The sequence below is a fragment of the Erigeron canadensis genome, chromosome 7 (genome assembly GCF_010389155.1).
Source record: "Erigeron canadensis isolate Cc75 chromosome 7, C_canadensis_v1, whole genome shotgun sequence".
NCBI classification, from domain to species: domain Eukaryota; kingdom Viridiplantae; phylum Streptophyta; class Magnoliopsida; order Asterales; family Asteraceae; genus Erigeron; species Erigeron canadensis.
This window is the reverse complement of record NC_057767.1, coordinates 26,909,695-26,981,783: the sequence shown is the minus strand read 5'-3', so window position 1 is coordinate 26,981,783 and position 72,089 is coordinate 26,909,695. Positions and strand designations below refer to the sequence as shown.

General features: G+C 32.5%; 4 protein-coding genes and 3 long non-coding RNA genes across 8 annotated transcripts in view; 4 read left to right on the top strand and 3 right to left on the bottom strand.

The window, feature by feature from the left end:
- LOC122609193 (villin-2-like) overlaps nucleotides 1-2,475 on the top strand; it is a 9,347-nt gene extending 6,872 nt beyond the window's left edge. The window contains exons 20-23 of the mRNA XM_043782250.1: nucleotides 226-288; nucleotides 365-791; nucleotides 1,445-1,680; nucleotides 2,053-2,475. Coding sequence (XP_043638185.1) covers nucleotides 226-288; nucleotides 365-791; nucleotides 1,445-1,680; nucleotides 2,053-2,166 — 840 coding nt within the window. The 3' untranslated portion in view covers nucleotides 2,167-2,475. The remainder of the gene's footprint in view (nucleotides 1-225; nucleotides 289-364; nucleotides 792-1,444; nucleotides 1,681-2,052) is intronic.
- Nucleotides 2,476-16,495: 14,020 nt separating this feature from the next.
- Nucleotides 16,496-18,270, bottom strand: LOC122607463. Its single transcript, XM_043780440.1, has one exon. The coding sequence runs from the start codon at nucleotides 18,096-18,098 to the stop codon at nucleotides 16,629-16,631; it is 1,470 nt and encodes a 489-aa protein (XP_043636375.1). The 5' UTR covers nucleotides 18,099-18,270; the 3' UTR covers nucleotides 16,496-16,628.
- Nucleotides 18,271-37,392: 19,122 nt separating this feature from the next.
- Nucleotides 37,393-43,603, top strand: LOC122609191 (disease resistance protein Roq1-like). Its single transcript, XM_043782249.1, has 8 exons — nucleotides 37,393-37,871; nucleotides 38,219-38,284; nucleotides 38,533-38,826; nucleotides 42,094-42,509; nucleotides 42,625-42,869; nucleotides 42,964-43,233; nucleotides 43,323-43,411; nucleotides 43,537-43,603. Exons 1-8 carry the CDS (start codon nucleotides 37,393-37,395, stop codon nucleotides 43,601-43,603), a joined length of 1,926 nt encoding a protein of 641 aa, XP_043638184.1.
- LOC122608156 lies at nucleotides 38,875-41,498 on the bottom strand. The gene is made up of 2 exons (XR_006325178.1): nucleotides 41,253-41,498; nucleotides 38,875-39,132 (listed from the first exon to the last, which is right to left on the bottom strand). It is a non-coding gene; the product is annotated as an uncharacterized LOC122608156 (long non-coding RNA).
- A 6,818-nt stretch (nucleotides 43,604-50,421) lies between the features above and the next one.
- LOC122606906 lies at nucleotides 50,422-51,569 on the top strand. The gene is made up of 2 exons (XR_006324999.1): nucleotides 50,422-50,841; nucleotides 50,951-51,569. It is a non-coding gene; the product is annotated as an uncharacterized LOC122606906 (long non-coding RNA).
- Nucleotides 51,570-58,680: 7,111 nt separating this feature from the next.
- Nucleotides 58,681-61,867, top strand: LOC122608243. 2 transcript variants are annotated; one of them, XR_006325190.1, is made up of 2 exons: nucleotides 58,681-59,034; nucleotides 61,622-61,867. It is a non-coding gene; the product is annotated as an uncharacterized LOC122608243 (long non-coding RNA). The 2 variants fall into 2 exon arrangements; XR_006325189.1 differs by having other exon boundaries at nucleotides 60,609-61,867.
- A 1,517-nt stretch (nucleotides 61,868-63,384) lies between these two features.
- Nucleotides 63,385-64,494, bottom strand: LOC122609190 (protein ALP1-like). The gene has a single exon (XM_043782248.1). The coding sequence runs from the start codon at nucleotides 64,492-64,494 to the stop codon at nucleotides 63,385-63,387; it is 1,110 nt and encodes a 369-aa protein (XP_043638183.1).
- Between the last annotated feature and the right edge of the window lie 7,595 nt (nucleotides 64,495-72,089).

Here is a 72,089-nt window from a genome sequence, read left to right as displayed (position 1 = left end):
GTAAATTTCACCTCCATTAAGTATAAATATTGAATAGTAACAATCCATTTCAGGTATGGGTGATGACTTTTGGCTTAGATAAATTAGTGACATGTCCATATATGACATTATGATTCAAACGATTTTGTTAGGCTACCAGTGTAGACTCATATTTTGTTACAAGTGAGTGATCTGTTATGTATATCTTAATCGCATATACTTTTTCTCTTTTATTTACACATTTAGGCTCAGGCAACCTCATTCAAGAAGAAGGCTGTGCTACTCTTTGGTCCAGGCTGTATAACAGAGGTAAATGGCTGAAACTAGAGTGTTTAATGTTTACAAGTTTTTATTAATGTCTCATGGATATCTTATCTTATTGCAGAGCCAAGATAATAAACCGAGAGTAAGTCTAAGCGGAGCGACCCAGAGAGCATCTGCAATGGCAGCTTTGACTTCTGCTTTCAAATCATCTAATGTTACCAAAACTCCTGTCGCTCCAAGAATGCCTAGTCATGGGTCACAAAGAGCTGCCGCAGTCGCTGCCTTATCCACGGTCCTCACTGCTGAAAAGAAGGGGCCGCCTGATTCCCCCCCTCGTAGGCACCACAGAAGAAATACATCAACTGAATCTATCTCACCTGGTATTGGTGGTGGGCCTGGCTCGCCGCGTTTTAGTACTGGAGCTGCCTCACCTGGCTTTGGAGGCGGAGCTGCCTCACCTGGTGTCAGTGGTGGAGCTGCCTCCCCGGGCATTAGTGGGGGAGCTGTCTCACCCGGTATTACTGGCGGGTCAAGCATTTCTGACGAAGGTACTTACTACCATAGAAATTAGAGATACATGCACAATGAACCTGGTCTGGTCCTTTCATGACCACATATGGCTAAAGAATTTGATGGGTGATGGCTCAATCTCACTCTTAACCGGCCCGGTTGTAAGTAGTCAAACACCAATTTTTGGGCTCATCCATGCACAGACAGTTATGAACAGTTAAAGAATCTTGTCCTCAAGGCTCCAGTCCGAAAATTCATCTTTAAAATCTACAAAGTAAAAATCATCTTTGGAGACTGGGGGTCTTGTTAGCGGTAATGGGCCACATGGACCTATTAACTGTCTGTGCATAATATCAAAATTCAGCCAATTTGTATTTCTTACATTTCAGGCACTACTAAGAAAACGGAATTTTCTGTTCAGGGGTGGACATGCATACTTTGGCTTGCATAGTTGCACGTAACCACATTCCTAGTACTCAAAGTGTGAAAGTTATATTGTTCAATCATCCAATATTAATTATCCAATTTCCCACTCTTGTTTCTACTTATTTTTGCATTTGTAGAAGATAGAAAGTTTAACATATAGATTTGTTTCTGACAAGTTATGTCAAAATCTATAAAATTGGAAAAAATGCGTTACTGTGTCCAAAACATACATTATTATAATGACAACCCATATGGTGATGTGCAGCTCCGGTGCAAACCGAAGAACCCTCCAACGTTTCTGAACAAAATGAAGGTTCTGAAGCTACTAATGAGACTGAGACATCTGAGCCAACTCTAGAGACCAACGAACAGGAATCTTCTACAAAGGAAACAGATGAGACTGAAAAAGATTGTGAGAACAGTCAAAGTTCCTATACTTATGAACAACTAAAAGCCAAATCAACAAACCCGGTTACTGGAATCGACTACAAGAAAAGAGAGGTAATCTCAGATAAATTACCCTTTCTGATGTTCTACTCGGAACCTTTGTAGCTTTATGCTAAATGTGTCAGCAAAGCGGATTGGACAATAAGTCAAAACTGATATGAATCAGAATAAGTCCTTTTTGTTCAGTTTCATAAATTTCTTAAATACTTATCAGATTAAAATTTGATTATGGAACTACATTAAAACTGACCGATAATCTGGTTAGTAAGCAATTTAGGGTTGTAGGCATTTCCTTATACTTTGGATGACTATGACTTGTTTCCTTTACAGCTATTGTGTTTAGAATTTTACCCATTTTGCCCATTGAACTGTACTTAGAAAACAGCAGCTAAATTGACCCGTCTTTGTATAAATGTCCATCTTTAGGCATATCTCTCCGATGAAGAATTTGAGGATGTATTTAATATGACAAAAGAGGCTTTCTATAAGTTACCAAGATGGAAGCAAGACCAACTAAAGAGGAAAGTTGATCTCTTTTAGAGTATCAGAACCTTCGGTACCACTTGTAACATATTACATATCTGTTCTTTCTCTTTGTTGCTGGTTTAGACCTCAAAACACTTTCTTTTGCCGAATATGATCACTTCTCTTTCTGCTATCTGGCAATCACATAGAGTGATCCTTTTGCATTCTTTGTTTACTGCTTTTGAAATATGTAGTTTTTGTAAGATGACCCACAAGTCCATTCTTTTGATTTGTTTCATATGTATCTCAGTTTGAGTCATATTCAAGTACTTGATCACAATGTTGTATTAATACTTTGGAAGCATCAATGTATATATATGCATCCATATTGAAACCTCAATATTAAGGGCTATGAGTTTGTCGTTTGTTGTATCAATGTCTTTACTTGGTAGTAGTATCACCATTATAGATAGATTTCCTAGATCAACTAGTTAAGCAGCAACCTTTAATTTTGCTCTATTAGGTCTTAATCATTTGGCAAAGACATCGTTTGAGCCTTTGTTCTTAGAGCATTACATTACATTACATTTATTAACATTTCTAAACGTTTATAAAACTGAGTCGTATTCGTTGAGTCATACTTTATTGGTTGATTCTGGTTAACAAAGTGAAGAAAGAAATAAATAGCGAAACAATGACGCTTTGGGATAATTCAAGGAAGAATTGTTCTTATTTTTTTTAACATCTTATATTATAATGGACTTTTAAAGCAGAAGACCGAGAGACGCCAAAGGTATACATCGTATATAGGAGAAATTTGCCATAAGGGCCAAACTAAGCTATCCTTTCTACTACGGCAATTAACCCAAAAATATGATCAGAGACAATATCTATCTCAATGTTCTCATAACGCCCACCAGCAAGCAGGCTTGAAATCTATTCTAAACATTCTGTAGGGCTCGTGTTAGGAATATTCAGCTGAATCCAATTCTCCATCAAAGATCACAACTCAGTATTGAGGCTGCACGCCTTGAAGGAGAATTGTTCTTGATCTTGGCACTAAGTAGAAAACCTCATTGCAAGGGGGTATGTTAATTAATTGTATGGAAGGCCCAAAATATATGAGAATTTGACATTTCTCGAAACAGGTTCCGATAAGTCACTAACGATTACAAACACAGTTATAGGATCAACGGGTCACAAATCAACATGTGGGAGTTACTCATTACCATAGGTCACTTATGCCACAAAGGGCCTTTCCCCATAGGATTCGTCAAGAGGTCGCAGCCCCCTTAATCCCCTCTATCATAGGTTTGGGGCCAGTGATTCAAACGAGCATTCATTCAACACCTCTTGATGACTTGATCCGTTTCCATTTCCAACTTTTAAATTTTAATCCCTTAATTATTCTTTTCCTTTCTACTCTTAAGTTAACTAAACAATACAGTGTAAAGAACTATAAGCAGGAAAGTTTCAACCTAACCAACTCAAAGGTGTAGAGCACATACCTTGTGAAACATATATGTACTCCAATTTTAAGCGAAAGTTTTCTCTTAATACGCCATATTGAAAGAAGAATGAGAATATGTAACTGTAGATACCTAAGCTATAAAAAATATGAGACCCAATTATTTATCAATTACACAATTGATATTAAAAAATTAGTATGTGAGGGATCTTACATCTAAAGTTAAGTATCAACAGCCAAATATTCACTTTTCTCTATTTAAAATACGTTTCCTATCTTCCTAAGTTTATAATTTGTGAATACGTTTCTTATCTGATTTGTTAAGGGCCTTACTGGTTGTTTTAAGCATCAAATAATGATAAACTACAAATAACACATATATGTATGAAATCATCATCATGGAATAAAACTTCAAGGTGTCATTTTATTATGTAAAATAATGAAAGTGCAATGGTAGATATACAAAGTGAATACGTCTATTTTGTGTATTTTTTAACACAAGAGAAGATGATCTTTATTGCACTTACACGCACGTAAAGCAATTGGACACTTTGAAATAAAACACTATAAGAGATATGAATAACTTTGTGACCACTTAATGTGGAATCCCTTTGTGTTTTTGGTTCGGTTCTTAGAGACACATTTGCTTTCTTAGATTCCCGAAACTAAAGTCCACCAAAATATATTTGTCCTATGAGAAAAGTATATATATTCATCTATATGTACAAAAATTTTACTAATTATTTAATTATCATGAAATATGTACATATAGTTTTACGCAATTCACATTCTCTCTTAAAGTTAACATTTTTTTGACATGCAAAATTACCATTTTACCCTTAATGAATTAATTTATACAATCATTATATTATCTTTTAAAGGATATCAACTACTCTTTTAAATCAGTATCTTTATATCAAATACACACACCGCTTAACGTATCTGTCGCCACCAACGGTCGCCGTCGCCGTCACCGTCCATCAATGCCACCACATTATCGTCACCATCCATCAATGCATATGTGATAATGTGATCATTGTATTATTTATTCTCCGACTAAATGATTATGAAAAGGCTATCTTTTGGGCCAAATCATCTACCAATATCGAAAATCCAATGGCAGACAACGTTGTAAATATCAAAATCTTTTCTTTTATTTATATAAATAAAAGACAATTGTTTCTAAAAGATTTTTTAAACAAAAATCTTATGTGTCAAGCTCATACTCCATCCTACAAGGGTTTTTAAAATTTATGACATCATAAATCATTTTGCTTCTATTTCCTTTGATTTTTATATAATTTGATCTAATTTGAAAACTAGTTATTTTTTAACCTAATATATACAGCAAACTATTGTCTAACAAACTTTACGCCAAGTGCTTTATAGTTATTTTTATTATTATGTTAATGTTATGATTAGTAATTTTAGTCCATTAGTTCACCAGATGATATTGCTTATTAGCTTTCTAAAGTTTCATTAAGTCCAAAACATAAGCTAATCCAGACAGTTGACTTTGCTGAGGTTTTGCCATGAATTAGATCTATATTTTGATTCATGAGGATCCATCATGTTTGATATAGTTCCATTTAGCAACCAATGGTTTATGTTTAAAGGTTGGTTTCCACTTTCCAGTCGAAATAAGACATCCAAGAGGTATTTCAGCTTACTGTTTGCATATGCAAGTTTAAAGTTTCAAATAGAGTTATAGTTTATCTTAATTTGTAGCTTAATTATTAGTGTTTTTAAGTCCTAGCTTAACTAAAAATAATAATTATTTGTTTTTATGTATTTTATAATATTTTTAGCCTTAATAATGATTTTTATTCTTAAACATTAATCACTAAACATATAGTTGATACTAAGTACTATAGTAATTTTCATAAAAGTTTCATTCGTTTGAACGTTAAAGTGTGGAGCAAATGAAAAGTTAATTGTCTATATCCATTTAAATCTTTAAATACACCATTATGGTTATAACTTTTTTCCCCATTCCCGTATATATATTCAGTTTCGTTCAAATATATTAATATATGATATATAGTTAATACTAAAATACTTTATTCCATCGTGTTCAATTATTATTGCATTATTTGATTCAATATTTTTCATATCAATTTATTATGTGTAAGAATAAAACAAATTTGCAATTATTCCTTTTAGTAAACACTAGATTTTAAACCCGTGTCTAATACTGGACATAAGTTTACGATATTATCAATATTAGATATAAGTACATTTAAGTTATAAAAGTTTATAGTTTTAAAGATATACAGTTCTAAGTGTTATACTTTGCAAGTTGTTGTACAATAGTCATAGGTTTGTCACTGTCATTTTTAGCTGAGACATATGGATGGAATTGATTGTCATAGTCATTCTACAATGCACATGCTATAATAATTTATTTATAATAGAATTTTTTGAAACTAGTTGTACTCATAATGTGATATTATCATGAAAGATAATTAAGAATTAAAATATAAACATATACTTTTGATCCTATATTTGACATTCAAGTATATGTACTTGATCATGATGCGAACCCATAACACGCATAGGTTTATTTTCAATCATCTGTCCTATGATAATTATATAGCAATTCGGATTGTTTTCATATTCTTTGATAACAATTAAGACATTAAGACTCTTGATTTGAGTGACAATATTAACTTCAAACATTAATACACAAAACTAATATATAAAAAAAAGAATATTATATACCTTTTTTATTGAGAGATAGAATGAAACTTGAATGAGTTCATATTAATTTAGATTTAGTATTCAAGTAACATTCTCTTGTAAATCGTGTGTTGTTCTATGATCATCTCATGTTCTGTGAATCTTGTTGTATTTAGGATAAAGATGTTGTATGTATTGTCATCTCTTATTATGTTTGAGATATGTATCTAGAGTAAAAATTGTGTTTCTATTAGATATTAAACTAAATATTAATATTTATAATTTATGAAAATCTAATCTAATATTTGTTAATAAGTCATTAGATTTTGAAATAATTTTTTGTAGACAATATTTCATATATTGAAATTTTTTTAATTAATTAAATAATTATAAATTTAAAAAATCCTCTCAAGTTATGGCTAAAAATAAATATGAATTAAGTATTCGGGACTAAAAGTATAAATTATTGATAGAAAACAAAAAAAGTGTAAATTAATGAGACTTTTTCTACAAGTTAATATAAATATTAATATAATAATATATTTGGATAATGATTATTGGGATTTTTAATTTATAGTTAATCTAAATGATGACATAAGCGATTGTCAATTTGATGAAATTAAGCGATTTGATTGGTTAATTAGTCATTAGTTTAACTGTCTTATAATATATATTAAGATTATTGATTAGCAAAATTTATCTTAAAATGTCTGGGTTGAACCCGGGTTGTTTAGCTAGTATGTAAAAAAGTTATGTAGAATTATTTTAAATGTTTTTAAAGTATTAAAAAAATGAATATTCTAGAATGGTGGCCATGTGTTTGTTAATCAATACCATAAGAATTCATTTTACTTTGTGGATATAAAAATACATAATTTGCTCATCTTATCTTTCTGAATATCGTGGCCATATATATTATTTCGTCCTATGATACGGTATTTGCATTTTTTTTCTAAAGAAATTTGTAAGATAAAGAATATAAAATATACAAAAGAATTGAACATATGATATTATGACAAAGCGTGCTACATTTGGACCACTTTGTATTTTATAGTACCCCAATATTTTAAAGTATATATGCAATGTGGATAAAAAAAAGTCATGTAGAACTTAACATTCGATTTAAAGTGTTTGAGCAATCACCATCAAGGTAAACCGGTGGGCTTCCATCCTTATATCTCACTAGAAGTTGAGGGTTGGAACATATCTATATAAACATCATGAAATGGTTATTAAAAAAAAGTCTGAAATAATTAAAGATAGATCCTCAATGACGAGTTTTTTACTTTTTTTTATTTTGCTCCAAATTTGATTTTACTAGTGTCTACAATTTAATTTAGTTTTCTTTTCAATAATTCTCATCTAATATTTTAGTTTTTGACACTTAGGAATAAATGATTTATCACAGCATATATTACGAAAAGTAATTATAAAAGAATGATTGGCTCAAAGAGTTATAAGTAGTGTATTTTCTTTACTTATTAAGACGGTAACTTTTTAATATTACTTTTATGGGCTCTTCATTAATTATTAATTATATAAACTGAACAAAAGTTATATTTTAGATAAGCAAATGAAGTTAGGATCGATAGTTGGCGGATACATTTTGGGTTTTTTCATATTTGATTTGAACCGTAAAATGACATCTTTGTGAGCATTTTTTTTTTTTTTTTGAGAATGTTATTTTAGTGTAGCACATGCTTGCTTAAACGTACAATGTGGTCTACTTAAAATGACACTTACTATTATATGGTGAGCTAGAATACAAGATACACCTTAAAAAAAACTTATATTGCATCATATATAGATATATGGATATAGTTAATGACTTATAAAACACAAATAGATCCTTATCTTATTTCATTTCAGCATTCAGTACTGCATCACTAAATTAAGGTTTAATCAACGGAGGGTTGTAAAAATTAATATAATTTATGAAATTGCAAGCTAAGCTATCATACATGTGTTAGTAGTTTGAGTATTCAGTTACTTCAAAATCAAAATTTTTGCGGTTCTTCCTCCTCTTCCTTTCCTTTTAATTGACTATTTTGGGTAGTTTAATTTTCACTCATACTCCCTAAACATATCTTCAAATTTTGTGTATTTTGCGTTTTAACTTAATTTTAGTTGATCCAATTCCATTATGCATAACGCGACAACCTTAGGTTCGACTCATCAGTATACAATTAGATGTTATACGTGTACATATTCGGTGGATTGTGATCATGATAATGTTTTATTATGGAGGGTCGAAAACCAAATAGGCAAATAGCCGAAATATTGTAAAATGCTCTTTTAAGTTATAGCTCGACCCATACATAATTGAGCATAGATACTCATTGTTTGGTGTAATATTTCCCAATACATGATCCTTTGCACAAGAAACATGCATTTATAAAAGAGGAAAATAAAATATGTTTTTTTTTTTTTTTTTAAGTTGTGGATCATTTTCTCACAACAGAGAATCTAGCTTACGTTGTCTTAACTGGATCCATGCTAGAGTCCCCTCACCCTCAATACCTAATAGGAGGAAAAATGTCCAACTAAACCGTCTGAAGGCACGACATTTAATTGGAATGAAACCCTGCTCCCTTTGCAAGACTCAAACAGGCTTCACTGGAGGACTTTTTTTGTGAAATACCTTGAAATGTCATTGTCATGTCTCGAACTCGAGACCTCCAACATGGAAAGTTGGTGCTCAACCATTAAGCTATAAAGGGAAATACATTAAATATGCTTTTGACTACACAAAACTGGGTTATAAATAAAACGGGTAATTTTGTAATTATGAAAATATATAAAGAGTAAAATGGTAATTTCATTTGCTTTATTTCTATGACTACATCTGTAGTGCCCTGCCGACTTGACTGTATAATGTAATTAGGCATGGGCCTTAGGCCCCCATAAAGGCAAGGCCCCTAATTTGGAATGCAATAAAATTGTATTTGCATTGGGCTTTTTACATTTACATGAAACTCCCGTAGCTATGTACTTCATAAATTTTAATAGTCGGAAGCTTTTTTTACAATTAAAATAGTAAAGAATTTATATCCTCAATTAAATCGGTAACTAACCACTTTTCAAAATCTACATAGTTCCATATATACAAAAAGAAAGAGTATTTGTCAGACTTTAAAAAGGCCCACAAAATTAATGCCGTTTAAAACCATCAAAAAGTTTGAGCCGGCTCTGCTATACTGCGTATATGATTTCCCCCAAAAAAGTTGTGCCAACATTGCTACTAGGCGTCGTCCCTTTACCGCGACATCAGAAAAATCTCATATTAGGAAATGAAGATTTGAAAGTTGTCCATCGACACACAAATAACAACATAATATTGGATCAAATGTACGATCGAAAATTCCATATGTCTCCACATTGAAATATATATATAAAAACAATTGAAAATATTGTCTATATATATTTCATTATATATATCAAAAGTTCCAAAAGAAAAACGAAATCTTAATTTATAGTATTAGACTCACGTGGAAAGTTTGAAATAGATTAAACTAAATACTCCGTAAAATTTAAAAAGAACTATTAAAAAATTTGAAGTCAAAAGAGGGTGAACCCCTGAAAGTGGAGAATCTAACACTCTGAACTAAATAAATTAGAATAAGAGATCAGGCTTGGAAGTAGCAAAACACAAAATTCTATATCCATTAATCCACCAATAAATGGATTTTTGAATTTATTATTTTTTTATAATATAATTCACCAATCTCCAAGTCTAAATTCATACTCAACTACGAGTATCTTTTTAACTCTTTAGAAGTTAACAACTAATAGATCAGTAACTACTAAGCAAACAGAGATACTTAAGTGTAACTAGCTATGTCAAGATAAATTCAACTTTATTCATGTTAAATTAAAATTTAACTAGCTATATTTTATAAATTTGTTAAAAAGTATAAAATATAAAGAGAAAATGAAACAAACAAGCACAAAAACAAAGATAGTTGGAGAATCAATGTATGAAATAAGGTAAAAAGTCTAGTTTAGGGTAGGGCTGGGGTGTGGGAGCTAGGAGAGTGTCGGTTGAAAACTTGATGTATATATATTCATGATAAGTACATCCAATATATTGCTATCTTGCAATGTCATGTTCTTTGAAAAACTACAATATGTTTTGTAGGACTATTATAGTGACAATTTTAACATTACCTATACAAAAAATGCATCAACTAAAATCATTATATTCGTTTTAGTTCATCATTGAAGTTTAATACAAAATTAGACCAAAGCAAATATTCGGTAAATACAAGTGTTATCTCTTGTTCAAGAATTGAAGTGTTCTATTTAAACAACAACAATATTATATATATTAGCAAAAACTTCGGCAATATACCAAAGTTTAAAAATTTTACATCAAATGTTTAGGACTAATGCGTCATAATGACCACGATAACTTAATCTTATTACAATGAGAGAACAACCATAAAAAAGATAGAGAAATAATTGAGTTAAAAACATTTTCACTAGTCTCCACCTGATTCTCAAATACGACGTTTCGATACTTCCACAAAGTCCACCACCAAATAAAGAAAGAGCACTTCAATTACCGTCTTAAACTTGGAAGTTGCAAGGAATATAAAGATAACCATTTTAGCATCTCAAGAATTGAAGTTTTTGGAACAAATTTACAACCTGGCACTGGTTGCCAAGCGTAACTCATTTTCTTCATGTTTCTTCCCTCAAACAAGTTAGTTACTTAATTGTGATTTAAAAAATATCTACTAAAATAGCTACATATTAATAACACATTGGTGCCTTGCAAAGGGACCTAGCTAAAAAATTATTGGTACAACATATACAATATAAACATGTAGCTGTCCCCTTCTTTATATATATATATTTATATATATATAGAAAGGGAAAGAGAAATATAAGGTTGTCCGATACCTAAGCTTAGATGTGAAACCCCTCACATAATAATATTTTATTATTTCTTGTTTAATGAATAAATGCATGGGCCTCCATAATTTTTATTGATTAAAAAAACAATATGTGAGTGTTCCACAACTAAGCTTAGATACCCGACAGCTTTATATTCTCATCCCCCATATAGAAAAGAGGTGGCCTTGTGTTTCTCTTAATTAGTCCTAGTTTATGCAACAACAACAGTACTCAATCCGGCAAAGCAGCCGGGTTTGAGGGAGGTAAGATGTAGACAGTCTTACCCCTGCACAAAGGTAGAGAGACTGGTTCCGAAGGACCTCCGACCTTGGGTTTTATCCCTTGTAAAGATTCTCGATGGCAAGACGGAGCCAAGCCGAAGAGGGAGTAGTCTCAATCTTAGATCTACTCTCAATCTCAAAAAGAAGCCGAGAGAGCTCCCAACGGCTCTCTAGAGAGAGAGAAGAGAGAAAGATAGGTTAATTAGTTTATGATATACCAAAAACTTCATGTAAAAGATGAATCAATTTGTTACGCTCCACAACCATGTTTTTAGTACTTCACATTTTTACAATATGGAGATTTCAGATATGTGTTAGTTTTATTATGTTGCCAAATAGTTCTCTTATATCTACAACAAGTTGTTTTTATAAAAAATGAAGTCGGAATTATTGCGGATGTGTTAGTGGTTTGGGCCATGTAGGCTGCCACATAAGCAGTCCTGTATATCATCATCTTCCTTTGTAAAACACATGTGGAAATGCTAGTAAGCCCATTAAGTTTATTTTTATTATATTAAACCACCTTGAGTGAAGAAGCTATGTCATACATCAATTGAAAATGAAAATGAAAATAAAAAGGATCAAGGTACATGTACGCAAGATCTCCAAAGATTCGATCAAAATTTGTAAAATGACAGACATATTGATCCAAGATGATAGAATGAAAGTAAAATACTAGAAAAAGCATAACTAACAATTATTTTCGGTTAGTTATACACCTAAAATGACAATTTACATGAGTATAAGAAACAAAATAGGACCAATATTGGAAAGAATCATTATTAATATTGAGACAAAGGTGTAATTTGGAATCATCATCATCATATTTTAAGTGGTTAAAGGTTAAAAAAAGGTGTAGGGGCTCCTCCAATAAGGAAAATGAGAGATTGAAAGCAATATGCGGTTGGTGGAAAACCATTCCACGTGCTTCCAATCAATGTTGCTCCCTTACGCGTACTCTTTCTTCCAATCACATTTCCTCCATGAATCCCTCTCTATCACTCCACACTTTTTAGTTTTTATTTTATTAGTCACCAATTGTCCAATTGATTCATTAAAATATAAAAAATATAAGGAGTGATATTCTTACGACACATTTTAACCACACACAAATCAACAATACATGCTCTATACAGTTACATACTGTCCAGTAAAAATTGTTGTGTATGGCTAAAAATTGTTATAGAGATATCACTTCCCTTAAAATATTTGTGATTTGTAACAATCATACATCACAATCACATAATATATTTGATACATAAAAATATATATATATATAAAATAGCAATAGTTAGTATATAATGTTTTATTGCTTGTATATAATGTATTAGAAAGCGTCAACGATGTGGTAGCGACGCTGGTGACAGTGGTGGCGGTGGCAACAGGTGGCAGTTGTGGTTTTGGAGAAGTGAGGTGGTGGTGACAGTAAGTGTTGTGGTAGTAAATTTAAAAACAATTTAGGTAAAAAGCTAGTGTACCTATTTTAAAAGTGTATGAATATACGTTGTAAACTATTTTATAAAAGGTATTATAGGTATATTAACTTATTAAGTGGAGATATTTTAATCAATGAATAAAAGAGTGTGACGGAATAAAATGATTGCCTGCTGTTTTAGAAATGGAGAGTAAGGCTTTTGCTTTAAAGGTGGACAGAGTATGTAGCTGAACAAGGTGGTGATCGGGTGAAACATCATCCCACGTGCCTAATAGGTACCTATAAGAAGGGGAGGAAAGTGGTAATGGTGGTGCACGGTTTTTTCCCCACGCTCTCACTTATTGATGAAACTGAAAATTTCTCTGAACAACTGGGCTGACCATGATAGACTATTTTATTTATTTTAACTTTTTAAAATAAAGGACTTAATCAACCATACCTCACATTAATTATCCATCGATATTGTGTTCCCTTCAAGGTACATTTTCATACCTATTTATTTATACTTATTCAAAAGTTTGAAATAATAATAAAATACAAATTCAAAATATAGTAGGGATTAGTGTCATCTATTCAAATTAAATTTAAAAAAAACCATCAATGACAATGTTAATGAGTTTGCCAGACTAACGTAGCGATCCCGTTGCAGTCAACGGCATGACTCCAAGTCAACTTTTTTATTAATTTACTATTTTACTCTTAATTTTTACTCCGTAGATATTTATAACTTTTCTAACTAACTAAAAATATATGAACAAATGGATGGAAATTTTCTCAAGTTACTATTGACTTGAGGGGTAAAGTTAGGAAGATCTCAACCTTTGATTTAACATCAAAGGTCAAAATTCAATAATCAATTTTGAATCTTAACCCTTAATTTTATTTCAAGGGTCAAAATCGACTTAACTTTACCCCTCAAGTTGAGGTAACTTGAGGGGAACTCTACTCGAAAAAAATTGTATTCTAACATACACTGTGTTATTTGATTTACGTATCAGAACAAGAATATTATGCAGTAAGGCAAGATTAGTAGTTATAGTAAGGGCGAAAATCAATCAGCCAATTATCAATTGCTTATTTCATTATTATTATAATAAAGTTTTATTTGTTAACAAGATAAAGTTTTGTTTTCCTTCTGTACAAAGTACAAACTTCATAAAGATCATGTAGACTAGATTTTCTTTATTCTCACGTTTTCAAAGGTTATTTGAATTTTTTTATTTTAAGCTTAAATTAGTGATTAAATGACTACCAATAAATCAAAATCCGGATGCATAAACTATTGTAGGTTGGCTTGATCAGTTTTGTCAATTATCTTTTCTTTTTTTCATCACAAATTAATTTTAGCAACGGTTGATAAATCAAAAATTGGATGTTAATGACATCAGTTATGGGCGTATGGGCGTATGGCCTACCAAATTAACATAGTTTGCATATGTGCTTTAACATATTCTCATAAATGTTTTGTTTTTGGATTATACTATACAAACATATTGGTTTATATGGTGGCAGTTGTGACAAAATTTTGATGACATGTATTCAAGAAATGTTATCAATTTAATTAAAATTTAATTTATCAACCTCATTTTAGATATTCTATATTACAACAGAAAATGGTAGTATAAATTATTCCATCAAACATATATTATTCATGGTGTTTGAAAATATCACTTTTGTATCATAATAATTTAATTTAACTTTTAACACGTCGTTTTTGACCAATATTGGTCATCCTGGTTAGATGTTTAAAATATCAATATTTTTTAATAAAAATTATTCAAGAGTTATTGAATTATTTGAAGTAGATATATAAAACATTCACTTATCTCTTAATCAAAACATATTTTATTTAGTTAAGCTTTAATTTATATAATTAACTCATTAAGTATACTACAGCTTATCTGAAATTTCCAAATATATCTGACAACAAACATTTTTTTTCCGTAAAATAAAATTTTCATTGAATATTTTTTTCTCACTATAAAGTAATGTAACAAGTTACATTATTTTTTCAACCATGAACCACATACGACAATCACCGTAAAATGTCATTGGATGCTACAAACAAAAAATATTTATAATTTCCGTCACGAAAACATTGAGCTGGTTTATGAAAATTAACACAAGCTTTTCAAAATTTAATCGACTATCCACTGATAAAAACTAAACACCAAAGTCAAAATATGTATCCAATGTGAATAAATTTTAATAGTTATAATTTAATACCATTTGCCAGGTTAAAAAAGACACAGGGTAACATCACCAGGCAAAATCAACCCGACCAAGGCATTTGCGGCGATGTCGCCGCTAATAATCTGACACTGACAGAGGACCCGCTATTTTCTCTGCTAGATTTACCATTACGGATATGGGATCCGCAGTATTAGCGGCGACGTCGCCGCTAATACTTCCTGGTCGGGGTTTGACTTTTTTTAGCCTGGTGGACTTACGCTCCTCGTTAAAAAATACATGGTCCCAAATAATCGATTGATTGTCTTTAACATTCCATCAAGAAGAGATATAGTAAACCCCACCTAATTTATATACTCCGAATCATGTTACATCATCCCAATTAGTGTATTGATTTTGGAATTTACTAATCTGAAAATGTTTCTTCATATAATATAACCATTTGCAGATATACTAATATTTATATATGCAATGCAATGCTAGTCTTTTTATAACGTTTGTTAACAATCAACAAATTAATGAACAAAATAGATACTCATTAGTGAAAATCAAAATTAGCATTACTAAAATAAAATCATGATAGGAAAATATTGACTAGCGATGAAAGATATCGAGGGGAGTGATATATCTACATTACTTTTTAGCCATCTACAACAATTGTACATATTTTACAGCACAATATACAACTGTTCAATTCATATATTGTTGTAGATGACAAAAAGTAGCTTTAGATATATCAATTCTCAAAGATATTTGGTCCCAATGTTTGTGTAATGATTAATTTTTTGTTTTTAACAAACTAAACTTGGTCATTATCACATTTTGAAACGAAATTTTAAGTGATTATTTTTTCCGCATAAATCGGTCATAAATTGTATCAATCCATATATGATTGATATTATGATATGACTAAATTAAATTATCACTTTTTTCATAGTGACAAAATAAGGTTATTAGTAATCAAATAAGTCAGATCATTGTAGTTCGATTTTACCCACAAGTCATAAATTCAAATCTTAAGTTTGATATCTTTGTGGGATTTTCTTATTGAAAATTCACTATGTGGTAAGACAATATATCTCTTTGAGTGATACTCACGATTATTAGTTTAAATTGGTAAATTAGATATGATTCGAAACACATTGTTGAAAAAGAATGTCATTAAAGACCATTTCCGTTTTACAACTCAGTATAAAACTTTTAATACATCAGCAACATATAAACTACTTGAAACTAAAGAACTCCTCGCATTTGTATGTTAGTCTATTTAATATCCGTTTAGTGCAGGACCCTTTCATTGTGCGATTAACACATATCATACGTGTATGAGGTAAAATTCACTTGTGAAAAAAAATTTCATATAAATAAAATTTCATTTTTAATGTTAAAAAACCGGGAGTTTCATTAGTAAGCAACCAAATAATTTAAGGCATTGCAAATTGAACGATATCGTTAGCTGGCCAAATCCAGTAGCACATTTTATTGTATATAAAAACAATTAAAAATAATTACAAAAATGCTTTGACCACAAGTGGTATCCTGTAAAACAAAAATCTAAAATAAAAATGTAAGTAAATACTATACGCTAAAGAGCTTGTACCTTTCCACATTCTGTATAAACCTCGGCCTCTATTGTAAATGAACAAATATGCTTCATAAATTCGATATCTAGATTATTATTTCCACGCCTTATAATGCTATGATTTGCTAACCCGAGTGAACTCGCTTCGTGTATTGACTCACCCGAGTTCATTACATGCACGCCCTTTTGTAAAAACTCGTTGTTCACTAGTCTGTTTAACAAGGCCGATTCTGATACAACAGGCTTCTTTTTAGAATGCATCGTCATTCTGACAATCTCTGTCAGCATTGCGGCGGATAACCGCCGCACACCACGTGCACCGCCCATTATAACCGTAGGATTTATGGGTTTTTTGTCTGATGTTTTACGGTTATGTTTAGTCGACTGTGAATAAAACAACACGGACTCAGGACTTCGAGATTTGACTCGGGTCAACGGGTCACCAAGTAGTAAAACTTCTTTTACATCCACTAACATCACGTGCTTGAAATTTCTACGAAGTCGCCCTAAAATCATGGGGTAACACGCCCACCTTCTTAGATTCATTGAAACGTGGTCTACAAACCCGGATAACGAGTTTTCAGGGTCGAGCTCACCGACACCAAAACCCACAACCGACCCGTAACTCGCCCGAGTCGACTCAGTCTCACCACCATTACCTGATTTCGAAGAATTTAAAGCGTTTTTAACTTTTTTACCCCAAATGGGCTCTTTTTGAGACTCACTGTGGCCCGTTTTCACAAACTGGGTCACGTTGAAACTTGCCCGAATATCCGAAATGTTCACCCCATTGCTCAATTCGGTTTTATACCGATTAATGAGGTTGATGAAAATACGATTCTCTTCTCGAATAACATTATCAAACGACTCGGGAGTTGTAGTCGTATGAAAGACGAACAAAAGGTCTGTTTTGGATAGTAAACCGGAAGAATAAAATGCGCGTAAAAACATTTTAATTTCTAGTAACGTGACATGTTCAGTCACATGACAAAGTATGAGGCCACTCATTGGCCTCGTACCTCGCGTATACAAGGTTCCTAGACCTTGTAACGCAGTAAGTGAATTTTTTGTCGGTACATATGATTGAGAAAGATGTCGTCTAGTAAATTTACCAGACGACGTTTTGATAAATTTATTATTGGGTTCGAAAGTTGAAAGTGTGAATAAAAGAAGTGTGCAAAAGATCAAAAGAGCACAAATAGAAATAGTTGATTGTGCTCTTGACAACAAATGAGATGAATAATTATTACTTGTGCGTTTTATGAAACAAGATTTAAATGGTGATGAAGAAATGAAATGATCCTTTTGGTTATTATTATTATTATTATTATTATTATTATTATTATGATGGTTTTCTTGTGGGAAAAAGACTAAAAAGAAACCCATGCCCCAACCTTCACTACCGTCCCCGGTGCCGGAAGTAAGGTTGTCGGAAACGGTGGGTCTTTTGCTAAGCTTTGCCGGGAGACCCATTTATATAGTTGTGTATAGGTGGTGATCGAGATTTGTGGGAGTGTAAAGGAAGTTTTATCAGTATTATGTGTTTTGCTAGAATTGGATGACTTGTGTGTGTGAGAGTTCATGTGTGTGTGATATTGTGTTTAAATTTGTGTATATTTTTTTGAAAAGAAAAATCCTTCTCTCTCTTTGATGAAATGTGTGGGCTTATATTTGAATGTGAAGTAGACAAATACAGAGAAATGCCCGTGGGAAATATTTAATGCTTTATTTCTTTATTTGTTGAATTGAAATAGATATTTTAAGTTTATTTCATAGAATAAGTACACCATGTTGTCTAAGTTTATACTCCGTAATTTCTTTTCGGTAGTTTTGAAGAATTTAAAATATGGTTTCTTTTGTTAAAGAAATAGTAGTGTACCTAAGATGTATCAAACTTTACTTACTTTGTTATTGTATGTATATACCGTAAAATCTATATTCTGTCTTTAAGATGTGCCAAACTTGCAATATCTTTTATTTATTGTTTCGGTCATATTATTATTGGATTATCCAACGTTTTCTATTCTAGTTATTATGTTTATCCAATTCTCGTTTATTTTTATTTTTTGCTATTTTATGTATCATTCTTTGACCTAGATGACTTGGTACATCAATTATGAAAAAATAAGAGTCAAAATAATTCTATAAAGATTTCTAAAATTCGTTATACATAATAACAAAAAAGGTAATATTATTACATTTTCATGCACTAATCTCTATACTAAATTGTAATAAGCTGTCTTTAAGTGTTATTTTATGAACAAAATATTGATATTGCTTTATAGTGTAACATGTTTTTATTTTGGTTAAAACTTAAAACGTGAAGGGTCATTATACTTTTTATATATCTCTAGTGGGGTTATCATAAACAAAGTGGCCAGTGGGAGGTTAACTTTGGAAATGTTACATAAATCTCGATCCTATGATTAAAATCAAGGGTCAAGATTTAAAGACAAACTTTAAATCTTGACCTTCGATTTTAATCTAAAGGTTAAGATATCTCCAACTTGATCCATCAAGTTAAAACCAACTTGAGGGAATCTCTTCCCTCATCGAACATGGCTAGCAAGTGTATGTTTTCATCAGGCCTAGCTTGTTTAGCTAATTGTGTTGAAATATTTGTCATCTAAAGTATCTAACTATAGAAACGAACACTGTACTATACACAGGGCAGTGCTGGCTAATTAAGAAGCTTATTACGTTATTAGTGTATGAAGCTCGGCCGTAGGTGCTTAACGCACGATATGCACTCAAGGTCGATATACTTAACGCACGATTGGATACAATTTTCATGGTAGAGCAATAGAGCATCATACAAACAAATCGGATTAATTATGAGTGAAGATTTTGATTTTTATGTTAATATGCTATCATTTACGATTTTAATAAATGAAAGCATATGATGTATATATAAAATCCCAACCATGAAGATAACTGTAAGCAGAGGCGGTATCAAGAAAAAATCTTACAGGGGGCAAAATTTAAAAATTCATGAAATATAAATTTAAAAGGGAGCAAAATGTTAAAAATCTATAGAAAATATTTTTAAATCCATGAAAAATTTAAAGATACATAACAAAATTTAAATTTTGAAGGAGACATTAACCCCCTTTAGGCACGCCCTTGATTATACGTGCCTTTGATTATATTGTAAGATCTTGATTATATCTGACATTTGCCAACTTTGTGAAATGAAACAAAAAACATACGGACTAATAAGTAACTAGTTAAAAGATCCATATTACGTAGTACTCCATTAGTAAACGTAATCAAGTCATTTTACATCAACAGTTCAATGCCTTGAAGTATACTATTTTAAAAACCATATTTGTAAGAGAAGTGATATTTGTACCACTGTTTTTGATAAATTTAATAAAGCTATGCATTACCAGTTTGTATAGTAAGCTATAAAAGTTATACATTGTGGTACACCAATCAAAAATAGTGGTACAAATAGTTGTTATATGAATTTTGATAGAAAAATTGTGACGTATTTTTAACTCCAAAAGTGTGTATCACGCCTTTGGATTTTCAACTCTTTTTAAGTGTCAAAGGTTTGTGATTTCTCGCACTCGATTACAACCACAAATGCGAAATGCTACGGGTGGAATTTCTCAAACCATAATGTGGTGAAAGTTGAAGTCTTTTTTCATAAACGTAATGATTACCCATGTTTGACCGAGTAAAGTCAAGTGGTGGAGGAGGCTGATAAAGTTATTAAAAACTCATGCGATCAATGTTTTAAGAATCCACGTATAAACTTTCTTTACGTTGAGAAACAATTTTTTTTTTATGAACCATATCAACTCTCAAATTATGTATTAAATCACATGTTTACGTGAAGAAACCATAAAAAAATATATTGTAGAAAAAAACTTTTTTTAAAAACCTTCAAAATAGCCTTTTGTGAAATTGTGAATTAATATGTTCACGTTTTCGTTCACATGTTAACAAATGAGTATATATAAGGTTTTGAAAAAAACTTTCTTCTACAACATGTACTTTTATAACGTTTCACATGTGAATGAACAAAAAAAAACATGTGATCCAATACATAATTTAAGAGTTCTCAAGAATCTAACAAAAAAATGAGTTCTCAAAATAAGGCTCCCCTCCACACACACACACACACACACACATATATATATAGGTAACACTCCGGTGAGAACACTCTTAAAATAAGAACGGTGAGAACACCTAAAAACATCATTTTGATGCATTGAAACTCCTTAAAACTAACATAGTGCAAAACTAATTATCATTATTTAAGTGTTTAACAACACATCGATCCGTCAAAATCGAAAAAATCACGTTTTTTGTTGGATGCATCCATCTTGAAGATGGATTCACAAAACAAAAAACATGATTTTCTCAATTTTGACGGATCAATGTGTTGTTAAACACTTAAATAATGATAATTAGTTATGCACTATGTCAGTTTTATGAACTTTTAATGCATCAAAATGTAGTTTTTAAGTGTTCTCACCGTGTTCTTATTTTAAGACTGTTCTTATTTGATTGTCCCTATATATATATATATTTGCTGAATCAATGGATGAGAAAAATCTGTTTAATCTATTGAACCGGTGGGTTAAATCTGATTAATTGGTTAATCTATATAAGATACTTACAATCCACTCACAATTAACATCAAATCAAATACTTATATAAAAAAAATACACGTTATAAACTTCAAAAACATCCCGATATAACGTTAAAGTTTATAAATCATCGTATATAAACTAATGAACAATACAAATATTTAACTTTAACAATACAAACAATAAAAAATGACAGGATTTTGTCTTTAATAATTTTTTTTTAATAAAACTAGTGTTATACCCGGCCGTTGGGCGGGAATAATAACCGAACATAGACTTGAATGCGGGTAAATTAATTCTTACATACTAACCGTTATCATTAGATAAAAAAAAACATCGTTAAACAAAACATCGCTAATCTTATAACATAAGATTTTAATGGTGACATAAACACTTGCAATGTTCTTGGAAGATAAAAATAAAAAGCTAAAAACTTGTAAAATAAAAATACTAAAGTTGTATCACCATGATTCATCAACCATAAAATTTTAATGGTAAAATAAAAAGTTTTAAAAGATTTGATGGCTCAAGTGTGAAAGACTAAATGAAATATAAAAAACCCAAGAAGTCAAGCTAACATAAACATTCCACGCAGTGTCGTCTCCGAGAATGAAAAAAAAAAAATTCAGGATCGGGCTCGAGAATAAAAAGCGGGCCTCTAAAGTAATGGGTCAATAATAACGTATGATAGCAACGATAAATATTATTGATATATAAGTAGGACGATATTAATCAACTAAATATTAAACAATAAAATCCTAAAGATTTAAGCTATTGATGAGCGTCCATTTTATGATAAAAACCACTATCGAAAGGCTTCATTTCAATACTTAAATGAGTTAATATTCCGGAACTATCGGTACTTAATGGAATAGTATGTTTATGCAGTTTCGCGGAAGATGCGAGAGAGGGTAAATGACATCAAGTGACTCAAGAAGGAAGCCTGTGAAGTTACAAGACACATGGAAGTGATTCGGGAGCCGAACGAAGAAGTACGAGTACAAACAGCAGCCACTAGCGCCGCTGGCGAAGACCCAACGCCGCTCATCAAGAGCCAGCGCCGCTAGCCCATCAAAGCCCAAGACCAGCGCCGCTGGTAGGCCCATCAGCGCCATTGGTCGGCCCTGATCAGCAACCGACTTAAATCACTATTTAAGCTGAACTAACCCTCAAAACCCTAAGAGAGAGCCGATTCAGCAGCCCTAGCCGTCCAACAACAACCCTATATCGACTTTGCAGATTTCCAGAAGGTTTTGGAGCTTCTAAAACCTTCCGATCTTCATCTTTGGTCTAGATCTTATCTTTATATTTACTTTCTGTTATCATATAATGTCTTTCATCTTTTCAGACTTTGTTATTCCTTTAATAATGCTAGGCTAGTAGGTTGAATACTTGTTTGAATCGCTGTAATCATGTAGACGTTTATTGTTTTACTTTGTTTGTTGGAATCTATTGGAGTGTGTTTTACTGTTTATCATATATCCATGTTTATTAGTAATTCATGATGTTATAGGTTCTATATCCGAATATATTAGTTTAATTCTGATGGTTATCTATGATCATACGATAGGACGGAAAACACTAGTCGGTCAATAAGTAGGAGTCTAAAATGATTCACTTGTAACTGAGGGATCCGAAACCATGGTAACTAGGATGAATTGAACATGATGCTTAACAATGTCAGATGCGATCCAGTGACTTGTAACCGAGCACTGTGGTTGCCGGAGAGATTTATTATCTGGTCATGGCTTAAGAGCCAGGTAACTAAAAGATGAACTAATAACACAAACTTTAAGTCATTAATGCTTAAACAATGAATCTAGCGAGAATTTGTTTATAGGTTAGTGTGAGTCTAGCGACAACACTAGTAATTAGGCAAAGTGAATCTAACGAGAATCTGAGCCGTGATTAAGTTTCCAATAGTCTAAAAACGGGTAGAATAGTATTTGGTCGTACCATGAGATCGGAGATGCCAAACAAGTATTGTAACACCCGTCATTTAAAAACATGGATTTCAAAAACTTTCCCTAACGGCGTCAAAAGAAAGCGAAAGTAAAGTTTAACAGTCCAAACCAGCAAAATCTGTTTGGTTTATTCATTAAATGGTGTTACTAGCCATATCATCAAAATAAGTTCAAATGGAAACCCATCGGTTGCCCAACATTAAACAACTGACCACATTATCAATACAAGTCATTATTATCTAAACATAATAGAAAATATCTAAAGCGAGCAACTACTATGGGTAAACTATAGCCAACTTTAAGATCATCTACCCATGCATCACATCTTCTCACATATACCTGCTCACTATTGTTGGACCTGAGGGGACAACACATTTTAAAAGAGCAAGTGTTAGCTAACGAATTAGCTAAGTAAGATAACACATGGTTTATAAAATATTTGTCCATTTAAAACATTATATAAAAGTCATATTAAGTCGTTAAGGCACATATCATCAAACATATGATCGCACATACATATCGTAGCATCAACATCTTTCATATTAGGATGGGTCATCCTAAATGTGCCTAGTCATCTTTTGCATCTCCACATATCACATCTAAACATCTTTATAGTTGTGACGTAAGTCAAGTATCTCATATAACATATGCATCTTTATAAGTGTGGCATAAGTCACACCCGACTGGATGGACAAACCTTACGGCTGTACATCATTGTCGTTAAGGAATGGCAAGCCAATCCCGGAGTAATCCGTATGTTCAAGACAAGTGGGCGGGTCAGACCTCCCGTATTACTCTTCACATCTTTGACCATGTTGTAAGGAGCCACCCAAGCAACCACAGCTACACACTAAGACCTTGAGACTCATCAGAATCACTAGAAGATCTGGGTGTACCGTCAGATCTCTCACTAAGACCTTGAGACTCATCATCTCTTTCACCTACAACACGTTCTCTATTCAACCTTAAACCACCATCTTCTAATAGATTAATAACTCTACCAAGTGTTTCTTGTGGATCTTCAATATGTCTATCTCTTCTAGCATTATGAGCTTCTTCCAATATCATATTTCTTCTAAAAGCCATTTATATTCAACAAAATAACACCAACAGATCTAATCTGACCTAACAAACAAGATAACAAAAACCCATGGATAAAAAGATTAAGAAACCTTTTTCAAACCTGGCTCTGATACCAAATTTGATGCGTAAAACACGCAATAACTCAAGCACAACGGAAATTAAACAAAATGGAATTAGATATTTTTGGTATTTTTTGGATTTTATGAAATAAACAACAATACAAGACGATAAATAAAAGGATAGATAAAAGAATTCACCACCAAGATTCGTAAAGGCCAAGCCACCGGAATCAATGATAGAGGAAAGGTCTAGCCACCACAAACACAGATAAAGGAATCGAAAATTTAAGATCTCACCACTATATTTGATAAAGGACGAACCACCACAAATATAGATAAAGGGATCACTCCAAACAACCAAGATCAAAGATCTATAAAGGTAAATGAAGATTTTGGATAAGAAATAGAGGTTGCTCTATTAATTTCATTCAACAACATAATCTGCTTTTACAAAGAGAAATGCAACCCCTATTTATAGCCACATAAACTATTTCCTAAGAGTTATTGAAATAATAATAAAATAATCTAAAAACTGTAATGTTCAAAGGACAACCACTAATTTATTAGCCAATGGAAAATGGACAGAATAAGCTTCTAGAAAGATTCCTTTGCAAGAGGGCCCATAATACCTTTAGAAATAATGTGGCCACTAATTACTTTCTTGTATTCTTTTTTGACAGCTGTCATTCTTCCTTTATTGGGTCCCATAAGCATGCGTTAGAAGCAAACTTTATTAAGGCAACTGGAAAAAACTGAAATTTGGACCTTCACTGGAGACGTACATCTAGAGCATCCATCTGGAGACTAGAACTGGTCACTGGAGAGCTTCAGTGGACTGGTGGGCTTCAGTGGAGAACTTCACTAATTGATTTCTACTGGTAATAATTGGAGCAACATGCCACTGGAGAAGTGTTACTACAGTCGACTGGATTTATTCAGTAAAAGCTAGCCTGAAATGGGCCACAACTGGTAGAATCAACATTGTTTCTTCTGGCGGCATAATCTAGCCAGTTTCCTTCAGTGCAGTTAACTTCTTCAGATCAGTTGGTTTTTCTAGTTTACTGTGCTTCTCCAATTCAGTGAACCTCGTCATTTCCGCATCATTGGTTCATCCTCGTTTGGAAAAATATTTAAATCAATACTCCGTATTACGCATGACTATTAATACTGTGATATATAGCCATCTAACATTAGAATAAAACTAGTATAACATACAGTCCATAAACAAAATAAATATTAATCAATGAAAAATAGTATGACAACATATATCACTTACAAAGGCACAGGGTAACACCTCCAGATAAAAGTCAACCCGACCAAGGCATTTGCGGCGACGTCGCCGCTAATACTCTGACACTGACAGGGGGCCCGCTATTTTCTCTGCCAGATTTACCATTACGGACATGGGCCCGCAGTATTAGTGGCGACGTCGCCGCTAATACTTCCTGGTCGGGGTTTGACTTTTTTTAGCCTGGTGGGCTTACGCTCCTCGCTTACAAACATGCACCTACAAAATTTTGAGTGAAAAGAGACAAAATGGTACCTTGTAGGAGTGACGATGGTAATGGATGAAAATTCTGTCTTTTTCTCCTCAATGATGGTTAATCAACGAAAGAGATCCAGAAACATGTTTGACTATTATGTTTTCTATTGACAATAAATATCTTATAAAACATTTTGCTTTTTTTTTTTAAATCTCAATTAAGGATTTGATATACCTAATATACCTCTCTTTTTTATTCACTTATTTAAACATCTCTACCTAATATACCAATAAATCTCAACCACTCATTTTATTTCCCCTTCTTAAATCTCAACCACTTATTTTTTTCTCTCTCCTCCATAAATCATTTTATTCCTCTAATATATTCAAAATCTTTTATTTCAAAAACCGTATATCGATAAATTATAAAATATGTATGGGTGTTCTTAAAATTTCATGCTCTTTCATTAGAGATGTCATTCGACATACTTTCGACAAATTTTTAAATCCGATGGTGGAACCCGTACGGTTGACATTTGGCTATCATACTCTATGACTTGACCTATCACCCCCACCATCTCACTGCCGCAATGCGCGGACGCTATTGCTCGTTTAAACTAAAAAGATTAATATTGAGTTATTAATAGGCTACTATAATTAGATAAAGTAAAGAATATTTATAAAATAATTTTGATATCATTAAATGGAAATATTACAAAAATAGAATGTTTAACCAATGGGAGCTATGGTTAGCAAAATCCTGAATGTACATATAGATAAGTATTTGGGGTTTATTTTTGGAATATTAAAAAACTTGCTTAAATTTCTAAAAAATATAGATTTGTATCGAAAATGTGATTTTTTTCTCTTGGGATTTGTTAGTGACAGCCTTTAGGATTGTCAGTAAAAACTAATTAGGTGCATTAAAATTTGTACCTTGCTGTTAGAAAAATCAGGGGGCGGTTTTTAATATATAATGTATAAGTTTTTAAGCATGTAATAAGTTGTTCCCTAAGGGCTGTCATTATCATTTTACTTTTTTCTTTTATCTAACTAAAATATATTTTTCTATTTAATTATTGTTGATGACGTGACTGTTTAGATTGAATTTCGGTGTGAACAATTGGAGGTAAAATGTTCAGTGTGAAAGATCAAGGTTAACACTGACGTCACAACTTTAATATTGAGTTCGATGTGAACGATTTAAGATGATCTAAGAATTATGAATGGTATATTTCACAATTCATGGAAATCCCCTAATCGGCCCATTTAATTTGAAATTACTGGATGCTAAACGTAATCAAAACATGAAAGATATGTGGAACAATTGAGACGGATGGAATCAATGAGTTACATTAAAACTTTTCATTAAGGTTTGAGTCTATCATATTGTGGGGTGGAATTAAAATGAGATATATGAGATATAGTACGATAGATTAATGTGTTATTTGTTTAGAAAGTCACTCAACTTGTCACAAATATCTGTTCTGGGGTTCAAACAAAAAAGTTCTCTATTATGGAGATTAAAACCGGCTAAAACGCCTTTTGTGGCCTAAACAGTAAGTTGCCAGTCATTTTTTGTCACCTTCTTCCCCAAAATATTCAAAATCACCGGCCACCTTCTTCCCTAAATTATCCAACATCACCAGCCACCATCATCACCATAGCCACTACACGATCTCATTCTCAAGTAAATAACAAATAGTTTGAAGGAACAATATCATATGCAAGAAATTCAAACAGAATCATAATTAGCAGAAAGTGAGATAGAAATCTGTTCATGTTCGAAACCTTTACCAATTTGTTCATCGAGTCAATAACATGTCCACGAAAGCTTTCATCTAAAGGAACACTCAACGACATAAAAGGTCCTTTAAAATAACCTACGTAAAAAGAATAAAAATGAACATAAACTAATATATAATAATACATTAAAGCATATAAATTTTTTCTCAAGTCGAAAAGAATTTGAAGATGAAATCAAAAACCAACTTTAAAAAAAATAATATGATAATGGTGTGATGCGTCGACACAATTATGTAATCTATATATAAAACTAATGTTGGTTTTAAGGAAACAAAATCAATTTTATTAATTTCATAATTTTATTTTTTACATACCAATGTATATTTAATTCTTATTGCATAAATAAATAAATATTGTAGAAAATTATAGAGATGAAACATAGGATAAAATCCTATGTAGCAAATTTTAAAAATAGTTTTAAATTAAAGAGGGGTTTTAAAAAGTTAGGATTCATACTGTTTTAATATTTATATAGATATATATATATAGGTATATATATATATATATATATTATATATAATAAATAATAAGATAAGGGGTAAGCGGGTCCAAAAAGTTACACATGGCTGACATGTGGCAATAACCGAATACACATCACCTTCTATCTAGTATAGACCCAATAAAGGCGTTTTAGCCGGTTTTGTTTCTCACAATAGATAACATTTTTGTTTGAACCCCAGAACAGGTATTCGTGACAAGTTGAGGAACTTTCTAAGTAAATAGCCCTAGATCAATATTTCAATATAATTGTCAAATATCAAAATTATCACTTATATAAGTTAGTTTATATGCAGTTTATATGTTGGAAGACTGTTTTTATATGCAGTCTATCATATTGTGGGGTCTGAACTATATATTCGTATTAAAAGTATGAGTAAGCCATGAGCGCTAGAAAAATAAGAGATTAATCACGGGAAGACTAACGTACTTTCTCATTTGTACACAGTTGCTCATTATACTTTTTTATTAATGAGGTTTATCCAAAACCTTTTTTTTTGTACACGGTTGACCCATATTACCGGTAATCACCCTTTTTAATGACGTGGCAACCACGTGGACGTTTAATGAAGCTGACATGGATTCACAACGACACGTTTAATCACTGGATGACTAATGTGCTTTTTCTTTTGTACATGGTTGCCCATTGAACTTTTTTTTATAGATGTATATTACCAACAAACTCTTAATATTTGTACATGGTTGACCCAAAAATTCAAAGCTAATTCTTTCTCATACTCTGTAAGAACCCAAACCTTTTAATCAAAATTGAATAGAAATTTTTTTTTTTACCAGACCCCACTGCGGCGCAGTGGAATCCCACGGATCAAAATGACCAAAAGCTCATAGTGGTGCAGTGAGCCTGGGTGACTCCCCACTGCGACGCAGTGGGACTTACTGCACAGGAACACTTTTTCAAAACTCCATTTTTCCTGCACTTTGACTCAAAAATAGGTTCAACCAAAATACCATTTCACTTCAAAACCTTTCAAAGACTAAACCAAAAGTATTCAAGACAAATGAAAACATCATTACATTAAGATTTGCCATTTATACAAGGTTTACAATCCACATTGATCAACAAGTGGGTCAATTACCCAACTTGGATAATTTGTCAAGTCATTCACAAATTTTATCAAAAGCTTACATATCCATCACAACCACCAAATTTTCAGAATTTTACCAAAATTAAATTAACCAAAAGGAATTGTATCAAGAGCCAACATGTACAAAAGGGATCATCTACCCAAGTTACCCAAAATGTCAACCTCGAGATGGCAAGAACTTCCAACTTGAACTTCACTCAATCACTTCTTTGCCCTTGCTACTACCAACGCCTATAAAAGAGTTAAACAAATAAAAGGTAAGCTACGCTTAGTGAATGCATACACATACAATCATAATCATGCTACCTTAACATTGTGCATCAAGCACCACATAAAGCCTAGCAAGCGAGCCATTTCATTCATAACAAACAACACACATACATTTTCAACATGGCAATGGATAATTTGGCTAGTAGGGATTTACCCACCTACTAGCTCTTACATACAATATGAATAGTAGGAATTTACCCACCTACTAGTTCTTACAAACAATCAAACTATGGGTCATAGGAATTTACCCACCTATGACCTCTAATAACAAGAATATAATTATATGCATATACACTCACCTCAATTTGGATACTTGACACTATAAGGCTAACAAACTCAACAAATTAATCTTCAACACTTATACATAAATCAACACATAAACATCTATGAGTTCTATGACTCAACTTCCTTACAAACATCTACATGCATTCATCAATTCTAACATTATGGTGTTTGGCTACTCAAAACTTTTCCAACAAATTCCAAATTCTCATATTAGAACTTTATTTCATAATCACTAGCCAAATACCACAAATTATGAGATTCTTTCTATGGGGAATTTTCATTATCAACATTCTCTTTCAATCAAGTTATCCAATTATCGATCAAATTTATTAGGGTTTTACTTGAAAATTTCCAATTACAAAAACCCTAATTTCTAAGATTAAGAACCCTAATTTTCAATAACAAATAAAACTAGGGTTATGGAATCAATACCTCAAGAATAAGAGACAAAGAATTAGGGTTTTCAAATTGAAATTCTTCCCCCTTTTCTTCCTTAAAATTTCGGCCACCACCACCTCAATGAAAGCCCCAAATTTCAATTTCTAATACAATTGGAGATGATTATTGTTATTGTTTTAAGATTACAATTCTTTAATTTGAGTTTCTATTGCATGGATTTGAAGATGGATTGAAGTATCAAGAAAAATGAAGAAGTATGTTGAATGGAGTGAGTGGGAATTATGAGTCACAAAACTAAGTGGCTGACTTTCATCCCTGATGTCCACATCCCATCTTTAATTTTGTGGGTAAAATACCCGCTAGCCACTAGAGTTCCAACAAAATTAGCCCTTTAACTCAAAATAAAATACAAGGAAATTAATTTAATGTCAAAACTATGAAAAGGGTTAATTTTCTATTACCTTAAAATATTGGGGCGTTACATACTCAAATCTTAAAAATTACTTCTTTCTCTAAAAAGAAAACCCATAAATATTAATAAAAAAAACAAAAGATTTTTCCAAAAATATTTTTCAACCGCTAATTGCCCAGTCACCGAAAAATTGTAATTCGTATTTCTGTTGGTTAGGGTTTGTGCGGATTTTAATTTCGAGTGTTTTGGAACAAATTTCGAGTTTCAATTCGAAGAAACGAGAGAGAAAATGTCAATTTTGAGTTTTCCGACGAGATGTTTTAATTCTTGTAGGCTAACAAAGGTGATTGTATAAGATATTTTTTTATCTGACTTAGAAATGTGATTTTGAAATTGATAATGTAAATGTCGAATTAGTCAGCTATTCGCAAGGTTGTAAATAACGCTCGGCGGTTACTCGGCGGTTGACCACCTTTAAGGTTAAATCTCATTTCGCGGAGTTATAACGGCGTTATAACGGAGACTGTAAAATATAAGGAATTTATATAAAAAATATATATATTAGCAATATCCTAACAAAATTAGTCAAAAAAATGTCTTTTGACCATTATTTGACCATTAAGCTTCGTTAAATCCGTTATTTGACCGTTAAATTCCGTTATTTGACTGTTAAATTCCTTTATAAAGGCCGTTAAGACCGTTAAATCTGTTATAACGGCCGTTAAATCCTCAAACCTTTAAATTTACCCTCCAACCCCCTTAACGTAACGCTGGACCTCCGTTACCGTTATAACGGCTGTTATTTACAACACTGGCTATTCGTTTGACAAATCTCCGATTATCTACCAGATTGTCAACCAAATGGGACAAATTTCTGAATCAAACGTTTTCTACTACAGCATGTATATAATTGTTGGAATTTTTTTAGAAAAATCTTTTGTTTTTTTTTTTAATAAAAATTTCTGGGTTTTCTTTTTATAATGAGAAGCAGTTTTGAAAATTTGAGAATGAGAAAGAACCAGTTTTCAAGATCTGGGTCAACCATGTACAAATTTTTTAAGAGTTTGTTGATAATACATATCAATTAAAAAAGTTCAATGATCAACCATGTCAAAAAGAAAAGTACATTAATCATCCAGAGATTAAATCTGTCGTTTAAAAACTTCATTAACCGACTATACCCGGTCAACTATGGGTCAACTGTGTACAAAAAAAAAAGTTTTTTGGTGAACCTCATCAATAAAAAAGTATAAAGGACAACTGTGTACAAATGGGAAAATACGTTGATCTTCTCGTGATTAATCCCAGAAAATAATGGTAGGAAAACATTATAAACATAGCCACATCCACATATAGGTATACGACTAGTTTTTGTTTCCGGGCGTTGCCCCGGGAGACATTTTGTAACATCTACACATGTGGAAAAAATTATATAACATGAAACTTTCGTGACAAAAGTTAAAAAGTGAAAAGTTATATGGTAAAAAGTAAAGAAAATGAAACTTTCGTGGTTGAAGTTGAAAAATTTAAAGTTATGTGGTAAATGGTTAAGAATATGAAAATTTGTTGACAAAAGTAAACAATCCAAAAGTTATGTGGTGAAAAGTAAGGAAAATGAAACTTTCGTGAAAAAAAGTTATAAAATTGAAAGTTATGTGGCGAAAGCTCAAAGTTATATAGTAAAAAAAAGGGATAAGTGCAGAAAATAGAAAACACCTTTCGACCAATTCACGAAAATAGCAGTGACCTTTAAAAGTTTTGTTATTTAGAAATAAAGTTTCATTTATTACCGGAAATAGCAACATTTGACACGTGGACATGGTGACGTGGACATTTTTGATTACGTGGCATTTTTTAATGACGTGACATTATATTTTATTTATTTACTATTTCATTTTTATCAGTCATGTCATTTCCCCCCAAAAATGGCTTCGTTTCGGTTTCGGTTCCGCCAAGGTATTTTTTTCTCATCATTATATTCTGAAGCTAATTTCACCTTCTTTTCATTTATTTTTGTTGTGTCTCTTCCATTTTCAAGCACTAAGAAGTTGTGTAAGAAGATCATAAATGAGACATAGATCTATATCTTCTTCGTCTATCTCGAGTTTTAAAATCTCTAAAAGTAGATGTCAAAACGTCTTTGTTTTCGTCGGAGAGAGATTCTGCGGATGTTCAGGTGAGACGAGAGTTTCATAGGCCATATTTGGTTCGTTTATGAAGAGTTTGTCCGCACATGAGATAGATCCAGATGGCGAAGGTCCAGAGGTTTTCTGGAACTCGAACAAACTGTCGACGGTTTCTAAGTTAGTTGAAGAAATCGAAGAATAAACCATCTCCGCATCCAACACCGACGAGGTGTTCTAGTAATCCGACTATAAATTAAAGTTCATTGCTAAAAATTAACTTTTAAAGGTCATTGCTATTTTCGTATTATTTGAAAGGTCCATTCTATTTTCTGTGTTATAAAGAATGACACGTCATTAAAAATGTCACATAATCAAAAAATGTCCACGTCACCTTTTCCACGTGTCAAATGTTGCTATTTTCGGTAATAAATGAAAGTTCATTTCCAAAAAACAAAACTTTTAAAGGTCACTGCTATTTTCGTGAATTGGTTGGAAGGTGCTTTCTATTTTCTGCAGTTATCCCTAAAAAAAAGTAAAGAAAATAAAACTTTGGTAAAAAGTTAGAGAATGAAACTTTCGTGGTAAAAGTTGGAAAAATAAAAGTATAAAAAGTAAATAAAACAAAACTTTTGTGCGGAAAGTAGAAGAAACGAAAAGTGGTGGCAAAAAGTAAAAGAGCGAAAACTTTAGTAAATTTATGTGATAAAAGTAAAGATAATGGAACTTTCGTGATAAAATTTAGAAAAATGAAAGTTTAAAAATTAAATATAACAAAAATCTCGTGCCAAAAGTAAAAGAAATAAAACTTATGTGACAAAAACTAAAAGTTTAAAAGTTGTTGTGATAAAAAGTAAAAAGAATGAAAGTTTTATGGCAAAAGTTAGGAAAACGAAAGTTTAAAAACAAAATAAAACAAAACTTTCATGCTAAAAGTAAAAGAAATTAAAGTTATATGACGAAAAGTAAAAGATTAAAATTGTATGTGATAAAAAGTAAAGTGATTGAAACTTTCGTGGCAAAACTTACAAAAACATAAGTTTAAAAATTAAATAAAACAAAACATTCGTGCCAAAAGTAAAAGAAAATAAAGTTATGTGACAAAAAGTTAGAAGGTTAAAGTTATGTGGCAAAAGTTAAAATACCTAATATTCTAAATAAACTAAGTTTGTATTAGAAATAGAAAATATGAAAGTTTGATGTAAAAGAGTGAAATAGTAGAAGTTAAAAAAAAAAAACGAGCATGCAAAACGATTTATGGTTTTTAGGATATCTCTATATATAATAAAACAAGATTGTTCCTTGTAAGTATTTTTAAAAAAATTTTGATGAGAAAAATCCATATTTCACCTTAAAATTTATTTTGTTTAATTATGATGTCATATCTAAATAAAATAGAAACAGTCTTTTACATGTTTAACAAAAGTATTAACTATTTATTTAAAGAAAAAAAATTCTCTCTTATATAATACTTTATAACGTTTTAATAACAAACATTATATATTTCTTTAATATATTTCTATTTTTTAAATTTTAATTAACATGTCCGGGTTAAACCCGTGTTGATTAAATAGTACGAGCATGGTACCCGCGCAATGCGGCGGTGGTGGGGAAGACAATCTGGTGGTGGCGTTGATAGGGTTTTACTTTGCTAGAGACAAAAATGGTTGAAGGGCATAGTTGGTATATCACGTGAGAGGGTGCTTAGCAAAGAAGATTATTTAAGGGCATTTTTGTCTTATTAGGTTCTTAATTAAGTTAAGGAAGGAATTCAGTTTGTTTTATAAAGTACGAGACGGGGTGCCCGCGCGATGCAGCGGTGATGATGGTAACGACAAAGGTGTGACTGCGACAATTGTGGCGATGATGTGCGGCGGTAAGGGTTAATACGGTTATTTAAAGATTGGAGAATCTATGTTGTAGTTTATTTTATTAAGGGTATTATAGGTATATAGGTAAAGATGTTTAAATTAGTGAATAAATAAGAAGGGTAATATGGTCATTTCAGGTTCTTAATTACTTAAAAGGGAAGGGCAGTTTATTTTATATAGTAGTATAGATTATAGATAATAATAAGTCAATAACCGTCAACCGATAGCTAGACACGTAGTAATGAGTTGGGCCCAATGGGCTTCGAAGCAATCAGAAATGCACATTAACTTATAATCTCTACTACGGTAAAAGGTACTGGGCTAGGACTGAAGTTTGGTTGTAGCTTGAAGTTTGGAGTTATTATTTAGGATTTAGTACCTTGGTTATAAGTAACTTTCATGTAGTTTCACACGCAATCAAATGGCTCAATGCTAAAAGATTAAATCAAAGACCGAAATCATTGAGAAAACGTCAATTTCATATAAACTCAAATAATCAACTCCCATTTACAATAACCAAAACCCTTATTTATACTAATCCTATAACACCCTAAAATAAGAAACAAATCAACTCATAATTATCTTAATAAATAAGAAGATAACTTAAAATAAAAGATTATTTAATAAACCATAAAAATAAAAGATCCCGCTACTGCATCATTCTCCTCCTCTTAGAAAAAAACTCGTCCTCGTGTTTTGCCTTTGAACCAAAGCCACCTGGATCAAGCGGAACATTTGGTTTTCTCTTGTTCTTCTTCGAAAACAATAATTGGGTTTTATTAGTTTTAGGGATGCTGTGTGATGATTCATTAAAGTCATTTAGTTCTATCTTAACCAACCTCACGATATTCCAGCTCTCGAAACCTATGTGCACTGGATAACTTTTGAACATTAAGCTCAATATTAATTTTGAGTTTAATTTGTAGTGCATGTTTATCCCAATATCTAATAGCCTTCACAAACAATCCAATAATATATAGGACTTCTTGAAACTTATTGAATTGATCGCATGCTTGCTGTTAAAATAAGTATTGTCGAGAATGTTTTTTGATTGGATCACCATGCTAGGAAACCTCCAACCAAATTCCAGTTAAGTTCCTACATCTTTATCATCATTGGTAGAGAAATCGATCAGTGGCCCTTTGAAGTCTCTCCCCATGTACCGGTACCAAGATCTAGTTTCCTCGTCCTTTAACACAAGATTTAAAACCGCAATCGACTTAGCCGCCCGATCACAGCTCTTTACATTCATCACGAAATCATTCAAAATACCAGCGGATACCTCCACACATTCAAGACTACCTCCTGTAATCTTTTCTTGAACAATACTGTCCTCTTGAAAGACAACTGTGTTGAAGGCTCGTGTAACCCACCAATAATCTTCATTACGCACCTCTTCATCTCCATAACTATCGAAACAAGGAGGTGATAGATAGATATCTCTACAACCTCCAGGATACTCCTCCTTCCCATCGTTCTCATCCCGGATGAAAGCCGTTAAGTCGGTTTCCTCCTTCCCATCGTAACGATATAATATATATATATAATATATATCGTTGGCAGTTAAAATAAAAGATGATTAAAACAAGACCAAATTGTTCAATAAAAAAACGCGACCAATATAAATAATTAGGGATTATGGCACGGGAGTGTAACCAACTATGACTCAATGGTTATGTAATGTAGTGACCTTTCAAATTGGTTATCTGATGTAAGTACCTTTCATTTTTGTTCTTATAATGTATCGGTGGACCTGTTGTACCGGTAGCCGGTAACAATATTAGCTTTACTTTGGGATTATGGCACTAGAGTGTAACCAACTATGACTGAATGGTTATGTTATGTAGTGATCTTTAAAGTTGGATATCTGATGTAAGAACCTCTCATTTTTGGACTTTTCATGTACCGGTTGACATGTTGTACGGTCATGGTTACGGTTGTAGGTTATGAACTCCGACGAAATGGATGGTGGATTGTCTTAGACTCTGATGAGGTTGTAGTGGGTGGTTTTGTTCTCATTTTTTCTTTCATTCAGGAGTTGCGGTTCCTAAACAACCACCGTTGTCATTCTCTATCAAACCCACCCCAACCCTCCCTTACCCCATTGTGAACCAAAGTTGCTGGATCTTGATTGCGGTGGGGATAGGATGGTCGAATCTTTATGGTTAACGATGACGGGGTGATCATAACACAATCCGATTTGGGGATTAGGGTTTAAGTATGATTATTATTGAATCATGTTCTGAAATCAATAAATGTATATATGCACCTATTTATATCTAGTGTTGATTTGTGTTCGGGATTGAAGTTAGACATTCAGTTACAGTTTCATATTTGCTCTCCGGAAAAAAATTGTTGTTACCGAAGATAGTGCCAAAAATTAGCCGGAGAAGATGACCAAAGTATAAAGTCGTCGGATTAACCTGGTAGGATACATCGAGTGAACAAAACATAGAGGTTCTTACATCAAATTTAACACTATTATAGGTTACTACATTAGATAACCATTCACACATAGTTGGCTACACTCCGGTGCCCTAATCCCTAATCTTTTTACCGTCCAACGTGGCATTACCGGTTACAAATAGGATGTTACTCGGTAGAATACATTAAAAGAACAAAAATGGAACGTACTTACATCAGATAGCCGACTTGAAAGGTCACTACATTACATAACCATTCAGTCATAGTTGGTTACATTTCGGTGCCATAATCCCAAATAATTATTAAGGCATGACACATCAACTTGTTTATAAAATGAAGTCATGCTGCAAATAGAGAATTTAATCAAGGCCATTCGATCAGTTATGGCTTCAACCTCTAAACAAACAAGAAGTTGGACATATGATGCTTTCTTGAGCTTCAGGGGTGACGACACTCGCAACAATTACGTAGGTCATCTTTATGCAGCTCTTGTTCAGAAAGGAATACAGACGTTCAAAGAATTTGGTGGAGGGAAACCGATATCTCAAGAACTTGTGAAAGCCATCCAAGAATCAAGGTTTTGGTTGGTTGTAATTTCTAAAAATTACGCAAACTCTTCATGGTGTTTGGAAGAGCTTGCAAAAATCATGGAGTGCTATTGGGATGATAAGACGGGACAGAAGAAAGTATTACCGGTGTTTTACCATGTCGATCCATGTGATGTGTGCAAACAGAAAAACAGCTTCGCAACAGTGTTTGAGAAGCACGAGGAGAAGGAAGAGATGGAAAAAGTGAACACGTGGAAGGAAGCTTTAACTGCTGTTGCTTGTTTATCAGGCTATCATATCTCAACAGTCAGTGGGTTAGTTTTTTCGATCTTACATCTGCTACTTTTCGTGACCACTTTAATTTGAAACATAAATGAATACAAATTAAAGGGCTTCTAGCCTAGTGATATTCATCCATCTGGGTTCAATTAAGTCAACAATTTGATAATAATTATAAGTGATCATTATATTTGCCTTTACTGAGATAAGAAAACAAATCAAGTAATACTGTAAATGCCGGCAAAGGCAGACCTAAGGAATTTTGGGCCTAGGACGAGCCGGCAAATAAGAAGGGCTTCTAGCCTAGTGGTATTCATCCATTAACTAAGGGTTGTAGGTTCAAATCCAACAATTTGATAATAACTATGTGTGATAAATGCAGATATTTGCCTATACTGAGAAAAAAAGAAAAAGAAAGAAGTAATACTGTAAATGGATACACGAAATGGTTAACATACAGTTCTGAGAATAATTAAGCACATCGATTTCCCTTTCCTAACCCTCACAAATAATTAAGCGGCCAACTTTTGTTTGATGTTACCTTTGATTGCTAAGTTGTAATACAAGTATACAACCTACTTTGGATGCATCGAAAGTTGACCAGAAAGCACAAAGTCATAGTCATCCAAAATTTTCAAGTACTTAAGCAATTTCTTTTGGGTTAACTCTGTAATGATGCTCTTCTTTAATCTGCAGTGGTGAACACGCAATTATTGACAAGATTGTTCAAGAGATCTTACGCAATATACAACCTCTTGGTCATGAGAGTTGTATAATAGGTATAGAGTCTCATATGGAAAACTTAAATTCAAAACTGATCATAGAAGCAACCAAAAAGGTTCGGGTTATAGGGATACTTGGAATGGGAGGGATTGGCAAGACTACTATTGCCCGAGCATTGTTTAGAAGAATTTCTTATAAGTTTCAAGGTAGCTGCTTTGTTAAGGATGTTAGACAAAATAGTTCTAGCGATAACTGTCACACCCCGTTGTAGTGGAAATACAGGGTTAACAAACTAATTGCGTACTAACCATAGGCTAATAGAAATTACATCCATTTAATACCAAATACAAGTCTAATACAAATACAATCGTTCAAATGTGGACCCCAGAATACGGATACAAGTCATCCATATATGGAATTGGGCCCACTTAATACAAGATAAATATTTGGACCGTCTAGTACAATTAGATATAAGAACATAATAGTCCTCCAATGTCTGACGCTAATTATATGTCCAAAGTGAAAAGAATGGCCCTATAATGCCAAGATGATCCAAGACTTACTGTTGGTTACCTGAAAAGCATGAAATTTGGGAGGATCAACTATCGAAATAGTTGGTGAGTTTACAGTGTTTGACCAAAGTTTAGTCGTCATTGAGAATACACAATGACATGTAGTTATTTAAGACAAGATAGCGGGAGCAAAATCCGACAATATATAATGACAGTCCAGACCTAAGTCCGACAATATGACTAATATGCCTCACACAGGATTTCCCGTCTAAAGTGGGGTGCGGACCAGAACCATGACAGTCAGGAACAAAATCTGACAAGAGAACCATTAGGATCTCATAATGGTAATAACTACATAAGGGGAACATTTTAGTCAGTCAAACACATAAACATTTAGTCAGCCGACAACATGGCAAGTCTAAGTCACATAGAACAAAATTTCATAAGACATGTATACACATTTCCAGACAGCCATCAACATGGCAAACATAAGGCAAATGATTTAAGTAGCCAAATCACATGACATAGACAAAGACAAATCATTTATAAAGTAGCCGTGTATACAACAGACCCAAAGTAAAGGAAAAAGGGCGCCATAAACTAACCTTAGACTAAAAGGAGTGGAAGATTATGGGAATGCCCCTCCTCCACTCCTTACATGACACATGTCTAAACCTAATCATGAGGGGCATTCCCTTCATTCCCTTGGGGTGGAGGAATGCCTCTTAGGGCATTCCCTATTTCTTTTTTTTTTTTTTAAATTATGATTTTAAATTAACTAAATAGGGAATGCCCTAAGATTAGTTAAAAAAGTAGCTTATCTAATAATATGATTTTTATTTAATAATACTTGAAAAAAATAAAACAAAAGTAGCTTATCTAATAATATTAGAATTTTTTTAGAAATGAATTTAATAATATTAGTTAAAAAAGAAATATGGGATACAAAGATGTTTTGTCCTTTGGTGAGGTGAAAACATTTTATAGGCAGTCTACTAATAATATCCTTCCACATAATATCCTTATACTTTTTATGTAGCCTTCTTCTTCACCAAATCACCATACATCTTCTTCTTCACAAGTTTATATATATACATATAATGGGAAAAGGGAATATAAGGTTGTCCGGCACCTAAGCTTAGGTGTGAAATCTCTCACATACTAATATTTTATTATTTCTTGTTTAATGAATAAATGCATAGGCCCCCATGATTTTTATGGATTAAAAAAACAATATGTGAGTGTTCCACACCTAAGCTTAGATACCTGACAGCCTTATATTCCCATCCCCCATATATATATAATATATATATATATATACATTTACAGGTCAAAATAAAGGAAAAAAAAATCAAACTCACCACCCCCAAGATGCAACGTACGAAATTTCACAAGCAAACAAAAGCGGAGCCACGTTAGAAATGCAAAGGGGAACAAAAAATAAGGAGGTGGAACGCCCCTCGGGACCGAGATTTGGCGTTCCGGGGGAGTTCCCAAGCGTTCTGGGTGAAAAAAAAACGAGAAGAAACGGGCTACTCCTCTTAGTCTTAGCGATCAAAGAGCTAAAATGGATGAGCAAACTTGACAATGATCAATCTAGTCTCCACGTCTATCCAAATCTAAGATAATAGTACAAATGACGAGGATCAAATCTCACGACTTCAAATATCCTACGTACAACTACTTAGCTATCAACCCTAGAATGCCACGACTAAGAGTGTGATTTAAAGTTTAAACGTCCATTTTACTTGACTTTAGTTGTTAACGTTGTTGACATTGTCATTATAAGGTAGCCTAAAGTACTAATCCATGTAAACAAAGTTCAAGTGTACAAGTTAACGTCTTTTGAAAATATCAAACAGCCCCTGATCTCGCAGCGCGAGACACGACCTGAAAAAGTGAAAAAAAACTAGTTTTCGACCATTTTCCGCGAACCAAATCGTTTTATAACCAAACTTTTTATTACAGCAACTTGAGAAATATCTAAAGAACCTGAAAACTATCCATTTCATTAACCAAATATGATTTCCAACTCTTTTGATTTCAATTACTTCTAATAAAATTTCCATTTCACCAACCAAATTTATCTTCTAGAGTAATATATTCAATTAAAAATTATATGGAACTACATCAGCATTAAGTTTAAAAGAATCAAAAGTTTTAAAGAAACAGTTTACTTACAATCTTGATGTTCTTGGAAAAATGATGTCTAGAAGAAATGAGGATAAAGATGACGATGATTTTCTTGAAATCCTCGCCAAATGGTTTTTATTATTTCAAAAATTAAAGATGTTTTGCTTTAGATCCCTCCTGCCAAATCCAAATAAGAAAAAGAAACTAGAGTGTTTTTGTGTGTATGTGTTTGTGTGTGGTCGATCAAAAGAGGAAAAAGGGCAGGAGGTGTTTGGTGTTCTTTTTCTCACTACAAACAAAGGGGGCTGGCCTAGTGGCCTTATTTTTGAAATTTTGGTACCCTTAATTTGGTAAAATGCTTCGTATGACTAAAAGGTTATAATTTAAAGTAAAGGTATTTTTCTTCATGTTATTTAAATAAGACGGGTCAATAATATTCCGTCAAAGAAAACTTTAAAATATTAAGTCTAGACAGTCTATTTATTTTGTACGAGACATAACCTTTAAATATTTATTTAAAGTTATTTTAAGACTAGGCATTCGACTAGATAGCTAACCCACCTGGTGGACTGCCGAGCTACAAGTCCTACGAGACAGGAGCGGAATTCTCTAAAAAGCCAAGGTCGTGGGTGGCCAAGGTTGGCAGCTTGGTTATAGTCGTTATGAAGAATGAAGGAGCACTGTTGCACTTCCACGACATGATAGTCTACGTCATCAGGATACTTCTAATTGAACTAAGTCAAAAGTCCAAATGTCTAATAATTTCCACGTCTAATGACTGTCTAATTTAGACGAGATTATGATAATGACTGAGCTTAAACGAGATTAAGACTAACCCGACGTTAATTAATTACGAGTTGTCACAATAACGATATATGCGCATTACAAGAAAAAGTTTTAAAAGAGATTCTGGGGATGGCCCAGGGGTTTGGTATTCTGGACCCGAGTATGGAGCAACCCTGATACAAGAAAGATTTTACAATAAGAAAGTTGTTCTTGTTCTTGATGATGTGCATGATATGAAGCAATTAGAGTTCTTAGCTGCAACACATGAGTGGTTTGGTCCAGGAAGCAGAATTATTATAACCACTAGAGACGAGCATTTATTAGCAGATTCAAATGACATTTACAAACCTCCTCTTTTACTTAAAGACCAAGCTGTTGAGCTCTTTAGCAGGCATGCCTTTCGGAAAAATAGCCCTCCAGATGGGTACATAGAGCTTTCAGATAGTGCAATACACTATAGTGGTCGTCTTCCTCTGGCCTTGAAAGTTTTAGGCTCCTTTTTCCGTGGAAGAGACGCGCGTGTGTGGGGGGAGTGCTTTAGATAGACAAGCCAAAATACCGTCCATTGAGATATTTGAGAAACTAAAGTTAAGCTTTGATGATCTAAATCTATATGAGCAAAAAATATTCTTAGACATTGCATGTTTCTTCAAGGGTGAAAAATTAGAAGATGTCACTAGAATACTTGATAACTTTGGTTTTGACCCGGTGATAGGGATTAGTGTTCTAATAGAAAAGTCGCTTTTAACCGTTTCAAAAGAAAAGCTACGTATGCATGATCTTATTCAAGAAACGGGTTGGCAAATTATTCGTGAGAGTGCCCCGAATAGCAGGCTATGGAAACAGGAAGAAATACTTCGGGTCATACATAAAAGCAGAGTAACAAACCTCTATATATTTGCAATTAAAGATTATTTCGTAAAGTTTGAGTAGAAAAATTACCTGATAATGCAACTTTTGTTTCTTGTTGCAGGAATTTGATGCCATTGAAGCCATCGTGGAGCCATTTTCCGGCAAGAAGATGGGTTTCAATGCAGATTTGTTTAGAAATATGATGAATCTTCGGCTACTCCATGTTAACCTTGAATTCACTTTTGGGGAACCTACCTTTTTCCCTGATGAGTTACGATGGCTATATTGGCAGCAATACCCATATTTATCCCTGCGAGTAACTGACATGTGTAGGCTCGTTGGGCTTGACATTAGTATGGGCAAGATTGAACATTTATGGAAGGGACAACAGGTATTTACTAGATGAAACTGTTTTCTTAACACGATTAGAATCATAGTTTTCCGTGCTACAAAATTTAATATAGTGTCATTTATTGTCAGAATATGCTGAACTTGAAGTTCATTAACCTTCAAAGTTGCAGTTATCTAGCAAGGTTTCCAGATGTTTCAGGTACACCAAATATTGAGAGGTTAGTTTTGTCAAAATGTGATAGATTGGTGGCTGTACATGAGTCTCTTGGATGTCTGAGAAGGCTTGTTTACCTGGACATGAGTTATTGTAAATTTGTAATCAACTTATGTGTCTCCCATCTAGGATTGAGATGGACTCCTTGGAGACTCTAATTCTCATTGAGTGTACATCTCTTGAAAGAATCCCATAATTCTCTCCATCGATGGTTAAACTGTATCATATGGATTTTAGCATTTGTCAAAGAATAGAAGAGTTGCCATCATCCACCAAATATCTCTCGAACCTAAGCTTCTTGAATCTTCGAGCATGTTTTCGTCTTAAGCTTTTGAAATTGCCGGATGAGTTTGGGTGCATTGGTGTAACATTTGTGAATTTTGACTCGTTTGACTTTTAATAAACTTGAATTAAACGTGCTTATTTGATTTTGGACCGTTGACCCGAACGTTTTAAACGATTTGTTGTTCTAGTTAATTTAAATAATTCATTTATTTATTGTGAACTAGAAACGTGTATTTATGCTTGTTGAAGTTACATGAACGTATTCATTGGTTTTATGACGTAATGTGACGTTTAATTTGATTAGAAACGTGATCGGGTGATCCATGGGTCAACCCATGACCCATGAACCACCACTCTTTTGACCCAACTTTATCCAAATCCCCCACCCAAAATCCCACTCTTCCACTTCCACTCATTCAATTCATCCTCCAACCCCCTCTCCCTCCTTCACTAAATGCTTACACCTATCTCTCTCTAAATTCTTGTCTTTATTAAATGTGTTCCAAGCTAAGTTAATGCTAGAATAATAATTAATATCATCATTTGATCTTCATATCAAAAGTTAGAGGTTTAAAGTGCAAGAAATCTTGGTTTTTGGCTCAAATTCGGATTTAAGCTTCGTTGGGAGAATTGGTGAGTTAAACATGTATCAAATTCATTATTTCATATTTATAACAATGTTTTATACTACATTTTAACTTATTTAAGTCAAAAATCAAGTTAATTCGGATTTTAAGTCAAATTAGGGTCTTGATGCTTGAAATAGGTCAAAACCAAGTTTTGTGCCAAAATGTTGATATGGGTGTGGGTTATGTTTCTAGACTTGTTCTTTAACTAAAACAATCGACTTTTGTGCAAAATTCGGCCAAAAACCCTTTTAATCAAAAAATTAGGGTTTATGACTTTGTAATTAGGTCAAAGATTCAATTTTCAAAGTAAATGTTAATCTCGATCGATTCTGATGGAAAATTGGATTCATTAACTCTCAACTAAGTTATCCAAACACAAAACATGTTTGATTTAGCACCAAGTCGACCTTATTGCTCGAATTAGGGTTGATTTGCTCATGGTTAGGTTTGACTTCAAAAAGTCAACTGTTGTTCTTCTCTGAATCTGCCCAGAATCCTTTCTCCCTGCACCACCGTAAGATACGCCCATTGGGGCGTAGGTTACGCTGCTCTGGATCTTCAAAATGAGCTTTACGCTCAAATCCTTTTGGTTACGCCCCCCAAAACGCCATTTCTACCTTTTGCAGCCCACCGTAACCTACGGTGGGTACCCATCGTACCTTACGCCAGTTCAAAAGCAGCCACCGTCCCTTACGCCCCACCCTGTCGTACTTTACGCTGCCCCAACCTATCCTCACCGTAACCGGACGCCGCCACCACCGTAGCTTACGGTGGTGTGCATCTTCTGTTTTTTCTCAGATTTGTTCCAACCTTCCTCCTTCCTTCTTGCATCGAGTTTAGTTCTTGTGGGGTCCTCTTACTCTCTGTTTGGGTCATCCTCTGATAGGTGGTGGCGTGGGGGAAACCCTAACCTGAATATGGTGGCAAGTGCAAAACATTGTGCGTGTGTGTATATATATATATAGGTTTTAGGTAAAATAAAACAGCCTTTAAAGTAAAATAAATAAAACAATATGTTTTTCTTCGGTCATAATTATCGTGCATCATGAAAATCATAGTACATCAATTACTTCGTGAATATTCGTGAATCAGTTTAACCATGATCTAAGGGTCAAGATCTTGTCTTATTTATTTTACTTTAATACTTGTTTTACAATACACAACCTCTTTATATATAAGTATATACATACAATTACGGTCCCTTTTTCCTCTTTTGAATTAGTTTTCTAATTTTGGCACAGTTCACTAGATTAAAGTTTAGGTTTCTTTCTTGGGTCAGTTAGGCCATTCTTTTGGGTCATGTCACTGATCCATTGGGGTCTATTCCGGTTGTTTGTTGGGCTCGAATCGAATGTGTAAGCAAAGCATACGTACATACGTAAATATAAGAAAAGTTTATCTACGTATAAAATTACTCACATTAATAGGGATGTCGAGAAACCATAAATTTAATCGTAACAAGTAAACGTTAACCTAATATACATATGTATATAAGTGAATATGCATATAGATAAACACATTTATATTAATATACGAATTATATGAACGTAAATATAGGTCGTGATCGTTGAAGATTTCTGGACACTCATACTCGTCAGATACTTATAATTCAATATTAATTTGACGATACAAGGCAAATGTGAGTTTCGTAAACCCTCCGTACTCAATTGAGATTCAGGCTGAAAAGTGTACAAACTTGTTTGATCGTTGACTGACTGATTGATTGTTCTACGGACGTATTGACTTATCACTCGGTTGATTTTGCTTTCATTATGAATACATGTTGTGGTCGTTAACTAGATACATTATGATATGGTTCGAGACGTTGTGTTGTGGTGCTTGTTAATGGACGTTATATGTGATGTAGGACGTTATGTTGTGATACATGTTAATGGACGTGTATATGTGATGAAAGGCGTTATTGTATACTATTGGACGTTATATTATATACATTTATATGTATGTCTATATATATATATATATATGGACATGGACGTGTACGGTGGATTGACAAATCTACACCCGGTATGATCATTGCCACATTATAACAATATTTTGTTAAAAAGTATATCTTTATACATTATGTAAGACGTGGACAGTGGATTGACGAATCCACACCCGACATGATCATAACCGTGGATTACGGTTTGTTTAACCCGCATATGGACGGTTATTGGACGATATTATATGTATGGACGATTATTGGACAATAATATGTATGTATGGACGATTATTGAACGTTGACGTTGACTTGTATTGATTTGTGATAACGTGAAACCTATTAGGGTTTCCTTGGACGTGATTAGGTATTCTAATCTTCGTATATCGTTAACGGTTGTTATCCCGATACTTGATTTCATTACTTAAACCTACGAACTCACCAACTTTATGTTGACACATTTTAGTACACTTTTCAGGTGATCAGGTTAAATCAAAGACGTATTGGATGAATTCATGCTTGAATATGCTAGGATTCAGACTTGACTTGGACTTCATGGATTTGTGATTCATAGTTCCCGATTATGGGTTATGCTTAGGATCATTTACCATATTTTGAACTATATTTTGTAAACGTTTAATGGACGTGCTCTTTATGCATTTTGTATGGTTCCGGTACTTGTAATTGATTGATTTATGGATTGTCCAATCCTTTAAATGCATTTAGTTGGCTCTACTTAAATTCCATGTCGTGTTGTGTTTTTCTTGTGATATCCCATTATTCCGCCTTGTTGGGGTGTTACAATTGGAAAATTAGAAGAGCTTGATTTAAGTGATGCAGAATCTTTTATATTTCGAGATTTGACAACATTGTGTTTCTTGAGAAAATTAAATCTAAGTCTCAATCAAATTAGAGAAGAAGACTTCCCCATAAATCTTCAAGGATTTTCGGACTTGGAAGAGTTACGTCTAAGTAACAATAATGAATTAATGGAGTTACCTGCAAGTATTTCCAACCTTTCTAGCCTTAAATACCTAGACCTGACGAATTGTCGCCGACTTCAAAAGTTTCATGGGCTCCCTGCAGGAATCCAGATATTAAAGGCAGAAAATTGCTTTTCGTTGGAAAAGATAAATGATTTATATGAAGATCATAAAAACTTATGTCAGATATTGTTGGTTGGTTGCCAGAAACTCCTGAAGGATGAAATGAATGTAAGATATCTTGATAACATGTTAAGGAAATCTCTCCTTCAGGTGGCTAATATTTTTAACCCATTGAAAAACATTAACTGTCATTCTGTGTTTGAGTAATGTTCTTTTATGTTCCTTTTTAAATGCAGAGATGTGCTTCCAAGTTGTTTAAGTATCCGTATACCTGGAAGCAAGATAGATTCCAAGTTGGTTCAATCAGCAAGAAGATGGGGGTAGCATAGCATTGAAGTTACTTCCAAGATGACAAACCCAAATAATGAGGTTCGCAATATGTTTCTCGTTCTATAGAGGTTATTCTTTCCATATGATGAATTTCAGATTTGAATATGGTGAAACGTTTGTTTCAAAAGATTAGTATGAGAAGGATGATGACAACAAAATGAAGCTTGACAATATGTGGTTTAGCTATGTACCATTCAACTTATTTCAAAACATGATGCTGGATGATGATGATAATTTTAAACATGAAGATTGGTCTCTCATCAAGGAAGGTAATCTTGTTATTGAAGTGTCAACAAAGTTTGTAAGACGATGTGGAGCACAAGTTGTGTACAAAGAAGATCTGGAATCCATTCAGCAATTTAAGCCTCCATCTATCTCTTCTTTTTCTTCTTCTTATTGGAGCTGGAGGCTTAAACATTGGCTTAACAATTCTATTATGTGTGATGATGTCTGAAAATAATCATAAAAATTATGTTCTGTGCATTTTGTTGTATGGATTGATTGTTAAAATAAATTTCTCGATATGTCAAGTTATAGTTGTAAACATATGCTAATGGATTAGATATTTATTATCATTAGTTTTAGTAGATTTTTTTGGGATTATGGCACTGAAGTGTAACCAACCATGACTCAATGGTTATGTAATGTAGTGACCTTTCAAATTGGTTATCTGATGTAAGTACCTTTCATTTTTGTTCTTTTAATATATCGGTTGACCTATTGTACCGGTAGCCGGTAACAATATTAGTTTTACTTTGGGATTATGGCACTAGAGTGTAACCAACTATGACTGAATGGTTATGTTATGTAGTGATTTTTAAAACTGACTATCTAATGTAAGAACCTCTCATTTTTGTACTTTTCATGTACCGGTTGACATGTTGTACGGTCATGGTTACAGTTGTGGGTTATGAACTCCGACGAAATGGATGGTCAATGGTGGATGGTCTTAGACTCTGACAAGGTTGCAGTGGGTGGTCTCGGTCTCATTTTTTCTTCCATTCAAGAGGTGCGGTCATCTCTTCACCGTCTCCAAGTCCGGACACGTGCCACCGCTGATTGCCACCAATAAAATAAACAAATGTCAGCCGCCACCCAAAAAAGCACCGTCGTCATTCTCTGTCAAAATCCCCCCTTTTACCCCATTGCAAACCAAAGTTGTTGGATCTTGATTGTGGTGGGGATGGGATGGCCGGATCTTTATGGTTAGCGATGATGGGGTGATCATAACACAATCCAATTTGGGAATTAGGGTTTGAGTATGATTATTATTGAATCGTGTTCTGAAATCAATAAATGTATATATGCATCTATCTATATCTAGTGTTGATTTGTGTTCGGGATTGAAGTTAAACATTTAGTTACAATTTCACCTTTGCTCTTCGAAAAAATTGTTGTCACCGAAGATAGTGCCGGAATTTAGCCGGAGAAGATGACTAGAGTATAAAGTCATCAGAGTAACCTGGTAGGGTACATCGAGTGAACAAAACAGAGAGGTTCTTACATCAACTTTAACACTTTCATAGATTACTACATTACATGACCATTCACTCATAGTTGATTACACTCCGGTGCCTTAATCCGTATTCTTTCTTATATCCAACGTGGCATTACCGGTTACAAATAGGATGTTACCCGGTAGAATACATTAAAAGAACAAAAATGGAACGTACTTACATCAGATAGCCAACTTGAAAGGTCACTACATTACATAACCATTGAGTCATAGTTAGTTATATTCCGGTGCCATAATCTTTTTTTTTCTTTTAATTCTATTTTTGGAAGCCAAAATAGTTGCATCCACACAAACTCATTAAGTCTTCATCTCTAGCAAACCTATTTGAACAATGCCTCATATCATAATCATTTTCAAGACAAATTCAAATCATACATGACCAAAAAATCATTAAGTCCATGTTTTGATCTGAAACAATCAATCTAATATGGCGCATTGATTTCTATGGCAACACTCGTTTGGTAAATGATGCATACAATGTATTGGGTGAAATGCTCGAAATCAACATTTTCTCTTGGAATGTTATCTACTTTTAACCAATTAATATATCTCTTAGATCAAGTGAATTAGATGTCCAGATCCTTCGCATCAAATTCACTTGTATGAGAGATCGGTTGAATTCCAGACACCAGTGAATTTGATGATTAGTGCTCGTGGAATTATATTCCATGGTACGTGTCTGGTTTTAGTTTTGTTTATTAACAGTCAAGATGACATGCAAGATTGTTGAACGGGTACTTGTATGAGAGGACACTCTGTTCTTTTGCGCATTTGCGGAATATGAAATATATGGTACGTACTCGGGTTCATGGTTTGGCTCTAAAGTCTATTCGATGTTCATACGGTTTCTGTAATAATAATTTTAAATAAATCAATAAATTTTTTTTTTTTTAACAGCAGTGATGATTTCGATGTAGTTTGTCACTAGCTACCACATCGGGTGCGGGTATAGTATAATGCTGGTGATTTTTCATATATATTTTCTAGACTTTACTTTTAGAAACTTTCTCAACAACTTCCTTCCACTTGATTAGCTTAGTTAATTTCGTGCATGAAGTTTCTCAATACCTTCATTCCACTTAAATTAGTGTCCCACATAAAGTTAGTTGCCTGCGTGAAGTTTCTCAACACCTCTCCATTACATAGTCCCATAAAAGTTAGTTTGAAACTTTGAACTCCGACTTTGAAATTTTCAAACAAAGACTTTTACAGCTTTCACCTAGCACTATAAATACTCCATTTCAACTCACTTCTTCTGATAATCTGATCCTATTCATATCATCATCATAATATATGCTATGATCCTATTCATAGCTTTCACCTATGACTATATATGCATCATATATATAGCTTTGACATACCCCTCCGGCAGGCCGGCTAGTAATCGCCTGGCCTTTTTATAACTTCTTCCAGCTAGCTATAAATTCATCGGAAGTTCCCTTTTAAAGTTAGTATTATATATTGTTTATCACGAGGACTTCATATTATGGAGTAATGGAGTATACTCATATTATGGTTAACATTATATTAGTACCACTTATTTTGATACATCTACCACAACTGTGTCGTACTGACTTGTACAGTTAGTCGTGCAACTTGTATGATGTGGTACATCCATCAAATATAATGGTACAAATATCACTTTTCATTATTTAATCATTTCTTTATCATTTACTATTATATGTGTACCACTTATTTTGATACATCTAACACAACTGTGTCGTGCTGACTTGTACAGTTAGTCGTGCAACTTGTATGATGTGGTACATCCATCAAATATAATGGTACAAATATCACTTCCCATTATTTAATCATTTCTTTATCATTTACTATTATATGTGTACTATATATAAGATAGATGCTACTATGACTATATTTTCTTCTTCTTCTGTTTATCTTCAATGACATGTTTCAGCAAAAAGATCCACATGTTGGTTCAATCGAAATGAACCGAGTCCAAGTCACATGACATAACATTTCGAGTAAACAGCTTGCATCTCATTGAACTTGATTGTTTAGTAAACCATGTACAAGTTCCAATGCTAAGAGGAAGCCCAACGATTGTGTCAAACCGACGCCATAGGCAGCGCCTTGACGGTTAACTAACAAGGTAGAGATGAGGGGCGTGGGGCACTGGGCCGTGTATGGTTTCTCCCCTTTTTGTATGTGTGTGGGCCTGTGTGGATTTATATATGTAATTCAATAAAAAAAAATAGTGATGATGAGATATTGTGGTAGTGTATGTAAGTTTAAGGTAGAGCTCATGTGACAAAACTGATGAGGTGTGACATGTATGGTTACCGGGAGCCCTGTTAGCTAAACCTGTTAGATAATATTATGTTTCAACTTGTCAACAATTTCATTTAACCAATTTACATAACAAAGGGAAATTCGGAAAAGCTTCAAAAGTGTTAGCCTCCTAAACAAATTATCAATGGAAACGCACATAGGATCGTCGGCCTTCTTTTCTTTTGCTAATGATTTCACATGGACAGCAGCTCCTTGTTCAGGATAAAATCGGTCAAGCAGGAGAGCTAACATATGTGCTTAAATCTTAATTCACCGTGGTAATAACAAGGCTATCGTTTTTCTGATCAGTATTGGGACTACCAGAAGTATCGATATGACTAGTTTCTTCTGTTTCCATGGGCGGCAAACTTTCATTTTCATTGTCCGTGGCATCTGGAATGATTGAAAGTTCTTTTGAAGGATTAAGTGTTTTTGTCACAAATAACTGTCTGTAAATTTCGTTAACATAATCAAAAGCGGTTTGGAAGCGGCCTAATACTGGTTGGAGTACCAGTATATAGAGCAAAAATCCAGGGCTCGATATCATGGTAAAGTAAAATATTATCTGAAATATCAACGAGTGGCTATGTCCGTCCGTACATTGGGTGGTTTCTTGTAATGCCCACCACGCGGCAACAAAGTTGATGACAAATAATGTAACGGAAATTCGTAACCCCTTCAACGATCCTTCATCAATGCAAAGATGTAGTTGCGAAACCAAGGCAAAAAGTATGGCCATGAACGCCATATACAATGTATATGATGAATCTCTTAGCAACATTCAGAAGTTCTCTTATAGTCTTATAACAAGATAACGAGCCTAGTGCCCGCGCGTTACGACGGCGGTGGAGATGAAGGGTGGTGGTGGTGATCAAGAGAGGCGGTGGAGAAGGAGGGTGGCGGCGGAGGGTGACAGAAGGTCGATGAGAATATGTTATGATTAGAGACAATGGGGAATATAAGGGTTTTATGTTTAAGTAGAGGTATTTTAAGAAGAAAAAATATGCTTAATTTCTTAATCTAGTTCTCTTTACAAGGGTATAGATATGTAGATTTATATAAAAAAAGAGTAGCGAATCTTGGACTTATATAAGAAAATATATTTATAGTAGCATATATAGAATACTTTGTTAAACAATTAACATCTTGTTGCCCGTTTGTCTTCTATTTCTGATAAATACATAGATTGCAAGATTAAAATCGTTAAAGTTCTGAGTAAGATAAGAAAATATACAATAAAATGGTTGGAAGTTAAAATTGGTTAAATGGGAGTGAATAAAAGGAGAGGTGAAAAACTAAAAACATAATTATATAACTAAACTGTGTGATAATTCAGCTAAATTTGTTATTGCGATTCGTTAGAAGAAAAGATAGGTATAGACTTATAATCCGTACATATTTATATGCAAGGACAAGGCATAGAAAGTTAAAGTTATGAGAAACATCAAGGAAATGTACAAGAAATTTCGTTGGAGCTCAAAATGGTTAAATTACTATAAAGGTACCCAAACAAGATTTCTAATATCGATTTACATTTAACGAAGAAAACATTCCAGGCAGCTAATTAAGTCTTCTTCTTGGAGTTAATTGATTGTTTAGAAAGTACCCCAACTTGTACCAAATAGCTTTATTGGGGTCCAAACATAAAACGCGTCCTTTATGACCTTAAACTTGTTTTCAATCTCCCCGACGACTCTGGCCACCATCTCCTCTGCCCACCATCGTTGTTCCCCTCCTTTGAAGCCTCCATCAATTCCTTCTACTGATTTCGATCTCCCCACAAACCCTCTTCACCTTCTTTTACTTTTTATTTTTGGGATAAAGATGAATTTGAAAGTTTTCCTGTTGAAATCCTACTTGAAAAACCCGACACTATGAACGGATCTGGTGGAGAGAAACCCGAATCGCTGGACTCAATTTGGGCTAATCGTGTATTTTTTGAGTTAATCATGTTTTATATATATATATATATACATCGAGGTGGAATATATAAATGATGTGGATTGATAAATAAAGGTAAACAAAAACTAATGGTACACGTCAGCATTTTCTGATAGAAAAATAACGGTGACTCCATATATTTTTTTTTGACAAGTTTAAGGTTATAATAGGTGCGTTTTTTGTTTGGACTACAATAAAGCTATTTGGTACAAGTTGTGGTACTTTATAAACAATTAGTCCTTAATTAAAAGAAGAGGTGAAAAACTGAAAACATAATTACATAATGCTTGGTTTGAGCTCAGCATACTGTCCAATTGAATTTTACTGTATTATCTCAAATGCTAACTACTAACTATCAACTTGTTGTTTAAAAAAAAAAAAGACGACACTTTAATCATTCAGTAATATTTGCTATGGATCGAGAATATATATATAATTTCCTTATTAGATATCTACATTAGATATCTGTAGATGTAGATGTAAATGTACATGGGCATGTGTGATCAAGATTACAATTGTTATATAAATTGCGCTTATATAAAACTGTAATCACAGTAATAGAAGCTTACAAATTTGCTAGAAAAATTTGTTTTGAGCCATAACCTTTTTACGGCAAGATGTTAGTTGGTAGTATCAGGGGCGGTACCACATGAGGGGCAAATGCCCTTAAAATTTAGATTTTGTCATGTATTTTCAAACTTTTCGTTAATTTTAAAAAAAAAATCATAGGTTTTTAACATTTTGACCCCTTTTATATTTATATTTCACGGATTTTTTAATTTTGCTCGTTCAGAAAAATATTTTTTAATACCGCCTCTGGTAGTACCTATGTTATGTTATACACACTTACATCACATCTAAAAAGAGGACTTGACCATTAAGCACATCTAAAATGAGGACTTGACCATTAAGCTTAGTCCCAAAGTCTTCCTTTTGACAACCATGTTGATGCAATCTTTTGACAAATTATGCTATATTAGACTCGTACAATGATTTAGTAAATAATAAGCGTATTTCGTAAACAATTCGTCCAAGCCGTCTATATAACTCTCATTTCACCTATTTAGGTTATTAATTATATTTTTGTATTCAAAGAAAATCCAATTCAGTTTTTTTTTATCTATGTCTATAACCCCTTATAAAACACTAGATGGGTGTCCGCGCATTGCAGCGGTACTATTTAGAAAACGATAGTTAAGTGTGGTGATGATGGATACAGAAGGCGATGGTCGGGGTGTCAGTGATGATAGACACTGGAAAGTGATAGTATAAAAGAAAGAGAGACAAAGAAGTGGTGTGAAGTGAACATGTGTTACTTATTTTATGGTTAGGGGTAATTTAGGGATATTCTAAAAAGTGTTTAAAGTCTTAAACCTTATTCTCTTTATAAGGGTTTATAGATATATATAGGGCTAATTACTTAGAAAGTCCCTCAACTTGTCACTAAAACCTTTTCTGGGGCTCGAACAAAAAAAAGTTCTATTATAAGGAAAAAAAACCGGCTAAAACATTTTTTATGGGGCTCAATACAAGTAGCCAGTTAAAAATATTTTTAAAACACATTTTCTTTTATTGTTAACTTATTTCTGATTACATGGATATTACACGTCATTTATAAATAGTCTCATTTTTCCACATAGATAATCCATCATATGTGTATAGTGTATCTATCTACTTTGTATATTTCTATTGTATGTAATCTCATCATCAATTCAACATCTGTATCTATCTCTCCACAGCCACAAAGATCAATAACAATAGTATCACCATTGATAGATTAATCTTTCAAAAACATTAATCTCACCATTTCCATTCTAAAGAAAACCCTAAAATTAATAAACCCTAATCAAACTACCACAATCCTAACCCGATTTCGGCGATCGCCGGTAGTGGTGGTGCTGTGTTGTGAGACCTGATGAAAAGACAAAACAACAACTGCTGCTTCTGCTTCCTCTTGTTTTACAAATTCCACAGCCGCCACAACAATTACCGTCGGAGATGATAGTGTGGGAGATTCCGGCAAGCTTCATTTCCGACAACGATTAATATATATGTATATGTATGTGTATATAAATAGGAATATGTATATGTATGTGTGTGTATAGATCTATGTGTATACGGTTTGTCTCCCATTGACCATCGAGCAGGACAGAGGTGGTTGTTGTTTATAAAGATCGGTGGCTGATTTTGTTGTTGAGTTTTTTGATTCCCATAGAAGATAATTGGGTTAATTGTTACTGTATGTGTGTGATTAATTGGGGTGATTTTGTCAAAATCAGGTTCATTTTGTTGTTGCAGTACATGTTGTTGTTGGAAGAAATATGACTTCCATTCTTGGATTTTCCGTCTTTGAATATATTTGATGATCATGATCTTGCGTCTGACTAACTAATCAACTGGAGATGAATATCCAATAAAGACATGATTAGCCGTAATGAAAATAGCTAGTCCTAGTACTACCAAAATCGTATCACGCAAAAGAACACTTAATTGGGTTAATTATTATATATGTGTATATAGTGAATGATATGGCAGAGGCTTTGTAAATAGAAGAAAAAGGAAAAATACAACCGGTCAAAAAACAAGTCCACGTCAGCAAAAATAGGTCATAATCCCACAAAAGAGGTTTTAGCCTTTTTCTTTCCTCACAATAGAACTTTTTTTTGCTCGAACCCCAGAAAAGGTTTTAGTGACAAGTTAAGGGATTTTCCAAGTAATTAGCCCATATATATATTGCTCATATTTAAGGAAATTCAACACTTTTTTATACCAAAAAATACCCTTATTTCTTAATCTTAATTCTCCTATACACCTAATCTATATCTATATTTTTATACTATTTAATAAATAAAACAACCTTCTCTTTAAAAGGTATGGATGAATTATCTAAAATACCATTAGTGATTAAATTACAATATCATTCCTTTATCTAAAATATCTTCATTAACCTTTTACATCAATTACTTTTACATCATTTATCTACACCACTCGACGTCGCCTCCACCACCAACAGTCGCCCCCCACCACCAAACCGTTGCCGCCACAACCATTACCGCATTGCCCGGATACAGTGCTAGATTTTTGAAAAGTAAACCCAATTGATCTTATTTGTATCTCATAAATCCTTCAAATTTCCCTTCTCACTGGTACAAACGTTCTAACTTGGGTCTACCATCTTGCTTAAGTTAATAAATCTTTGTTGCTGTTAAAGAAAAAAATTAAAATAATCCGGGATACTAAGATGCGAATCTATATATCTATAACTCTTATAAAAAAAGTAGTTAATCAAGTTTTTTAAAGCCCTCTTACAATCTAAAACTATATTGAAAAAGTGTCACATAGGATTTTATTCTATGTGTCAACTCCATATTTTTTTCAAAAATAAACTATATATTTAGAAAAATATATATATATATTATATATATTAGGGGAAAGATAATTTGAGACCAACTAAAAAAAGTCTAAAAAAGGACCATTGATTTTCGTAAGTTACACACCACCATCATGATCTACTATGATATACAAGACTTTTTTGTAAAAACACTAAGACTTTCAAGCGACGGGCCCACAGAAAAATCATATGTAAGTTAACTTACACACTTACACATGATTTTTCTATGGATCCATCGCCGGAAAGTCTTAGTGTTTTTACAAAAAAGTCTTGTATATCGTAGTAGATCATGATGGTATACAAAAATCAATGGTCCTAGTTGGTCCTAAAATAAGAGGTGGTCTCAAATTATCTCACCCCATATATATTATATATTAATATTAATAATTAATTAATAAATAATAAATAAATATATTGTAAAAATCTAAGATCTTTTCATTAGATAAAATAATATTTTCTCTTTAACTAAAAAATCACGTTTATACCTAATGATATTTCATTATCTTTTTTATTCAACATTACATAAAGTTCTTTTCCTTTTTTTCTTATGATGATTATATGGAAGTTTTCAAAACTATATGAATATACAAAAATAAAACAAATTAAGTGTAAAAAATAGATTTAATTAGTTAAAAGCTAACATTGAAACTCATAAATCTTAACATTATATTAACTACACCTTGAATATATGTTCCAAATTTAAATTTTTTGTTTTAATAAACAATATCCTCTTTTAAGTATAAAAAATACTTTGGTGTATACCTTCTTCTTTGTCAATAGCCGGTAAGTACAAATAAGATGGGTTTTATGGTAAACGTACAACTAATTAATACACTTTAACAAAAACCCTTAGGGTTTCGTTTAGCAAAACCCAAAGAAAATTGAGTCATATAAATTCAAGTAATTGTAAATCACTCGGAGTCCGAGACCTAGCTACCCCACCCTTAAACCAAATTCTACATCCTAATTTTCTTTTTCTTTCTTTTTTGGAACGGCACATTCTACCTCTTCTGGATTAGTCAATTAGATTAAACAAAAATTAAAACCACCATACCATGGTGTTGATAATCCATTTCTAAAAATCGCAGCAACACCTTCAAATGAATATAACTGTTTTACTTTTTGGATGTTAAGAAGAACATTCAACACATAAGGCATAGTCAAATTACCCTCTTTGAATTATATATCCAGGCAATTGTAATTTTTCATGTGACTTTTAACTTTTTTGGAGAGAAATGTAGTGGAATTGTCACTCTACATTAAGGATCAAATTGTATGTCTTTGAGTTCTATTGTAACAAGATGACTACATGATACATGTTCTAGATGTAGATCATTTAGTGGCAACAAAAGGCAAATTACTAGAAGAAAAACATATTACTAAATTCTTAATGATAATTTAAAGTATAGCTTAATAGCTTAAGTCCTTCTATCTCTTTAAGTTCATATTTTGTCAAGCTTTTGGTTGAATCTATTTCTGTTCAACCATATGTTTGTATGTTATTAAACTATTTATATAGTTCACATCACGTAATTATAATGAAATATGTTTGCTATCGTTTCTTCATATATAAAGTGTATTATATAGTTTTTTATACAGCTCGCGCATCGCGCGGGTCAAAAACCTAGTATATATATAAAAGCCTATCAAAATGCGCTCACGTGGCGATCTATAAGCTCGCCATGTCAGCATTTTCTTATGTGGCACCACCAGAATGATTCAAGTGACATGTCATCAACCACATAAACAACTAATTTGCTAATGTGGAGTGTCCGCCTAAGTATATATAATAAGCCACTTAATCATTTTTTAATAAAAAATTTCAATATCGGGCTTCGAACCGGAGACCTCTAAACTCTCGTGACGGCGTCTCTACCACTTGAACCAATATAGATTTTGTTTCTGAACGGGAAATCCACATTTGATAAACAAACTCATACTCTATGCCTACACTCCATACATCCATAATTATGTATTACACTCCATACAGATCTCCAGACTATTTGAATTTCAACTTCAGTTGATAATTTATTATTTCAGGAAACAAATAAACCATCCAAAATTAGTTCCATCAATTCCTTTTGAGATGATATCTCAAATCCCTAAAGTTTTAAGGATTTAGGGTTTTAAATAAGATGGATACAATAACTATATATATAGTCCGCATTCAAAGTTGCTACTCCCGATCCTTTATATTCCTGGTATGTTTTATCTACCTCATGTTTGTTTGTTAGAATGTATTTGTATATTACTTGAATCTATATTTGTATGTTTGTATCTATATATGATTCATCTCCGTGTGGGTTTTGGATATATAAATCATGAATATCGTTATATATAGAGAGACACATATATGAAGACCCTCATGTTGTTACATATGAAGACAGTCATGTTCTTATGAGTTTGAAAAAATAACGCAGGGACTTTGTTGTGAAAAAACAATTTTTTACATATTGGTATGCGTTTTTTAGTTGGAAAAAACTAATTTTTACTTTAACCATTTTTTGAAAATCATTTACAAGTAAATGATGGGTTTTTTTTAGTTGTTTTATAAACATCATTGTTTCTTTATGGAAAGCATATTATGAACGCAATATATATTGCTCAATAAGGCTAATTAGTTGTTCATATAGATGGTAATTGTTTAAGTTATATTTTTTTCCTCGAAAATGCACATCTATTGTTGCTCTTGCAACTCTGCAAGTCTCTAATTTTTCTTTTTTTTTTTTTCTTTTTTTTTTATAGTTTTGATTGTCATGCACACTCATGATATGCCATAAGATAATTGTTTGTATTGAACATCCATTTATCAAGGTATGCGTTTATTAGGAATTCTGTAGCTCTCTTTCATTGGTGAATTGTTACTTAGATATTGAGTGGTGGGTGCGTACATAGGAGTCGAAAGTGTAATATCGTATTGTAGTCACTTCTAGATACAATACCAAGAAAAACAAGTTGTTTAGTTTATAATCTATCGGCCACCTATTCGAGAAGGACAGTGCATATGGTCTATAATCTAATTTTTATGTTGAATGTTCTATTCGCATTCTTTTCGAGTTTTAAGTGCAATAACTTTTAAAGAGTAAGTCAAAGAGGATTCGTACAACAAGAAAAAATCAGTAGGTATATGTCAGAACCAGTTAGAAATATGTTTCTCTAATTTCTCACAGACTGAGATGCTAAAATAGGCTATTAGGCTTTTAAAGGGTAATTGTTGGGAAAAAACTAACTGAGCCTCTTCTCATTGGTAAAAAAGGCTTTTAGGTTTCAACTCTGTTTTTAGGATGCTTTTTTTTACTTCAATTGGCCAAGAATGGGTAATCTTCCAATCGACCGTTACTAAAGCCTCATGCTTCTCTATATGTACAATATTATAGAATATTTAAAAGCCGGAGTTCGAGGTTACCGGAATAGTTTCTGCATAAGAGTCGTAAAAGGGAACAGTTGAGTGAGATTTTTTAAAGTTTTTCAAAGAATGTTATAGGAAGGACCTCGGGCAATATTTCCAAAGTTGGGTCCATTGAATCCAACATTTTTGAGGTCTCACTTATCATTCAGGTTATTACAAATAGCCTATTTGTAAACCCTTTTTTCTCTTACAATTTTAGAATTATTTTGTGGTCACAAGATGAGAGCTTTCTTTGAATGATCCTAAAGATTGTTTATAAAACTCATGACATGCACCCGTTGCAATACATTAAGTGCAAATTTCTGAAAGAATGTCACCTAGAGGTACATTTTCTACCCACATACTTATTATGCATTTCTCAAACAGGGTGAATCAAACACTAATACCAAGAGAGGAAACATACGAAATGAGTCGAATAGGGCGAGACTTCAGAGTCTCCCAACGTCTATTTTCAATGTGCACAACTCTTTAAGTGAGTTTATTTGGGCAGGGCATCCTGTTATAAAGGGTTATATATTGATCTTAAGTGATTTCTTTCCTCTTCCGTCATTGATTTATTATACAGATTTCTATACCAGGCTACGAAAGTTAAGGTGTCAATGTTTAACCGAAATAGCTGAAATATAAAATTTGTTTTTTTATCTTTAATGGGTCAAATGGGTCAACAACAGAAAAGTTTTCTATATTGTTTTATTTGGAAATGTGGATTATACTAGAAGTGAGAAAGATTGTACTTGAAACTGTTTGTCTTTTTGAGTTGTATTAAAGAAGCTATATTGATTTGGTACCAACCCCTCCAGTTCTCGACCTTCACATGTAGCTTTTTAATCTGTTTTACCTATCCGTATGTTGTTGACTACTAATTCATGATTTTGTGATCCTTAAAAATCTCATTGGTGAACAATGACTCCTGCAATAGGAAAATTGTAACCGCTTGCTAGGGATTGGGCTGGTTTTGAACCTAATACCCTGCTATTTGATATTTGTTGTGAGACTCAGATCACTGGAACAATTGGCCTTACTTATGTGCATGGTATTGTAATGGTATGTGGTCTCATCTATTCATCATGATCTTCATTTGAGGTCTTTAGATAGGAGCCGTTGACTAAAGACTTTTATATGGATGTTTGGATGTGTGTTTTGAAAGTGATCACTTGAGATTGATTATGATAATCAATTGTAATAACGTACGCATTGGAATTGTCATTCTTTGCCCTGTAGAATACCACTACACGGACTGATATAGTTTAAACAGTTGCACCAAAATTGTTTCATGGCGAGACTACCACTCATATTGTTGCATATGTACGTATTTATAGCCTTTGTACAATAATTTTGGGAGATTTGCGTTCATCTGTCTGAGTGTTTTATCTTTTCAGTATCCCTACTGCGAAGTTCAAGACCAATATGAGTAAAGGCTCTGATATGTCTACTGTCAATTTCCTTTGAGTTGACTCTTGACTTTTATTGGTTACAAGTTGATGACGAGTTGAGCAAATGGTTCTAAACACAAGTTCTGTCTCTGTGATAATTTTGTATTAAGACAAGAATATTTTTTTTAAATTTATTTTATTAACATTGACACTTAAAAAATCAAAGATACGTCTAATGTCATCTTTGAACAAGCCATTATATTTTTATTTTATCTCTTTCATATTTGTCCATCGACATTTATTTGTCTATATTTTTAGATTTAATAAGTAAAAAGTTCTTACAATTACCATATGCTATTTGAATCTCCATGTTATTCATTTATATATATGTTATCAAAATGCCAAAAAATGTACTATTTTACTTTACAAACAAACCTATAATATCATGTTTTGTATTAATAGTTAATTTTTTTATAATCATTTATATGGAAAATATATCTGTTGAAGTTCAATATGTGACTAATCAATAATCATCGAGGTTTGAATAATTAGTGAACATAGATGAATGTTGACAATATGAAATTCAAATATTTTATTGAAGTTCAGTTAGAAAGTTTAGAGATAAGTTGTCCACCGACCATTCTCTTTAGTTTTTGTTTATTTTCACTTAGCAAACACTTACACATGTATTCGCTATTCTTAGTCAGTAATAATTTTAAAAAAGATGTAGCTAATTTCATGATGTCAAAAACTTCTCAATATATTTACACTTTTGTACATGTCTCATAAGTTGATATTTTGTCTTAACTACTTTTGCATATTGTAACAGCGCCTTACAAATAGATCTTAGAATGAAGTAATTTGTAGCAAATGGTAAATGCTTTATATGAATTGCTTGGCCCTATGTTTGTATCAAAGATCTATATGATATATTGTACTATTTTAAGCATGTGGACTTGATGCCTGATTTTTTGTGTTCTTCCTTTTCTATCAACTCAGAATCATTACTACCATTATCTACATATTCGAACATCAGTTTCTCCACAAACATATTAATTGAAAAATGTATGATAAAGTTTAAGCCTTGAGGAATGTGTGTACTTAAAGAAGTATCTTTGATACAATAAAAATCCAACAACAAATATTTATGATGAATTACGTAAAAATCAAAATAATCCGATGCAATGCACGAGTTTCACCTAGTAGAACAACATTTAAATATTCTATAATTCATCAAACAAAAGTTGCTAAGAAACTTTTTCTTTTAATTAATTACTTGATTATTTCATCATAAATTAATTAGCTAATTATTCTGTACATAAATAAACAATAAAAAACTTTATATAAAAGAAAATTGGTAATTTGTTACTCATGAAGAGAAAACAGTCAAAGTAAATGGGGATATGACACAATCTGGCGACTATGATGGGCGGTGATAGTGACGGGTGACGGCGACATAAGGGGGAGAGGAGTCATGCCTCCCAAATTCTCATCCCTCCCAAATTCCACCAATCAAATACCTGCAACTTAATTTTCCTTTTCAAACCTCTCAACCATCCCTCCCAATCATTTTTAATGGCATTCATGATTTTCTCAACCCTCCCAAATTTTATTTTTTTTCTTTTTCATTTAATTTAATCAAACTTTTTCTTTTTTATTAAAAACTTAAAATATTTCATTAAAATTAAACTAAACATTACATAAACATGAATTAAAAAGTACATAACAACATAAACCGAAACTAAAATTCTACATGATAATAAAGACAACTAAATCAAACTCGCAACTGATGGTGGCTGTATCGCTGGATCGTCAAGGAATGATAAATCTAAAGCCGATACATGCGCCGTGAGATCATATTGGAGTCGATGATGCACGTTCTCATCCATTGTCTCCCGGTTTGCTTTCGGGTTATAAACTCTTGGCACCGGTGGATCCATAATATGAACCGGTGATATTGTCCGCTCGTTGTCTTTGATGATCATGTTGTGTAGTATAGTACACGCAACGGCGACTTTTTTGATCTTCTCCTTTGTCCATAGCCGGAGGGGACGGTCCAAGATCTTCCATTTTCCCTTGATAACACCAAACGCTCGCTCAACATCCTTTCTTGCAACCTCTTGTAGTCTTTTAAATTTCTTTTCATCTTGTTCCACTGGATGAGAATAAGCTTTAACAAATGCAACCCACCTAGGATAGATTCCATCGGTAAGGTAGTAAACGCGCTTGTAATCATGTCCATTTACGCTAAATGAACTGTCTGGCGCGGATCCATTACGTTCGTTTTGAAACAACGGCGACTGCTGCAAAACATTGACATCGTTGTTCAATCCAGCAGGACCGAAAAACAAATGCCAAATCCACAAGTCATAAGAAGCAACACATTCAATCATAATAGTAGGTACCTTGTGATCACCCCTCGTGTATTGCCCTTTTAAGTGTCTAGGGCACATCCTCCATTCGATGTGTGTACAACCAAGACTACCAAGCATTCCTGGAATGTAGTGTCTTTCTTCATGAGCTTGTGTGATGAGAGTAACGTCATGAGATGTCGGCCTACGTAAGAACTCCTTTTGATAAAAATTGACGACCGCATCACAAAAGTACTCCATGGTCTCGCGTCCCGTTCTAGCAGCCATACATAAATACTCGTCATACGCGTTTGAAGGTTCACCCGTAGACAGTTGCTTGATCGCCGATGTGCACTTTTGAAGGGCGCTGCAACTTTTTTTACCCCGTGCGTCGTACCCCTCTTGAAAGTAACTAAAGTTAGCTTCAATATCACCAACAATCTTCAAAAATAACCTCTTGCTCATGCGAAAACGATGACGAAAAAATGGTTCGTCAAACTTTGAGTCTTCAACGAAGTAGTCACGCATTAGTATCGCGTGAGCTTCTTCCCAGTCTCGATCAATATACCTACGAGTGTCGGAAGAGGTGCCGGTATCTTTAAGCTCGGCGTACACTTGATTAAAAAACTGAAAAGTACTCCCCGTAGACGAATCGTCTAACTCCGGTGGAACACAAAATGAAGAAGATGGGGAAGAGGAATCCATTTTTTAGTAATGTGGTGTTTTTTTTTTTTGTGGAAGTGTGAGGATATAAATTTGTTTGGTGATTTTTGGTTAAAAAAGAGGTGTATTTATAGATAAATAGGTAGGGGAATTTTTTTTATTTTTTTTTAATCAAGTTCAACGGTCAAATACACATGGACCCCACCCCCACTCTGCTCTCTCACGCTCCTCTCCAACGTTCGAATAGACCATCCCTCGCAGGCTTTAATGCCGTTGGACTCCATGCCGCTAGCATGCCGTCGGGTTGGCGGCGGTGTTACCTCGCCGGCATGCCATGTCGTTTGCCATGCCTCCCACCACTCCTCTCCCCCTAAAAGTATGATTATTAATGGAACATATTAATTGTACCCCTCCTTTAAACAAATAAGTAGACGCTGGACCACAACAGCAATCACAGTTGGACCATTATATATTTTGTCCTATTTTAACATATTCCTCAATTATTTCGATTCTTTCACATTTTCCATTATCACTACAAATTGAAATCAATAAACAGATGGCACATCAAAAAAATACAAACGAAAATAAATTGTTTAGATTGGTAAGCATGCATACTATTATACTACAGTGTCTATAATCAATGATGATAGTGATATTTTAGAAGATAAAGGTTTAAAATGTAAATTAATTCATTAAGGGTAATTTTGGTAATATCTAATAACCCTTTTCATAAGGGTTGTTTATTAAGGGCAATCTAGTAATTTCCCATCTAACTATTTTCTAACTCTTTCCTAAAATAGGGGGTGAATAATCATTATAAATGAGTAATAGATATATATATATATATATGGCTACCATAGCCAAAAGAAAAAAATCGTTTTAAAAGTAGATATTGACCATTGAAAATATAAATAAAAACAATCCAAAGTCAATGTTATATAAATACAGAAACTTTGTCAACTTATACACAACTTTAACTCATACACATACAATCTAACTCAATGTCTTAGAGGCACGTGATTGACCCCTCCAAATAAAAAATTCAATTGCAATTTTTACCAATATAAGTTCGGTGCTTATAGAGCTTCTTGACAAGAGTCTTGAAGCCATAAGACGCTCGAACACTATTGACATTGGTTGTCCTACTTGCTGCGTCTTGCACAATGTTCTTCCCCAAGAAGTTCAAGGACGGAAGGAGGTGGGGTCTTTTTATCTTTTTCTTTATATATATATATATATATATGTGGGGGGTATATATAGGTGTATTTGTGTGTGTGAGATAAATTATAATTAATTGATAATGTGATAAAGAAGTTTCGAAGAAGTTGTCCTTTTAGACAGTGAGTGTTCTGGGGAAAGTTATGGGTTATATGATGTTGATGTGGCAGTGAAGAAGTTCCAAGAAAATGGTGCTTATAAGAACAGGCCTAAGGCAACTATAATTTTGGTTACAAATATTAATTGTAGACGCGTATATATTCTTGGGCCATACATGCTAATGATAATTATGTAATCAATTCCCATTCCCATTATAATATATAACTAGATTTTTTCCCGCGTAATACGTGAGATAAACATATTAATTATTCATTAGGGATAAAACATGTTAAAATTTGATGATATTATCATTCAAAAAATATTTTGTATCAAAATTGGTTAGTAGAATATGTATGTTATATCTTCATAACACAGTACCCATGTAATGTGGATATGATGACCGCGACGGGTGGAAATGGCCATTACTATTGGTGGTGTGGTGGTGACAGTGTCGAGTGATATAAGTGGTTTAAGGTGTAAATTAATTCATTAATTACGAATTAGGTCATTTAATATAACTCTTTCCATTGGGGGTTCATTAAGAGCAATTGCCTCATTTCTGAACTAACTTTCTTATTGCATAATCTAAAAGGGAAGTACTATTATGTAGTGTTTGGTAATATCTTAAGTATAAAGTCATGAATTAATCTTAATTGCCTTAATCCATTTAGTCAATCAAATATATTTGTTTCTTCACTTAATAAACCAAAGCTATTGTACAATTATCACTTCTCTTTCAAAAAGATGGGGTGTTTAAATTTTTATATAAAAAGAGAGATTTAATGACGTTGTAAAGTTAAATGTAGTGACTACCTGCTAAAAATGAAGATATTATAATTTGACAATGGTTTTTATTGTATATGATTCGTTCGATATGTTTGTTATATCTTTATATAATGATGATGTAAATTTTAATATTATTTGCATATATAATTTAAAACATATATCAACTTTATTTATTCAAATTATATATTTAAATAATACTTGGGCTTTTAAAATAAAAACAAATATAAGTGTTAAGCTGATCAAATATATTACTTGCTAGATATATTTATGTATTATTATTATTATTAAGTGAAAAGTTTATTTAATTTATGACATTAATTTGCTCATAAAAAAAGATATAAAAATACCGAAGAATAAATGATGTGGCGGTGTAGTGGCGACGGGCTGATAGTGGTAGAGGCAACGTCAACAATGACAGTCGGTGGGGAATGTGGTGGCGGTTGTGGTTGTGGTTGTGGTGGTGGCGGTGACGATAGGTGGTGGTGGTGGTGATGGCGGTAGTAGCGTTGTAGTTATTAACTTCTTAATGTAAAATAAATGATGTAGTTAGGGTGATGCAGTTATCTTAAGGGTTAATGATATATGTTACAGAAATTTCATTAAAAGGTATTATAGATATACAGTATTAGGTGAAGATATTTAACGTAGTTAAATGATAGGTATAGTTTACGTAGGTTAATATGTTTTTCTAAAAATAAGAGAGGTTAGATTTCCGATTAATAAACCACTAGGTCCTGAATCAAATGCCTAACTGAGACCCTCTTTGGAAAAACTGACGGAAAGGATATTGGCTTGTAGACCCAAGAGTAAATCTTGGTTTATCGTGGTTTTAGGCATTTGTTTCTTGAGCCTGTGAGCTTATGTGTTATCATTCACGTTGTGCAAGAGTGCGTGAGTTTCAACTTTTAACATACTATCCAACTTGGTGTCACTGGCTCACTGCTAGGGTCCCAAACATTAATATCTAGCATTTTCCATTAAACAAAAGATTCTCGGCTAAAAAAGTGAATATAGTAGATATAGTTAAGAAATAACTCAAATACTATAACCTCTATTTTTGGATGATTATCCTAAATTAGCTAATCTTGTTTTATATATAGATTTACGTGTATATATAATTCAGGAATGTTAGCAAATATTATTTTTAATGTTAAGGGTATATTTTAGCAAATTATATAAAGTATAAGTATTAATATTGTCATTTATAAAAGACGAAATAATTAAATATGATCTAATGGTTGTAAATCAAAGTTAGAAGTCATCAAATGGTTCTTATTTGTTTAGGAATGAATTTAGGACCTTGTTTTTTATATATATATATATATTGGTAGATACTATACGAGTATTATTTTGCAATTTGCACTATAAAAAGCACCATCTTTCTTCTCATTTGAATGCAACATATTTTTTAACCAAAAGATCAAGAAATTTTCAAGCAACAAAATGAAGAATATAATGTGTTTTTACATTCATAAGATGTTACTCATGTTTTTTATAGGACTCCGCAAACATCGACGACATAAAAAATGACAAGAAAAATGAAGATTCATTTGATTTTAATGAAGACATCTTGAACGACGACACCAACTTTTTGAAGAATGATCATTTAAATAGGAAATCGGGGGTTCATTACAAGACAAATTAAGAAACCGTGATGCAAACCTCGAATCAATGAAATTGCAACAAATCATCAATGTTAAGGATCGAGGCGATGAAAAGGTAACATTATATAAACTAATACTTTTAGTAAAAAAGAATAATGTGTAACTCAGTTTTTTATCCTTTTTTTGTAGGATGAGGTTGATCGTCATAAGATTTTAGATGAACATTCTTATGTAAAATGTATCTAATTCTTTATTATCTCTCTTATTTTTATACGATGATTTTGATTGGGATTCACTTTCAGATGATAATGATATTCCATTGATCAAACGTAAGAACAATAAGCTCAAGAGGAAGAATGTATTCCGCCTGATAGACGAAGACTAATATATCATCTTTTTATGCTAATTAATAAGTTTGTTAACTTTTGATTTTTTTTATTGTTGATGGTTTAATTTGTTAAGTATTTTTATTTTCAATGAAACAAAGTTTGGTTGTTTTAGTATCTTAATTTTTAATGCTCTAATGGTTTTTATGTAATATATTTTAAGCATTTGTTGTTTCCTTTATGTAATTATATATCATTCTAATTTGATTTGTGTAACAAGTTTCGTAAACATTTACAAGCCAACAATACATATATACTAATTAACTTTACAAGTCAACTTAAGTTTGGTTTAAAAATCATGCCATGTACTACGTAATAATGGATAGTAAAAATCAATTAATTTGTTTTATAAATGATAATTGTATTTAATACACTTTGTTAATTACTGAAAATAGTTGAATAAAATATATTTAATACATACATCCTTAACTACACAAAAAGTTGAATAAAATATTTTCTAAATTTATAATATTTAAATTTATTTACGTCCACCATTCTAAATTCAAATCGAACCATTATTTTCTAAATTTATAATATCTAAATTTATTTACATACATACATTCTAAATTCAAATCGAACCATTATTTTCTTTATAATATCTAAATTTATTTACGTCCACTTTACGTATAATACAAACATTGGATTGATAACAATGAAACATGGACAACATAAAAGATATTAATTTAAAATAATGTTTTTTTACACTTGAAAGATTTTATCTAAACGTTAATAAAATTAACTAAAAACGTTCCACCAAAACGAAAGTTAGAAATACCTATAGGCAAAATTCTTATAAATCTATTTAATGTCTACAACATTTTTAGAAATTATTTACATCAATGTAATTGACATCTACATTAAAAAAAAGTCAACGTTACCAAAACAAACATTATAATTAAAAAAATACTGTTAATAAATTTACTATATTTAAATAAATTAGACAACTATACTACCAAATCCATATTTCAAATAAAATCCATTATCTTATTAATTACTTCATTCGTCCCAATTTAAATGTCCAATTTTGACTTTTGAAGTTTTTCTTTCGTAATTTTGACTGTAAACCGTTTCGTGTGTGTTATACCATAATTGATGTAAAATATATGAATAGATTGAGTTTTAGATATACTTTTCGTTGATATAACTTTTATTAAGTATTATATTATACAAACAAAAATACTTACGGTCAAAATTAGAAAATTTAGACTCAACAAGTCAAATTTAGACATTTAAATTAGGACGGTAGAGTAGAAGATATGTACCTTAACTAAACAATTGGTTTTACGACAATTACTGCTTCAATTAAAATCAAAATTACACTAATACAATTAGTCAATACATGTAGTCAATTAGTAAAAGTGTTCCCACCAAAAAATTTATTTACTACAAAGTAAAATTTTCCCACCACAATGTTATATATATTGTGTTAATTCATTTTTATATTTACTTATCAATAAAGACTGTCATTCTCTTTTAAGCTTTAATTACCAAAGTCCATATTCATTTACAATTAAAGTTCTTTTTTATAACGGATTTTATCAAATGTTTAAATGCTATTTTGATATGTATGACATTGTAAAATTGTAATTTTTTTCATAAGGTTAGTGTTTCTTTACATCTGAGTTTTTTTTTCAAACCTTATTTCTATACATAACATTTGTAATAAGTTTTTGTGGGAATACCATCTATATTTTACCATTGTAATCGTAAAAGTGATATCATGTAAGAATTGAAAATATGTATATGCATATGTATAACATGTTAGACTTTACTACTTACATGAACGAGTTCAACATTTTTTAGACACTTAAATTACTAATTAAAATTGCAAAGATTGTCATTCTGGGAAATATGGCAAATTTTTAATCATATTATTAATTAATCAATTTTTAAAGGTAACTTTGTATTTATTAATCATTTAATAAGACTGGTGAATGTACATGATTAATAATGTTACTATGGAAGGTGAAAATTCATATGTTGGAGATATTATTGACGATATAGATAATAAAATAATTGATGATGCTAATAATTCCATGGTTAAAGTAACTATAGAAGTTGGCGGTTCTAATGATATGCTCGAAAGTACATAGCCTTATATATTTTTCTTTTACTTTTTGCACCGTCAATTTATTTGTTTGAACTTCTAGAGTTTATATATTTTTCACTCATCTTACGTTTGGGTTTGCAACGTTTTATGTTACGCGTTATTAATAAAAGTTGGATCTTTACATTTTTGTTATTTATTTCATATTTATATATAAAGTTCAATATGTTTTGTGTACTCTTAACTATATATAATTATATATTGTTTCGAATCCGGTCAACGACCGGGTATGGATCTAGTTAAACAATGAGGGGTGCAGATAGGAAATAACTTATTAATGTAGTTGATTTAATTATTTTAATGACTAAGAGATATAGAGATATTTAATTAAATTAATGAATAAAAGATAGTTTGAAGTTATTGATTTATTATTTTACAAAACATAGTTTTTTTTTTATAACAGACTAAATATAGATAAAGAGTATCATTTTTTAAATACTATTTTTAAATGTATATATATATATATATAGCTAAAAGATAAAATAAGAACCAGGAAAAGGTCTAGAACCGTGAGAACTAGTTTTTAATTAAAAGGCCCATGGATAGTATAGTAATTTGATAAATGCGATTGGTAATTATAATAGAAAAAAAAAATACAAAAAAAACATCCAGAACAAATATAAGCTCATTTCTCTCCCCCTAAATCGCTTTCCCCTTTGAATGTCTCTTCCAAGCAATCAGTTACAAGATTTCCCATCTTTTATATCAATGATTTCATCAATTCATCTTCACGATTTAACAGTTTTTTTTTTTTTTTCATTTTTATTCAAAACAAAGCCAGGATGAATTATAGTAATGATATCATAATTCAAAGAGAGGAAGAACATAGCTTGGATTCAATGAATAAAGCGATTGGCGGTGTTCAAAGCCATGAGATGGTTGAAGGTATTCGTTAATCATAAATACTCTTTATATATGGTCTTAGTATAAAAGCTAGTATATATCATCAATATTTTGTTTGGTTGATAATTCTATTTCGTATTCCCAGATGCAGTCGACACATTTAGATTAGAGCAATTAGTTATAAATTGCTATTATTCTATACAAACATTTTTATTGATTTTACCTTTTTTTTTTCCACTCGTGCAAAGCAGATCCTTCATGGGTTTAACCTTCCACATGTTTGCTTCCAATATGCCTTAATTATAAAACATTTTCATTAAGTTTGGATTTTTCATGGTTCGAATTACATACACATGTGTATAAACAAAAGTTAAGCAGGGATATTGTAAAGACGTTCAAGACAAACACGACATACGC

Excerpts from the sequence above, each read along its gene's own strand:
- LOC122607463 (XM_043780440.1), bottom strand. The coding sequence starts at position 18,098 with ATGGGTCTCCCGGCAAAGCTTAGCAAAAGACCCACCGTTTCCGACAAC.
- LOC122609191 (XM_043782249.1), top strand. The coding sequence starts at position 37,393 with ATGGCTTCAACCTCTAAACAAACAAGAAGTTGGACATATGATGCTTTC. Across the intron at positions 42,510-42,624 it reads TTTCCGTGGAAGAGACGCGC|ACATTGCATGTTTCTTCAAG; the intron begins GTGTGTGGGGGG and ends AAATATTCTTAG. Across the intron at positions 43,412-43,536 it reads GGTACACCAAATATTGAGAG|GATTGAGATGGACTCCTTGG; the intron begins GTTAGTTTTGTC and ends TCTCCCATCTAG.
- LOC122609190 (XM_043782248.1), bottom strand. The coding sequence starts at position 64,494 with ATGCGTGACTACTTCGTTGAAGACTCAAAGTTTGACGAACCATTTTTT.